Source organism: Phaseolus vulgaris, chromosome 11, assembly GCF_000499845.2.
Source record: "Phaseolus vulgaris cultivar G19833 chromosome 11, P. vulgaris v2.0, whole genome shotgun sequence".
Classification (NCBI taxonomy): Eukaryota; Viridiplantae; Streptophyta; class Magnoliopsida; order Fabales; family Fabaceae; genus Phaseolus; species Phaseolus vulgaris.
The window spans coordinates 33,147,697-33,219,785 of NC_023749.2; the positions used below are offsets into that span (position 1 = coordinate 33,147,697).

At 49.0% G+C, this 72,089-nt stretch overlaps 1 protein-coding gene across 1 annotated transcript; it reads left to right on the top strand.

The window, feature by feature from the left end:
- Positions 1-28,094: 28,094 nt before the first annotated feature.
- LOC137805609 (uncharacterized) lies at positions 28,095-49,607 on the top strand. Its single transcript, XM_068605552.1, has 2 exons — positions 28,095-28,504; positions 49,577-49,607. The coding sequence occupies exons 1-2, from the start codon at positions 28,095-28,097 to the stop codon at positions 49,605-49,607; spliced, it is 441 nt and encodes a 146-aa protein (XP_068461653.1).
- Positions 49,608-72,089: the final 22,482 nt, after the last annotated feature.

Genomic DNA, 72,089 nt, shown 5'->3' on the forward strand with positions numbered 1-72,089 from the left:
ATCCAGTACCCAGAGTGGCTAGCTAACGTGGTACTGGTTCAGAAGCCAAACGACAAATGGAGGATGTGTGTGGACTTCACTGACCTCAACAAGGCATGCCCCAAAGATTCCTACCCTCTACCCAGCATAGACGCTCTGGTGGATAGCGCGTCAGGGGGGGAAGCTGCTCAGTTTTTTGGATGCATTCTCAGGATACAACCAGATCAGAATGCACCTCAGGGATGAATGCAAGACAACATTCATGACTGAACGGTCTTGCTACTGCTACAAGGTAATGTCGTTCGGGCTGAAGAATGCGGGGGCTACCTATCAGCGACTTATGGATAGGGTGCTCTCGCCCATGCTTGGAAGAAACGTGCATGCTTATGTAGATGACATGGTGGTCACATCCCGAGAGAAGGAGCAGCATGTGGCCGATTTGGAGGAATTATTCACCACCATCGCCAGGTACAGGTTGAAGCTCAACCCTGAGAAATGTATTTTCGGCGTGGAGGCAGGGAAGTTCTTGGGATTCCTCCTGACAGAGCGTGGAATCGAAGCTAATCCGGAGAAGTGCGCAGCAATCGTGGCAATGAAGAGCCTAACGACGGTGAAGGAGGTACAACAACTCACCGGTCGGCTGGCAGCGTTATCCCGGTTTATGTCCGCTGGAGAGGAGAAAGGTCATTCGTATTTCCAGTGTCTTAAGCGCAACAACAAATTCCTTTGGACACGGGAGTGCGAGGAGGCCTTCATCAAGTTGAAGGAGTACCTGGCAAGCCCACCGGTCTTGCGTAAACCACAGGTGGGCACCCCTCTTCGTCTATACTTTGCTGTGACGGAGAGAGCGGTCAGTTCAGTCCTGGTGCATGAGCAAGATCAGGTCCAGAGGCCTGTGTACTTTGTGAGTAAGGTACTGCAAGGTCCTGAAACAAGGTACCAAGCCCTCGAGAAGGCTGCCCTGACGGTGGTATTTTCAGCAAGAAGACTCAGACATTATTTCCACAGCTTCACAGTAGTAGTAATGACAGATCTACCCATCCAAAAGGTGCTAAAGAAACCAGACGTAGCGGGAAGGATGGTCAAGTGGGCGGTGGAATTGTCTGAGTTCGACATCCAGTACGAGCCCCGAGGACCGATAAAGGGGCAGGTGTTCGCCGACTTTATGGTCGAGCTGTCGTCGGTCGCGACACCTTCGGAAGGGTTAGACTTCCGATGGGTATTATCAGTGGATGGCTCTTCCAATCAGCAGGGAAGTGGCATTGGGGTCATTTTGGAAGGCCCGAACGGAGTGCTGATCGAGCAGTCCCTCCGCTTTGCCTTCAAGGCTAGCAACAATCAGGTGGAGTATGAAGCCCTAATCGCAGGAATGTTGCTAGCAAGAGAAATGGGAGCAAGAAGTCTGGTTGCTAAGAGTGACTCTTTGCTAGTCACCGGGCAAGTTACAGGGGAGTTCCAGGCGAAAGATCCCCAGATGGCAGCTTACCTAGAGTACGTACAGCTCCTGAAGACGTCCTTCACTGAGTTTGAACTGGTTCATGTGCCGAGAGAGCAAAATGCCAGAGCAGACCTGCTTGCCAAGCTGGCCAGCTTAGGCAAGGGGGGAAAGCAGAGGACCGTCATTTAGGAGACCTTGAAGGTACTGCGAGCGTTCGTGTCAGACAACCAGGTACTTCAAGTGTACAAATCGATAGAGCGTCTGGCGATCGGTCACCGTTCGCTGACTCAAGAGACGTTGAAAGCGCCAAGGGTTAGAGCGCGACCGGCAACGACCGATGAGGTGATGGAAGTTTCCGCTGTTAGGGAGCCCGACACGTGGATAACACCGTACCAATTGTATTTAGAAGATGGTGTACTCCCACTGGACCCGGCAGAGGCAAAAAGAATAAAGCGGAGCTCGAGTAAGTTTACTTTGATTGATGGAAACCTGTTTAGATTTGGGTTTTCTCATCCTGTGCAGATTTGCGTGTATGGCGAGCAATGCACTAGGCTTATGTCAGAGCTACACGAGGGGGTGTGCGGAAGTCATGTGGGCGGTCGCGCTTTGGCAAGTAGGATCCTCCGCGCAGGGTACTACTGGCCAACGCTGAAGGAAGACTGCATGAGGTATGCTCAACGTTGCAAGCAGTGTCAACTTCACGCAGATTGGCATAAGGCACCCCCCGAGGAGTTGAAGTCCATCCATAGCCCATGGCCATTTCACACATGGGGAATCGACATCCTGGGACCTTTTCCCCTGGCGATAAGGCAGATGAAGTTCCTCATCGTGGCCATCGAGTATTTCACCAAGTGGGTGGAGGCAGAACCAGTCGCGCACATCACCGCACAGAAAGTCGAACACTTTTTCTGGAAGAACATCGTCTGTCGTTTTGGAGTACCCAAGAGGCTGGTCTCCGACAATGGCACCCAGTTCACAAGTCATCAGCTAAGAAAGATGTGCGAGGAGTTAAAGATACAACAGGTTTTCGCCTCGGTGGAACACCCACAAACCAATGGGTAGGTGGAGTCAGCCAACCGAGTACTGCTCAGGGGGCTGAAACGAAGACTAGAGAAAGCTAAAGCAAAATGGGCAGAGGAGGTCCCCAGAATCGTATGGTCCTACCATACCACTCCACAGTCCAGCACCCATGAGACACCCTTTAGCCTTGTCTACGGGATGGATGCCATGATTCCCGTGGAGATACAGGAGAGCTCCCCCAGATTTTTGAATTTCATTGCCGAAGAATCCAATGAAGAGCGAAAGGTGAATCTTGACCTACTGGACGAAGTGCGAGAAAAAGCTAGAGTTAGTGCTGAAGCCGTCAAAAGAAGAGTAGAACGGAGGCACAACTCCAAGGTGAGGCTCAGACGCTTCCAGGAAGGTGATCTGGTGATGAGAAAGGCGCATCAGAATCAGATGGAAAACAAGCTGTCTCCAAAGTGGACAGGCCCGTACAGGGTGGTTGAGGCATTGGAGAATGGAGCTTATCGGCTGGAGACTCTGAAAGGAGGAGCAATCCCCAGAACGTGGAACGCCACCCACTTGAAATTTTATTTCAAGTTAAGTTGTAAAGTAGTTGCGTTCTCGCGCTAAAGACACACTCAGTGTATATACTGAAAACAGTTGAACAGATAAGGGGGCACTCTTTTCCCTAAGGAGGGTTTTTAACAAGGCCACCCAATGAAAAGATTATCAGCATATCAAGTGTGCGAAAGTTTTCAAGTTAAAATCCTCCTCGCCCCAGGCGCGAGTGCAGGTGATCGGTTAGGCCTTATTCGCCCTAGGTGTGAATATGGGCGCTAATCTAAGTCCTCCTCACCCCAGGTGTGAGTGCAGGCGACTAGGGTTTGAAAGGCCAGGGGTGCTAGTAAGACCAAGAGAGGGAAAGGAAGGATTTTGACAAACGTCCTTACCCACTTGGCATATACCAATATTGGCCCAGTAAAGCCCTTAGTTTAAACCCTTCTCACCCCAGGAGTGAGGAAGGGAAAGAATGACCGATCCGCTCAAGGTTGATGACCTTGGGGAAGATAAGAGGGGTTATCGAGAAACACTCTTCTTCCCCCAAACAAGGCATCATTTCTGACAATCGATGTCAAAGTCCTCTATGCACTTAGCGCTGGAGCGACAAAGAAGCAGGGTGAAGACCGAAGAACAATGACTGATGAGTTGTTGGTGGATGCTAGTGCGTAGCGCCTCGTCGGAGGAAGCTTTTCCAAACAAGTTCTTACACGACAAGTCGAAGCAGCCAGACTATGCCTAGTCAGTCGTCTAATACGAAGCTATGCATAAGAACTGTTAAAGACAAAGCTAAGGGAGTGGTCAGCCGTGATCAAGGTAGAGGCCAAGATCAAAGAGTACAGATCGCGCTAAACCTAAGCTAGTTAACAGTTAGTCGTGTGCATAATGAAAGATGAAGCTTAAGAAGTGTATCGTCCCGTATCCGGGCGTTGACTAAGTCAAGGTCAAAGTCAACGCCTGGAGAGTCAAAGTCAACGCAGGGCGTCGCCTAGGTGGAGGGACGCCAAGTGCCAGCGTCGCCAAGAGGAAGCGTCGCCAAGACAAGGCGTCGCCTAAGTGAAGGCGTCGCCCAACCAGGGCGTCGCCAGATCAAACAGTGCTAAAGCAAGGCAATCACAGTGTGGTTCCTCGATACCCATGGGTAGGAAAGACCATGGAGGGAGCGACGCCGTGGGAAGGCCTCAGGTCCCGATAGCCCGGGGCAGCGATAAAGAGAAGGAAAAGGTGGCTTCAAGGCCATAGTGATAGCATCAGTGGAGGGCAGCCTGACTCGTGAAGTACCCCTGCCGCCCCAGATACGCCTTGAGGACAGATACGACTCAAGAGGAAGGTCACGCCCAGGGCAGCCGGGTGCAGGGTACGAGAGGAAGGCAGATACGCTCTCAAAATAAGTGACTAGATGATTGGGGGCATGAGTTGGCACCCAAAAAGTCACCCCTAGCGCAGTAGCACTCCCAAGCAGGAGGACTCACACGTAGAAACATCCCCAGATGGGCAGAAACGCCCCCAGATGGGGTCACGGCGTCGTGAGGCCCTCCACGTGTACGACAACCATGTCAGAATAGAAACACCCTTTAGTCAGGTGCCAGGTAATTAAAGTCATTCAATACAGTTTCCGTTTCAAGCATTCAGGTACTATAATGGCTCCCAAGCGTTTCAACGTCTTAAATGCGCTACGTTTTCGAATTAGATACGCTGATTGAGTGCGTTACATTTGTAATTAAAGGCGCTTTAAGGCGCTTTAAATGCTTGGGTAGTTTAAATAGCGCTGGGAATGTTGGAAAAGGGGGTTGGAACTTTTGGCAAATTTACCAGAACTCTCTAGTTGCTTGCTCGTGCTTCAAGGTAACGGACAAGGGACTGGGGAATATCTTTGCCTGAGAGGGATAACACAGACACACAATACACAGTTCTTTTTACCACCTTCAGAGTGCCATACGCGGTGCTCAAAGACGTAGGTGAACAGTTTTGGTGTTTCTTGCTGGCTGACTTGAGCGTCGGAGTGCAAACGGCCGCTAGGGCGCCTCTTTGTCCTCTTTTTTGCAGGAATCCACAGGTAACCAGTGGGAAGGAGCCCCTAGCTGACGGTTGAGGTCGCGCACGAAGACGTCCCGGTCAACCGGACGGAACATTTGGCGCCCACCGTGGGGCAGATATAAAACATCAGTTCCATCACAAGTTCAAGAAAATCTACTAATTCGCAGTAACGTTGGAGGAGGTTGGAGTGACGATGGCCCCCACCAGACGAAGTACAGCACGCGCAGCCCCAGCAGAACTATCCATGCAGCAGGTTCTGGAGATAATGAGGGGGCTGCAGCAGGACATGGCGGAGTCGAAACTGGAACAGGAACGCATACAGGCAGATCTCGATGCCTCGCATGAGCGAAATGAAGAGCTCCACCGTGTAAATGAGAAGTTGCGCCAGGGCCTGAGAAATGATCGGAGGCGGCATGGGCATGACGAAATGGAGAACCATTCCCCACCAAGGGAGTTTTCCACTCCCTTCTCGCAGGAGATCCTAGATGCAGTAATCCCGAACACGTTCGCGGGGCCCAAGGTGATCTTCACCGGGATGGAGGACCCAGAGACGCACCTTGCTGCATTTCACACACAGATGGTCCTGGTAGGCGGTTCTGACGCTGCCAAGTGCAAGCTCTTTATGAGCACCCTGACCGGGAAGGCCATGGATTGGTTCATCAGCCTTCCAGATGGTCATATCACGTCTTTCCGCCAATTGTCACGATTGTTCAGGGAACAAAACTTAGCAAACAAGGCCCCGCCGCCGGTCTCTTACGATCTGTTCGATGTGAAGCAGTATCAAGGGGAGACCCTGAAGGAGTATATCAATCGCTTCGGGGCCCAGGTCGTGAAGGTTGGTACGACAGAGGAGCCTATGATTGTGTACGCGTTCGTGAAAGGCGTATGCCCCGGTCCTTTTGGAGAATCCATCATCCGCAACCGCCCTAGGACTTTCGCTGAACTACGGCGTAGGGCGGTAGAACATATTGCTTCTGAAGGGGAGGTGTGTGTTAAGCGCACCAGCGTCGTGCCCTCACGCCCGAGGGGACCGGCGCGAGCTCAACCCGTCAGGGTCAATGAGACCACGACGGGAAGAAAGAAACCAGAGGCGAGACGCCCCTACGAGGCCAGAAAGCCCCAGCCCCGGGGTCCAGCGGGAGGCGATCGCCCGGCCAGAGAAAGAGCGAGACCGGCGAGGTACAACTTTGTGGTTGAGTTGAAGGATTTGATCGCCGTGCTTAACATAGCTGAGAGGCTGAGGCGACCGGCGAAGACCGACAAGGTGTTAGGGCCTCGTAAAGACTCTTGGTGCGAATTCCACGAGGCTTTCGGGCACCACATTGATAATTGCCTGTCGTTGGGCTACCAGCTAGACGAGCTGGTGAGGACTGGGTTTTTGAAGGACTATGTCGCAGAGCCCACAACGACAGCCACCCTGCCGCCGCCGGCGGAAGCACCAGCCCACGAGATGCCTGTGCTTGGCGAGGTCCACACCATTGCCGGAGGTTTTTCCGGTGGGGGACCCACCGCCTCCCAGCGAAAGAAATACGCGAGGGGGGTAAATTCAATCGAAGAGAGGCTCTCGGGGGAGCCATGGGAGTCGGATCTCGTGTTCACGAGAAGAGACCTCCGAGATGTGGTACCCCACGACAACGACCCCGTTGTCATCTCAGTTGTCACAGCCGGAAGAAAGGTGCACAGAGTGCTTGTCGACCAAGGAAGTTCGGCAGACGTCATGTTTCTGTCGACCTTTAACAAGTTACGGTTGTCCCCCGATCTGTTGAGTCCCTATACGGGGTGCCTGTATGGGTTCGGGGATAACCAGGTGGAAGTCCGGGGTTACCTGGAGTTGAGGACTACGTTCACAGACGGAGAGGCCTCCCGTACCGAAAGCATCCGGTACCTGGTCGTGAACGCCAACTCCGCCTACAATATTCTGCTGGGCAGGCCGGCGTTAAACCGTTTGAACGCGGTGTCCTCCACACGCCACATGAAGATGAAGCTGCCGGACCTCAATGGCCAGTTGATAGTCATCAGGTCAGACCAGGAGGAGGCAAGAAAATGCTATGAGAACAACCTGAAAACGAAGAGAGGCGTGTTCATGGTGTATGAACGTCCGCCGAGCGCGGACACGACGATGATTGAGGCGATGCCTAATGAGGCCATACCGGAGAGGGCGAGGCCCGAAGCAGATGCGCCTATGGAGGAAGGCCCTGACGACGCGGCGCCCGTGGAAGAGGCGGCGCCCGTCGAAGATGATAGCAGGGAACCGCCCGCGGCTAATGCCGTAGAAAGGGAGATTGGCGGCAAGACATTCAAGTTAGGAAGTTCGCTGAGCCCAGAAGAACAGGAGGGGGTGGCGGAAGTGATTTCACGCCACCTGGATGCCTTCGCATGGTCCGCCTCGGATATGCCAGGCATCGATCCCGATTTCCTGTGTCACCACCTCAGCATGGACGCCACGGTCCGCCCCGTGCGTCAGAGAAGGAGAAAGTTCAATGAGGAACGACAGCAGGTGGTGAAAGACGAAACGCAGAAGCTGTTGAGTGCTGGCCACATCAGGGAGATTCAATACCCTGAGTGGCTTGCCAACGTCGTCTTGGTGAAAAAGGCGAACGGAAAGTGGAGGATGTGTGTTGACTTCACGGACCTGAATAAGGCATGCCCAAATGACTCGTATCCGCTGCCCAGCATCGATGCCTTGGTGGACAGTGCGTCCGACAGCAAGGTGCTTTGTTTCCTGGACGCCTTCTCAGGGTACAACCAAATCAAGATGCACCCAAGAGACGAGAGCAAGACTGCATTCATGACTGAGACCTGCAGTTACTGCTATATGGTGATGCCTTTTGGGCTGAAAAACGCGGGCGCCACGTACCAAAGGTTAATGGACAAGGTCCTGGCGCCAATGCTCGGGAGGAATGTGTACGCCTATGTAGACGACATGGTGGTGGCGTCGTAGAATAGGGCACAGCACATGGCGGACCTGGAGGAGTTGTTCGTCACAATATCCAAGTAACGCCTCAAGTTAAACCCTGAGAAGTGTGTTTTCCGGGTAGAGGCCGGTAAGTTCTTGGGTTTTATGCTCACAGAGAGGGGGATAGAGGCGAACCCCGACAAATGCGCGGCGATTATCGCCATGCGAAGCCCGACGTCAGAAAAAGAGGTGCAACAGCTGACAGGGCGGATGGCGGCGCTCTCGAGGTTTGTTTCTGCCGGGGGAGAGAAGGGGCATCCATATTTCCAGTGCCTCAAGAGAAATAGTCGCTTTGCATGGACTGATGAATGCGAAGCGGCTTTCATTAAGCTAAAGGAGTACCTAGCAACGCCACCGGTCCTCTGCAAACCGATAGTGGGCGCGCCCCTCCGTTTGTATTTTACCGTAACGGAGCGGGCTATCAGTTCTGTGTTGGTCCAGGAGCAGGACCAGAGTCAGAAGCCCATCTATTTTGTAAGCAAGGCATTGCAAGGAGCTGAGACGAGATACCAAGCGGTGGAGAAGGCGGCGCTAGCGGTAGTGTTCTCCGCCAGGAGGCTCCGTCATTACTTCCACAGCTTTACGGTGGTGGTGATGACAAACCTCCCTATACAGAAGGTGCTGCAGAAGCCTGATGTGGCGGGAAGAATGGTGCGCTGGGCGGTGGAACTGTCAGAATTCGACATCCAGTATGAGCCCAGAGGATGCATCAAAGGGCAGGTGTACGCAGATTTTATAGCGGAACTTTCGCCCGGAGGTGAACAAGAGGTGGAAGTGGGCTCGCAGTGGCTGCTCTCAGTTGATGGCTCTTCCAACCAACAAGGGAGCGGTGCGGGAATAATCTTGGAGGGACCCGACGACATACTGATCGAGCAGGCCCTGCGCTTCGCCTTCAAGGCAAGTAACAATCAGGCAGAATATGAAGCCCTGATAGCAGGAATGCTCCTGGCCAAGGAGATGGGCACGCAGAACCTCCTGGTGAAAAGCGACTCCCAGCTAATTACGGGGCAGGTGTTGGGTGAGTTCCAGGCGAAGGACCCACATATGGCGGCGTACCTGAAATACGTCCAGTTGTTGATAGGAGCATTTAACGCTCTTAAGCTGATACATGTCCCGAGGGAGCAGAATGCCAGAGCTGACCTGCTTGCAAAGCTGGCCAGTTCAGGCAAGGGGGGTAGACAGAGGACAGTGATCCAAGAGACTCTCAAAGCTACGCGTAGATTCGTGGAAGACAACAGAGTGGATGTCCTCCAGATTTATGCAACAAGGGGAAGGCCGAGGAGTTATTGCTCTGTGACCCAAGATACGCAGAGGGCGCCCCGCATCAGCATGTATGCAGAGGTGCCCGAAGGAGAGCAGATGCAGGTATGCGTTTTGACCCGGGGAGACACCTGGATGACGCCCTACAAGCGGTACCTGGCGGATGGGACTCTCCCATTAGAGCCTGAAGAGGGTAAAAAGGTCAAAAGAAACGCCGCAAGGTACACCCTGGTGGATGGGGTGTTGTTCAGGCACGGTTTCACTCACCCTATCCTAACATGTGTAAGTGGCGACGAGTGCACCAGGATAATGGCAAAACTACATGAAGGTATCTGCGGGAGCCACGTAGGGGGAAGATCCCTAGCCTCCAAGGTAATACGCGCAGGTTTCTTCTGGCCAACAGTGAAAGAGGACTGCGCACGACACGCCCAGCGGTGCAGGCAATGCCAAAAGCACGCCATACATGGGGAATCGACATCCTGGGCCCATTCCCACTGGCAATCAGGCAGATGAAGTATTTGATCGTCGCCATCGAATACTTCACCAAATGGATAGAGGCAGAGCCCGTTGCACAGATCACTGCGCACAAGTTACAACATTTTGTGTGGAAAAACATTGTGTGCCATTTGGCGTACCTAGGCGCCTGATATCTGATAACGGGACCCAGTTTGCCAGTCAGCAGCTGAGAAACCTGTGTGCTGAGGTAGGAATCAAACAAGTGTTCGCATCGGTTGAACACCCCCAGACCAATGGACAAGTGGAGTCGGCAAACAGAGTTCTACTGAGGGGGTTAAAAAGAAGGTTAGAGAAAGCCAAAGGGGCGTGGGCGGAAGAGGTACCAAGGATCGTATGGGCATATCACACCACGCCCCAATCCTTTACTATGGAGACGCCTTTCAGTTTGGTGTACGGGTCGGACGCGATGATTCCGGTAGAAATACATGAGAGCTCGCCACGTTTTCAAAACTTTGTGGTGGAGGAATCCAATGAAGAGAGGCGGGTAAACCTGGATCTGCTAGACGAGGCCAGGGAAGAAGCTAGAATAAAAGCTGAAGCGATGAAGAGAAGAGTAGAGCGGCAATATAGCTCTAAGGTAAAGCCACGACAGTTTCAGGTTGGCGACCTAGTGATGAGGAAAGCTCACCCATACGAGTTGGAGAATAAACTGTCTCCTAAGTGGACCGGACCCTTCAGAATTACTGAGGCTAAGGGCAACGGTTCGTACAACCTGGAGACTTTGGATGGAGGTCATATCCCGCGCAGTTGGAATGCAGCCAACTTAAAATTTTATTTCAGTTGACTTATGTAAGCAGTTATGTAACAATTTAGTTGAAGGGGACGCTCTTTTTCCCTCTCGGAGGTTTTTTAATGAGGTCACCCTAATAAAAGGTAAAACCAGTTTGAGAAAAAGAAGTGCCTTGGTTTTTAGCCTTTATCTTTCTCCGTTTGAAGTAAGGTAAGGCGTCGCCAAGAGAAGGCGTCGCCAAGAAAGAAGGCGTCGCCTAGGTCAAGGCGTCGTCAAGAAAGAAGGCGTCGCCTGGATGGAGGCCGGCGCCGTTGATGAACATGGCGAAGGAAAGCGCACAATATGCGAAACGTATGCAGAGTAAAGTGACGTTGCAAAAATCAATTATGATATCGAAAAAGTTGGTGTTACAAGCAACGTTCAATACAATGGAAGTAGCCAAAATAGGGCAAATATTACAACTCATGCAAGTCACAAAAGAGCCACTTTTCAGTGGCCATCAGAGTCAGCACTGGAGGAAGACGAAGCCCTGATCCCAGCCCGCAGAGCTCGAGTAAGTCGTGTCCTCCTTTCTTGGTTTATTTTCGAACCTGCACCAAGGGAGATAAATGTGTCAGAGATACCATGAAGCAAGACATGCACGGTTGGAAAGCGATAAAGGCCAAAGTTTCTAGGGCAGTGACTCTTACATATGTACTTTTCGAGAGTCCCAGCGTTGAACTCCAGGCTGATCAAAGTGGCAGAGTCAAAACCTCCCGCCTCAGCAAGAATCCGGCAAGCTATTTGATCACTTGGAGCCAGCTTCTTGAAGGGTTTGGTTTTGAGGGCCCTCGCCTCTCTCACCCAGTACAGCGGAAACCCATCCAGAGCGTCGGGAACAAGGTCAGTGTAGCAGATCTTGAAGAACCGGCCTTTCCACCCGGTGAACGAGTTTTGGAAGGGTGTGAAGAGAACTCTCCCGGGTACATTACTGAGAGTTACCCAGAGGTTGTGTCTCTGCCTCTTCACCTCAAATAAGTGAAGAAAAAGGTCAACCGAGGGTGCACAACCCAGAAACCCGAAGAGAATGTCGAAGGCTTTGACAAAGGCCCAGCTGTTGGGGTATAACTGGGCCGGAGCAAGTGGGGACCACCTGGTAAAAGTAAAAGAAAGGGACCCCTTCGTTGGCCCGTTCGTCTCCACATACTGGCTCCCCTAGAGTGCAAGGGAGCACAGCGATGTCGTCGTCATGCCTCCTCGCGAAGGCCCGGTGGTCATAGGAACACGAATCCCCTTTGTGCTCCCTTATGGCCCTGGTAGCGAGTAAGCATGAACACTCGTCAAGAAGTTCACTCGAAGCCCAAGGGTACAAGTCCTTGGGATTTACCCTAGAGGAAGCAGCATGAAAAGACATTCTTTAACAAGAGCAGGGATTGTCAAGGGTGTAGGGACTGCCGGAAATGCAAGAGTTGAGCAAGGGGAGCGAATGCTGGAACAACCCTTCGTGAGAAAAGAAAGGGTGCAAGAAGGAAGGGTGCAAGAAGGAAGGGCACAAGAAGAAAGAACGTAAGTAGGTTGTGAAGAGTGAGAAAATGATGAGGATAGTTTCAGAGTTTGAAGAGTTAAATAAAGCGGTTAGAGCGCCAAACGACGCGAATGGATGCACCGCACGATCGAGCCACGTGGCAGAAGATGAAAGGATGACCCTGGCACCGCTGGTTAAACTCAGAGAACGTCGTATCAACAGAATATCCAGTGGTACGATGCGCTGTCGAAAGTGGGTCAGGGGCACAGCAGGAGTCAGGACTCAGTGGAATGACTGAATGTCCCATCAACCATACAAGAAGCACCACGTGGATCCAGTGGAATGACAGAACGTCCCATTAGCCACACAAGAAGCGCCACGTGGATGGCACGGACAAAATAAGAACTTGGGCGGCCTCAAGCTGGAGCTCTTCGACCTTTGCTTTGAGCTCGTTGTTCTCTTCGCGAGCGCGGGCCAACTCAGCAGCAGTCTCACCTAGTTCTTTGATCGCCTTATCCCGATCTTGCTCGACTTTGCCCAGAAGAACTTCCCTTTCGGTTGACTTCTTCTCGAGCTTGGACACTTGAGCCTCGTTGGCCTTCCTCGCCTCCACCAGCTCCGCAACCTGCTTCCTCAAGGGCACGAGCTTGCTCTCCAACCCGATGGTCTTCTGGACCTTATCATGCAGTTTTCTGTGCAGCTCATTCTTGTCGTCGCACACGCTTCTAAGTTCGTCTTTGGCGCGTAGCTCAGCAATCCAATCTTTTCCCAACATCATATCTGCGTTAGTGACACACAGTTATCACAAAGTTTCGACAGTCAACAAGGCAAAGAAAGATAAGTAATGTAAGACAGTGCGTAGGGGAAGCTAAAACTATACACAAAGTAAAGGTCGGACGACACGAACGTAAGCTAAGGAAGCCCAGGGACAAACCTATATGGACGTCAAGCTGGCTCTCGAGAAATTCGTAAGAGATGATGGAGGAAGTGGGGAGAACCACGTTGGAGGAGGCGGCTCTTTTCCAGAAGCCGCACAAGTCCCTGTCGAGGTCTCCCATTTTCTCTAGCTCCCTGAAGCTTGAGTCCTTCTTTCCCTTGTTCACCCAGTACAAGGGAAATCCGTCAAGAAGGGCAGGGTCTTGATCGCTGCAACACACACGCACGAACTTCCCCTTCCAATCCTTATAGGATTGCTGGAAAATGGAGGATAGACCTCCCAACGACCCTGTTGAGGCTGACCCATTGGCGATCACCCGGGTTCTTCGCCTCGAACAAGTACAAGAATACGTCGACAGAGACCGGGAATCCCAAGTGGGCGCAGAGAATCTGGTAAGCTCGCACGAACGCCCAGCTGTTGGGATGGAGCTGGGCGGGGGCAATGTCGAGCTCGGTCAGAAGCTCCCTCTCGAAGTGTGTGAAGGGAAACCGGAGTTTGACCTTCTTAAACATAGTTGTGTATATGAAGCAGAAGGGGGTCTCGTCGCTCCCCTGATCATCGGTACAGATTGGCTCACCGAGAGGACAAGGCCGCATGACCATTCTGTCGTCATGCTCTTTACTGAAAGAGAGGTTTACCCTGTCACCCTTCTTGAGGCAGAGGATGTCAAGGTCGGAGTTAACGATTGAAGTTTCACCCAGAAAAATTGCAGAGGCCCACGGGTATAGACGCCTATAATCTGGGAGAGGTTTCTCCATCGCGTTAGTTTGTGGTGGGTTTTGTTGTGGTTGGCTGGGATGAGAGGACGCGGGTCTCGCGACTCGGTCGGAAGGGACATTGGAACCCCTTGGGGGGTCGCGGGAGGATGAGGGGTTTGCCCTACGGGTTTTCGCCGGAGGGATGCGAGGAGATGGAGGAGGGTTTGGTGTGGTTTTTGGACAAGTCATTGACGAAGCTGCAAGAAGACGAAAAGGCATAAGAGTTCGCAAACAGAAAGACTTGACGGAAGGGGAGAAGAGGGGAGAACAATAGGGGTTCGCAGAGAAAGGTTCAGAAACCCTAAGCGAAGAAAGAGGAAAACAAAACAGAAAAACATCCCACAACGTATGCTCCAGACAAGTGTTGGATGATGCAAACCGATTAAAATGCAGCAAATATCAGTAGGAGTGACAAAAGAGTTACCTTTGCACGATCAGAAGAGTGGTCAGAAAGATGGAGGTTGGGAGAATCGGAGCGTTTGCTGAAGCGTTTTGAGAGTTCGAAGAGAGGTGGAAGATAATGAAACAGTGAAATGGCGCGAAGGGTTTAAGAGTTTCGGAGAATGTTGAACGTTGCGAGAAGCGCAAACGACAGTGAACAATGGCCGTTGATGGGTCCACGTGTCGAATGATCAAAGGAGTTGGTGAAATGTCCAGTCAGGGAACAGTTTTAGCGCCAACGCGCAAGGCCACGTAAGCCGTCGGATTTAAACCTCTTTAGTCTCCTCGCTGAACAAGTCGCAGCTCGAGACTGGGGGGCTTGTGTACTGACCAGGTCATCGGGTGTGATGACGTGTCTTGCACGTGCTTAGGTGGGGCGTGCCCAGTGGAACACGTGGGCAAGAAAAGATGGATGGTTCAGAGGTGAGCATGGTCGCCGGTTCGTGGAACTGGCGTTCTGCGACGAACATGCCCGGTTGTCGACGGGTTGGCTCATTATCGACGTATTTGGCGATAGGCAATCATGTAGCTTGACATCGCCGCAGGAAGCACGTCGCCAGATCTTCTGACAAGCTCAGATTGAAGCTGATGAAGGCCCAGAGGTGTAAGTTCAAGAGTACAACTCCAGTGAGGCAATTGTTGCGCCAGCATGGGGCGTGAAGGGTGTTTGGGTTGAGGGGACAGCTCGCCTATCAGCGACGGGATTCCTAGAGTGGACATTCGTTGATGGCGATGTTTCCTCAGCCAGAACATGCATGGCGCAGCGGTAGGGAGGGTGCCCTTAGGATAAGCGATATCACAGAGATGGTGCACTTTGCTGCACCCGATACTCGCCTTGTCAGGTGGTGTTCTAGAGCATGTCGCGCGCTAGCTCGCCCCTCGGATAGAAGACTTAGCCGCGCGACTGGTTACTACACATGAATAACACTCGAGTTACCTTGGCTCAGATGATGACACGTGTAGGGCTGGGTGTTACCTGCTATCCCAGTCCAGATGGCGACACGTGCAGGGCTGGATGCGAGCCACGCGTCCAAAAGCATAACGGCCTGGAGAGAGAAGAAACCTAGCTATAAAGGTAACCTTAACAGAATTTGCAGAGGTACGTTTTTATTAAGGCTCATTCTGCTAGGGTTGTGTGTTTTTCAGTACGGTCCTACAGAGCATATTTTCTCTCAGTTTTTTGGGTGTTCTTGTCACTGACTTGAGCGTCAGAGTGCCACCGGCCGCAGAGGCGCCACCGTGTGTTTTTCAGGTTCTTAGAGAGGCTATCTGTGGGGTGGACTTGGAGAGCACGAGGGTGAAGCTGGTGAAGAGGTTCGTGACGAGGCAACGCTCTGGTGCGAAGTCAACCGGCAGGATCACCTCTTGAGGCATTGGAAATAAGGGTGGCCTTTCTCCCCTCCAGCAGACACAAATCTAGACAAAGATGCCATCCTCCCAGTCAATTGCTGAACTTCTTTAACTGAGGTTGGGATCCTCGTGGCTATAATAGCTGCACACTTATCGAGGTTCGCCTCTATTCCCCTTTCAGTGAGCATAAATCCCAAGAACTTCCCTGCTTCCACGCCAAAAACGCACTTTTCTGGGTTTAATTTGAGGCGATATTTTGATATGGTGGCAAATAGCTCCTCCAGATCAGCTACGTGTTGCCCTCTCTCGTGTGAAGTCACGACCATGTCATCTACGTAGGCCTGCACGTTCCTTCCCAGCATGGGTGCAAGGACCTTGTCCATCAGCCTCTGGTAGGTGGCCCCTGCATTCTTCAGCCCAAACGGCATCACCTTGTAACAATAACTGCACGTCTCCATCATGAACGCCGTTTTGCTCTCGTCCCTGGGATGCATCTTGATCTGATTGTAACCTGAGAATGCATCCAAGAAACTCAGCATCTTGCAACCCGAGGCGCTATCTACTAATGCGTCGATGTTGGGCAGTGGGTACGAATCTTTGGGGCATGCCTTGTTCAGATTTGTGAAGTCAACGCACATCCTCCACTTCCCATTCGCCTTCTTCACTAGAACTACGTTGGCTAACCACGCAGGGTATTGTATCTCCCTGATGTGCCCAGCGCTTAGCAGCTTCTGCGTTTCTTCCTTCATGACGAGACATCGTTCCTCGTTGAACTTCCTCCTTCTCTGTTGCACAGGGCGAACCTTGGCGTCCATGGTAAGACGGTGGCACAAAAAATCTGGGTCGATGCCTGGCATGTCTGCCGCAGTCCACGCGAATGCATCTAGGTGTCGCGAGATCACCGCAACCACCTCCTCTCGTTCTTCCTGGCTCAAGAAGCGTCCTAATTTGAACACCTTACCCCCTATCTGCCTTTCTACTATGTTGTCTTCTGGTCGGGGTCGCTCATTCTGCACGTTCTCTGCAAGAGACTCATTCATGGAGTCCTCTTCCATGGGCGTCGCCCCAACGGATGCATCGGGCATCGCCTCCTCTGGCTCTTCCTCCGCGGGCGAGGCCTCTCCGTATACTTCTTCCATCGGCGAGGCATCGCCGTATCTTCCTTTTGTGTGCATGTCTTCTATAGGCGTCGCCCCTATAGGTAAGGCATCGACAGGCGTGGACTCTGCGGGCGTCACCTCTTCCAATGATTCTAATTCTCCTGGCGAATCCGAGACAGGTGGTCGCTTAATCACCATGACCACGCTTCTCTTTGTTTTAAGACTATTCTTATAGCACTTTCGGGCTTCTTCTTGGTCTGACTTGATGACTATCACCTTGCCGCTAAGATCTGACAACTTCATCTTCATGTGACGAGTAGAGGGTACTGCCCTCAATATATAAGCTGAGTTGGCGTTAACCACCAAGTACCGGATGCTTTCGGTACGCGACGTCGTTCCATCAGTGAACGTCGTCCTCAGTTCCAGGTAGCCACGTACCTCTACTGGGTTATCTGCAAATCCATACAAGCATCCAGTATAGGGTCTCAAGAGGTCAGGGGATAACTGTAGCTTGTGGAAGGTCGACCAGAACATGACATCTGCGGAACTGCCCTGGTCGACGAGAACCCTATGTACCTTCCTTCCTGCTGTGACCGCTGAGATGACCACGGGGTCATTGTCGTATGGGACGACATCCCGTAGGTCAGCCTTTGTGAACACGAGGTTTGATTCCCAAGGGTCGTCTGGAAATTCCCCTGCAACTGAACTTACTGACCTCACATACCTCTCACGTTGAGAGGCAGTGGGTCCTCCTCCAGAAAATCCATCAGAAATGGTGTGGACCTCCCCATAGACTGGCGCCTCGTGTTCCTGGCTTCCTCTGGCGTCGCCGGGACTGTGGTTGTGGTGGACCTGCGAGATAATATTTCAAGAAACCATTCTTCACAAGCTCATCCAACTGATAGCCCAGGGCCAAGCAGTTGTTAATATGGTGCCCAAATGCCTCGTGAAATTCGCACCATAATTCCTTGTGAGGTCCCAGTACCTTGTCAGACTTCATTGGCGGCCTCAACCTGTCAACTATGTTGGGCACAACGATGAGGTCTTTGAGTTCTACCACAAAGTTGTTCCTTAGTGGTCTATTTCCCTCTCTCCTTCCTTCTGCTTGACCCCTAGGTTGGGTCCTCCTCGTTTCATAGGTGCGCTTGCTGTCTGGGCTTCTTCTCTCTGTGGCAGCTTCGTGAACCCTAGCGGGTTGTGTGCGTATCTGCGCTCTTGGTCGTGCAGGTGCAGCAGTCGTGCACTTCTCGTACGCCTCGCCCTCTGAGGCAATATGTTCTCCGCTCGACGCCTTACTTCAGCAAAGGTTTTGGGGCGGCTGCGGTTAAGCGATTTACTAAAAGATCCAGGACACACCCCCTTCCTAAACACGTACACGATCATGGGCTCGTCTGTGGTACCCACCTTCACCACCTGCGCCCCAAAGCGGCTTATGTACTCTTTCAGGGTTTCCCCTTGGTATTGCTTCACGTCGAAAAGGTCGTACCAAACTGGGGCTGGGGCCCTATTGGCTAAATACTGCTCTCTAAATAGTCGTGAGAGTTGTGCGAAAGATGTGATGTGACCCTCTGGGAGGCTGATGAACCAATCCATAGCCATCCATGTCAAAGTGCTCATAAAGAGCTTGCACCTTACAGCATCAGAACCGCCAACCAACATCATCTGTGTGTGGAACGCAGTGAGGTGCGCCTCAGGATCCTCCATCCCTGTGAAGGTTACCTTGGGCCCCGTGAACGTGTTGGGGATCGCTGTCTCCAGGATCGCCTGTGAGAATGGTATTGTGAATTCTCTAAGTGGGGAGGCAGTCTCAGGCTCGTCTACATCGCGCCATCCATGGTGTAACTCCTCGTTGGCACGGTGGAGCTCATCGTTTCTCGCCTGAGAAGCTACGAGATCCGCCTGCATGCGCTTTTGCTCTGCTTTCGATGTTGCCATTGCTTCCTGCAGCCCTTGCATCATGCCCGCTAGTTGTTGCATGGTCATCTCTTCACTCCTAGAGCGCGCAGGTGTCATCTTCATGACTTGCTGGAAACCTTCTTAACTTATCTTGGTTTTGAGAACTGGAACTGAAAAACTTGTGTAGTGGGACTGATGTTTTATATCGACCCCACGGTGGGTGCCAAATGTTCCCGCCGGTTGACCGGGATCGTCTTTGCGCGTGGCTCGTCCTCGCGAGCTAGGGCACCTTCGTTATGCTCCGTCCGTGATACCTGAAAAGAAGTGAACAAAGGGGCACCCTCGCGGCCGTTTGCACTCCGACGATCAAGTCAGCTAGCGAGAAACATCAAAGGTGACACACCCTCTGGAGGTGGCCGAAAATAACTGTGCTGGAATACTAAAATTGGGTTGCCCTAATTGTCTTGTGCTCACAGTGGGTGTGCAGCAAAAGCAACTAGGGTTTGTGTTCTGTGTAAACTGCGAGAATTAGGTCAAAACTCGGATCCCCTCCTCAAATGACCCAAGGCCACTTTTTATATACCTTCTGCATTTAAAGCGCGTTGAAGCGTATTGAAAGCGTATAAAAATGTTCCTTGGAACGTTCGAATCTTAACTGAATTAGCGCGTACCTTGACAAGCTATCACTGAAACATTTAATGAGCACGTGCTAATTGCCACGTGTCCTTCTGACTTGATCGTTATTCTGTGCGGAGGGCCTCACAGCGCCGTAACCCAACTTAGGGTTAATCCATTGTGTGAGTCTTCCTTCCTTGAAGTGCATCTGGTGCGTGGGGTGACTTTCTGGGCGCCAACTCTTGCGCCCCAGACTCGAGTCTCTCGCCCTGGGTGTATCTACCTTTCTCTCGTACAATGCACGTGGTTCTCCCCTGGTCGTGGCCCTCTCATGGGTCGTATCTATCCTAGGGTCTCCCAGCAGTGGTGTGGATACTTCACGAGTCAGGTTACCCCCTACTGGTACTAGAACTTATGGCCCTGAGGCCACCTTTCTCTTCTCTTTGTTATTGTCCTGAACTATCGAGGCCCGAAGCCTCCTTGCGATGTCTTAGCTTCGTGTTTTGTCTTGGCGACGCCTTAACCCGGCGACGCCGTTACTTGGCGATGCTTTAACCTGGCGACGCCTTTCTTAGGCGACGCCTTAGAAAGGCGACGCTCCCTATTGGCAACGCATTAGCCCGGTGATGGCTCAGGCGGTCAATCTGTTGACTTTCTTCCTTGGGTCCCACGAGGGGTCCTACCACACATTGACTTTGACTTTTGGTCAACGCCCGGGGACGGGACGGTACAGAGTTGCTAAATGGAAGAAAGCCTCACATAGGCCACGTAAAGGTCTTTGGATGTAGATGAAACATCCTAAATAATGGTAAAGAAAATCTGGGTAAGTTTGATGGTAAAGCTGACAAAGGTATTTTTCCTGGATACTCTCTATCTAGCCATACATATAGGGTTTACAATAAGAAGCTTATGATTGTTGAAGAATCTATGAATGTTGTTTTTGATAAAACTAACAAATTTGAGCAAGGTTTAGCAAAGATCAGTACAAAAGAAGATGAGCATAATATTTTCCTGAAGAATTTGGAAAACAATACAGAAATTCAACTGCTTGATTCTGCGAAACAACCAATTGAAAATCTGCAGCATAGTGATCTTCCAAAAGAATGGAGGATTCCCAGAGATCTCTCTTTTGACAACATCATTGGACAAATCAACAAGGGTGTGTCTACTAGAAGGAATGTGTAAAACTTCTACAACCATACAACTTTTGTCTCCAAGATTGAACCAAAGTCAATCAATGATGCACTCAAGGATAACCACTAGACAACAACTATGCATGAAGAGCTCAATCAGTTTATAAGGAATGATGTGTGGTTCCTAGTTCCTAAAACAGCTTAAATGAATGTCATAGGAAAAAAATGGGATTTCAGAAACAATTCAGATGATTCAGGTGTCATCACAAGAAACAAGGCAAGGCTTGTTGCTAAGGGTTACAACCAAGAAGAAGGGATTGGCTTTGAGGAGACCTTCACACCAGTAGCAAGGTTAGAAGCTGTAAGACTCTTATTAGCCTATGCATGTATGAATGGATTCAAGTTATTTCAGATGGACGTGAAAAGTGCTTTTCTAAATGGGTTTGTGAATGAAGAGATCTTTGTATCACAACCACCTGGATTTGAAGATCACTAATATCCTAATCATGTACACAAGTTGAACAAAGTCTTGTATGACCTTAAGCAAGCACCAAGGCAATGGTATGAAAGGTTAAGTTGTTTTCTTCTATCTAATCAATATGAAAGAGGGAAGATTGATAAAACCCTTTTCATTAAGAAATTTGATTCTGCTGTAATCTTAGTTTAAATATATGTAGATGACATTATCTTTGGATCTTCTAATGAAAAATTGTGTGAAGATTTTGTATAAGCTATGCAGGGAGAATTTGAGATGTCAATGATGGGGGAGCTCTCTTTCTTTCTTGCGCTGCAAATCAAGCAATCTAGAGAAGGCATCTTCTTGTGTCAATCCAAGTATTGCAATGACATACTAAAAAAGTTTGAGATGGAGAGCTGTAAAGCTGCAACAACACCTATATATACAAATTGTTACTTAAGTGCTGATGAAACTGGAACAACAGTTGACCAAATGAAATACAAGGGGTTGATAGGTTTTCTACTATATCTTCCAATCCAGTCCTAAGGAATCTCATCTTAAAGTTGCCAAAAGGATCCTAAAGTATCTCAAATACAGTGAGATTGAGATTGGTTTTGAAAGAAGTTTTTCAAAAGTTTGCAACATTGCTGAATAACTATGCAAGTGGTTCAAGGTCTGATCATAAGAGCTTTCTGATTCCTGTAAACTCAGGTGTAATCTGTTCCTTTCATGATTCTTGTGTTTGTTCTTTCTTAAACGTGTAAGTGTGTGGAAATCTTGTAAAGTCAGAGGTTGTTCTGGCAGAAGGTGTGTGTTCGCAAAAAGGGTGAGTGGTTCTTGTAATCTGTGAGTGATTACTAGTGGAACCCAGTGGTTGTTCTGGGAACTAGATGTAGCTCAAGGTTAAGCGAACCAGTATAAAATTGGTTCAGTAAAACTGTTTGTTTTAATTGGTCACACCTTTCTCTGGCGTATAGGACCCTAAGGGCTTAGATGATTATCTCAGGAGGGTCAGATGCTATCTGGTGTAAAATGCAAATGGGTACATTTATAGGAACAACTTTGTAGTGGTTTAGTGGAATACCAGGTGGTCGAATCACCTCTTTCCCCTAATTTTTCCAAATGTTCAAAGAGCAGTTCTCGACCAATAGGTTCAATCCCCCACGACCGTACGATCTTTTCAATCTCAAGCAGAAGGAAGATGAGTCGCTTAAGGAATCTTTAAACATGTTTTGTGAATTATCAATAAGACTCCAAACTCAGGATGAAGAGATGGAAGTCGTCGCCTTTGTACAAGGGATGGAAACAAGCCCGTTTAGTGATTCATTGATCAGAAGCCCATAAAATTCGTTGGCCAAAATACATGAGCGAGCTACCGCCCACATTGAAGTCGAGGAAACCGTGGTCAGAAAAAACGACACCTCACATTCAAAGCAAACCAAGTACAAGGAGAACAACTGAGATCGTTATGCTAGGAGGAGAGAAGCACCCACCGAGAAAAGGGCAGACCAGAGATACGTTCCCTATGTTGCCAAGAAGAATGAATCTAAGGCGAAGGGCCGAGAGGAAACATCAGCCAGACCTAGGTTCCGGGTGTCCTATAAAGAACTCATTGGAATGCCTACAGTGTTGAAAAGGTTGAAATTTTTGTTAAAGACAAACCGATTTGTAGGATCGCGAAAGAACATGTGGTATGATTTTCACCAAGCTTTTGGGCATGGAACCAAGTGATGCATCGCACTTACTTATCAGCTAGAATACGTGGTTAAAGAAAGCCTCCTGACATAATATCTTGAGGTCGGTCAAGAGGGTTTGTATGTAGAATACGCATCTTCGGATCAAAGGCATGAAGCCCCAGTCCTTGGAGAGTTGAACACCATCGCAGGAGGATTTTCTGGAGGAGGAAGCTTAGTCTCCAAGCGCAAGAGTTATGCTCAATCTATAATGGACTTAGACAAAAAAAAAACTCAGAAACCCCTTCGACCTCTCCTTTTGTTTCACAAAGACCGACTTGGAGGACGTGTTTCCCCATGAAGATGATCTTGTGGTGATATTAGTTTTCACTATGCACAAAGTCCTAATTGATCAAGGAAGCTCAATGGATGTGATGTTTTAAGGAACCTTTGTCAATTTGTAGATATCTCCAGATCAGCTAAGACCATACGATGGCTGTTAGGTTGATTTCCTGGGTGACCAGGTGAAGGTGCACGACTATGTTAAGTTAAGAAAAACTTTTTCTGATAAAAGAACGGCCAGAACAGTCGCCATCAAGTATATTGTTGTCAATGCACCTTCAGCACACAACTTGCTCCTTGCCCGACCTGCTTTGAATAGGATAGCTGTGGTGACCTCAAAAACCCACATGAAGATGGAGCCGTCAATTGAAGGAAAGGTGATTACAATAAAGGCTGACCAAAAAATGGCCCGAAAATGTTATGAGAGTAGCTTAAAGAACCGTAAGACCTACACACTGGCTATCCAACATAGAGAACTGGGATGGATGGCCGAGGTTGATATCAGTAGTGAGAGGCGACCTGAGCCTACCGAGGAAGCTCGAGAGAAGTAATAAAGGGAAAACAAATTCAAGCTCGGTACCGCACTTTGCAAGGAGGTAAAGGACAAAATAATCGATGTTATCTCAGAGAACATGAGCGCTTTTGTGTGGTCATCCACTGACATGTCGAGGATATGTTGATTAAGAGTGATCAAGACCTTTGAAGAATCCAAATCCAAGGTGTTTGATGAAAGGCTAGAGTTGTTGCTGTGTGTGGGTGGGATCTGGGTAGATTAAAGTGTAATCACTCCCTTGTTGAATCTAAAACTGATGTGATTTAAAACCTTTTTGAAAATGGATGCTTTTCTAACCAAGTGAAAAAAAACCTGTTGTTTTGTCGAATCAATCGGTTGTTTTACTCTTAAAGGTTTTTGAAAATGGTTGAAAGCTGTTTGACTTGGTTGACTTTGCTGTCAAACCAAATCAATCGGTTGTTTCGTGATTTCAACCGAATGTGTCTTTTAAAATCCTAATTGAATTCAGTTTTGATTGGTGAATTTGTCTTAAATGATTTCTAATTGAATAGGCTCCTGCTTTAAATGTTTTTAACCAACCTTTGGAAGTATATATCATTTGTTATACGCTCCTGGAAGAAAAGAAATAGTTTTGAGAATTCAGTTTGGAAAATTTGATCTCAAGATTACAAGATTCACATCAAGATTAGGATTTTCAAGTGAGAGTAGAATAGGATTGCAATTGTATACTTTTCAGTTATGCTTTGATCAGGTGTAATCCTTCCTCAATATTTTGTATTTTTATAGTTGTGTTGCCAAGGAGTGTTGTGTGTTCCTGAGGTGTTCAAGATTAATACTCTTGGTGTGGTTTGCCAAAGGTAGTGTGTTTCTTGAGGGGGTCAAGGTCACTACTTTGGTGTGTGGTGTTTGTAATCTGGTTTTGATTGCATAGTGGATTACCCAGTGGTGTCTGGGGACTGGATGTAGCTTTTGGTGTAAGAGTGAACCAGTATAAATCTGTTTGTGTGATTCTCTCTTTCCCTGATCTCACATATATTTGTTTTAAGTTGTTTTTATTAACTGTTGATAAAAACAACCGGTTGAATCGCAAAAACAACCGGTTGAATCGCAAAAACAACCGGTTGATTTTCTGGAAATCAACTAAAACAGTTTTGTTCATTACTTTCCTTAGTTTCTTTCTTTGTGATTCTTCATTGGCTTTCATTATACATTCAAAGTTTTTGAAAATCTTTTATAAACAATTCACCCCCGCTCTTGTTTAAGGTCATATATTTTAACAATTGGCATCAAGAATTTGGTACTTGAAAAATAGTCAAGTTTGATCCTGATCCTGCCGACAACTTGAACGTGGGTGAATCGCTTCGTAACACTCTCTGCCCTGTCTTCGCGACTGCGTCTCCTGAAGAATCACCTTCTGAACTTTCTGTCTTCAAAATGTGACCTACAAAACACACAGACGGCGCCTCTAGCGACCGTTTGCACTCCGACGATCAAGTTAGTCCAACAGAACCACCAGAAACTGGAAACTAGTAATGTGTGTGTGAGAAAAAACTTGCACTATGTTTTTCGTCTCTCTTTCTTTTTTCCCCCCACTCTCACTCTGATTCTGCCTTTTATCTCTCTTTCCCTGCTTCTGGGCATAACAGAATTCTGTTATGCTTTTCTGGCATGTGTCAGAACCCTGTCATGCTTTTCAGAGAAAGCGTACCTTCAGAATCAGCAATGGGGAGCGTGAGAGTCTGCGCATGTCTGCGCTTGTCTGTACCTTTAGCGGTACGGAGTGCTCTTTTGTCTGGACCGCACCCCTCTCAGATGATGACACGTGGAGGCCTGCAACTCACATCTAACCACACACGTGTCACTTACTGGAAGGGCTCTAGCGCCTCTCTTTGTCTGCCTAAGTTACGCCCTTGCGGAGTAACCTAGAATGCTTCTCTTATCTGGGTAAATTGCATACTCTTAGGAGAACGTCGGGTGTGGCTGGTCTAGGCGCACTCACCAAACGTTACTCTCTGTGTAGGCGACTTACCCTTCAGGATGACATGCACGTAATGGGTTGAGGGAATCACCAATCACCGACTGGCTTACTAGTTCCCTCAGGCCACTCTCGTGCATGATTCCTTGAGGTGTGCTCATGCGAGGCCTATGCGTAACGCTCTCGCTGGGAACCTTAGTCCCAGTTTAACTGCGTGTAACACGAGACCCCGATGACAATACACCCGATGACTGATCAGTGTTTATTCGCTACTCGCACTCTGCCTCCAGGCGCGAGTCTGGGAACTGGTCTGCTGGTGGTCACTCGGCTACTGACCACCGATCACCATTCTGGGTGATCTATCCCCCGACCTCTCTGCCGCCTGATCTGTCGGTGGTAACTTGGTTACTGACCACCGATCGCCTCTCTTGGCGATCGTCCCTCTACCTCTCTGCCACCTGGTCCACGTGTCACCCCGCGAGTGGTCCACGTGGTTCTCTGATGCTGACGTCATCGACTACCGATGACCGATCGGATCACAAGCCCCCCAGTCTCGAGTCGAGAACTCGTTCTCAGCGAAGAGACTAAGTGGTCGTGCCTTCAGTCCACGTGGCAAGTGGGGCCGCCTCACGTGCCACCTCACGTGCTGCTTCTTTAACGTTTGGACTCCCTCTCTTCATCTCGCGACACGTGGCGCCATCGACGGCCAGCGTTGTGCGTCGCTAGCGCTTCTTTCATTCAAATTGGCGCGCCTTTCCACTGTTCCTTCATCTTCTTCATTTGACTCCCAGACTCTCTGCGAACTTCTCTTCTGCGCACCCATTTTTCTTCAAATTCTCTGTGATCCTAATCTCTTACGATCATTCAAAGGTATGGTTTTTCTTTTCCCTGGCCCCTTTTTGGTCATCTTTACTGATTGCATTTATCATTCTAGTTATCATGCATCCATCTTCCCTGTTTTTCTTCTTCTCAACCCGCGCTAGGGTTTTTCTCGTGTTTCCGCCTTGACTTCTGCCTCCCCTTCTTTCTCCTTTACCTGGGCATTTCTTTCTCGTTCCCTCTCTCTGTTTTTCACCGAACCATCCATCACTCTCTCCCTTTCTATTTCTGACCCTTCGTTTTCCTCCATTGCAGCTATCTCTCGATGGCTCGCTTGAAGCAGACCGCTCGTGTCATTGCCTCTTCCTCTGGTGCACAGCCCTCCGCGAGTGCACCAGCTTCGCCACCGCCTGTTGTCACCTCATTCCATGACAACGCCAAGGTCTATGACTGGGCCCCTCTGGCGTTGCTATCTGAAACGTCCATCTTGCTACCTGAGGACCATCTTAACTCACTTCTGAGCCACGACCCGGACGAACCCTCGTGTTCCATAGACAGGGAAAACGACTTCCACATCCGAGTCCGCATCCCTCCCCGAGGGATGCCCATTTGCGCTGACGACAGGGCCACCAATGGGGTGCCCTTCGTTTTTGTTTACTCCGCGATCTTCAAAAGGTTGAAGCTGCGACTCCCCTTCACCTTCTTCGAGAAAGAGCTGATGATGGAGTTGAACGTCGCGCCCTGCCAACTCCACCCCAACGCCTGGGCCTTCATCAGGGCGTTTCAAATCCTGTGCAACCACTTTGGGCACAACGCCTCGGTGGAGGTGTTCCTTTACTTCTTTGAGGCGAAGAAACCAGGAGATAGGTTTTGGGTCAGCCTGAACGGGGTTGCTGGACGGGTGCTTCTGGGCATGTACCAGCAGTCCTTCAAAGACTGGAAGGGCAGGTTTTACATGATATCCGCCACCCCACAAAGCCCTCATCTGCTCGAGGGGTACCCCCTCTACTGGGTCCCCCAGGTTCAATTCAAAAAACCCAAGGATCTCGAGACCATGGACCCCTACGAGCGCGAGCTGTGTGGGCTGCTCCTGGGGGCTAAGTATGACTCCGCTCGCCTCATCAAGGATGAGTTTGATGTGGTTTCCCTGAAGAAATATATAGGTAGTTCTTTCTCTGCCGCCCCTTAGGACACTTATACCTCCTCATGCATGCTCTTATACGCTTCACCTTGCTTGCGTCTCTTAGCTGTCTAATTTTCCCCTTTCTTGCCTATGCAGATTCAATGTCAGGGAAAGATAGGAGGTTGGCGGTGTTAGAGCTTGCTAAACGCCGAGCGGCCAAAGGGACTGGCTCCTCCTCTTCCACCACTGAGCCAATTGAAGCCCCTCCACTCTCGGTCGCGCCAGCTGAAGGCCCCGAGCCAGGGAAGAAAAGGAAAAGACTGGTGAAGGCTTCTTCACTTGTACCTGCTGCTGCTGCTGCCTCAGTGGAAGAGGAAAGCTCTGGCTCCCCCCTCATTCACCGCCAGAGGAAGAAACCAGTGGTTGAGGGGGGTCTCGTCTCTCCAGCCTGGAGAGATCGAGGTGGTGGAGGTAGAGGAAGGTTCACCACCTCCCCCTCCCTCTACTCGACCTGCCCCAGAGCCCGCATGCCCATCTTCTCCTTGCCAACAATCGCCCCCAGTCTCTCTACCGCCAACTTCCCCCCCAGCAGGCCAGTCGCCTGGTCCATCCGCTCACCCTGCTGGGGGTGCCTCTGCTCAGAACGAGTGTGCCCCGACTCCACTACCAATCTCCACTGCACATGCTGAACATGGTGGGTCCGGCTTGCGCCCAAGCAACACTGGGGCCAACCATGAGAACTTCAGCAGAGTTATCTCCATGGTGCGACAGCACATCAGCAACGGGGAGCTCGTCGACTGGAGCGGGGAGGAGATAGATGCACACCTTGCCAAGCAGGTGGTGCTCTCGCTGGAGTTCTCCACCCAGCATCGCAAACAGAAAGCCCTGGAGAAAAGGGTGAAGGAACTTGAGCACGACAAGGAGTCGCTGCAATGTGACCTTGAAGCCGCCCAGGGTTCTGTTGAGCTGATGCGAGGCATGGTGGAGAAGGCCAGGAGAGAGTATTTGATGCAGGTCCAGGAGACCATCAAGATGGAGATCTTGATGGGGCAGACTGTTGGTCCTCTGGACTGCAAGGTGGCAGAGCTAGAGGCTGAGAATTCTTCCTTGCGCGAACGGAGTCAGATGGTGGAGGAGTTACAGGCTGAGAACGCCTCCCTACGCCAACAGGATTCTCAGCGGGTGGAGATGCTCAAGTCTGCCAAAGAGGCAACTGCTGCTGCTGAAAGGAAGCTTGAGGAGGCAGTGGGCAAGCTGACTGAAGCTGCCTCCTCCCTTGCTGCCCTCACCACTGAGAGGGATGCTGCAGAGGCATCGAGGCGAAGTCTGGAGGCGGAGAAAGAGGACTTGATGAACGTGGGCGCTGATTCCCTCATTGATGGATTCGAGTTGGCGCTCGAGCAAGTCCGCTGCGTCCTCCCAGAACTGGACCTTTCTCAATTCAGCATTCATCACTCGGTGGTAGATGGAAAACTTAGGCCTCCTACTCCCTGAATCTCTTCCTTTTTGTAAATTCGACTTCTTCTGTACAAAGCTTCATTTTGTAACCTTACGTTTCTGCACCATTCAACTCATTGTAACTGACAATTGTATGAACATCTCTGGTGATATACCTTGATTTTAACTGCTCAACTTCTCTTTGTATTTTCTTTGGACTTCCCTTATCTTTACGTGCGCGACTAACTGTTAGCTAGTTTAGGTTCAGCGCGATCCTGGGCTTTACGTTTCCTTTCGCACACGACTAAGTGTTAACCAGCTTAGGCTTAGCACGATCTGCTTCTCTTACTCTTTGCGCGCGACTAAGTGTTAACCAGCTTAGGCTTAGCGCGATCTGCTTCTCTTATTCTTTGCGCGCGACTAAGTGTTAACCAGCTTAGGCTTAGCGCGATCTGCTTCTCTTACTCTTTGCGCGCGACTAAGTGTTAACCAGCTTAGGCTTAGCGCGATCTGCTTGATCACGACTGGCTATTCCCTCAGCTTGGTGTTTAACAGTCCTCGTGCGCTGCTTTGCACTACTAGCCAATTACCGACAACTCATCAGTGATCGCTCTTTAGTCCTTACTTAGCTTTCTCTGTCGCTCTAGCGCTAAGTGCATAAAGGACCTTGACATCGATCGCTCAAAGTGATGCCTCGTCTTGGGGAAAGAAAGTGTTTCTCGCTAACCCCTTTCCCTTTCCCCAAGGTCATCACCCTTTGGCGGGTTGAGTCGCCCATTTCCTGTCTCACTCCTGGGGTGAGAAAGGTTTCTGACTGAGAGTCTTACTGGGCCAATATTGGTGTATGCCAGGTGGGTAAGGACGTTTTGTCAAAACCTTTCCTTTCCCTCTCTCGGTCTTACTAGCACCCCTGGCTTTTCAAACCTTTCTGCTTGCGCTCACACCTGGGGTGAGGAAGACTTAGATCGGTGCCAGTACTTGCGCCTAGGGCAAGTAGGGCCTAACCAATCACCTGCACTTGCACCTGGGGCAAGGAGGATTTTAACTTTAATACCTGAGCACACTTGATATGCTGGAAATTTTTCTTTAATTGGGTGGCCTCGTTAAAAACCCTCTTTAGGGAAAAGAGTGCCCCCTTGTCTGTTCGACTGTTTCCACCATATACAGAGCATGTGTCTTTTAGCGCGAGAACGCCATTACTGTACAACTTTAACTGAAATAAAATTTTAAATGGGTGGCGTTCCACGTTCTGGGGATTGCTCCTCCATCCAAAGTCTCTAGGCGATAGGCTCCGTTCTCTAATGTCTCCACCACTCTGTACGGGCCTGTCCACTTTGGGGATAATCTGCATGTCATTCTGATGCGCCTTTCTCATCACCAGGTCACCTTCCTGGAAGCGCCTGGGCCTCACTTTAGAGTTGTGCCTCCGCTCTACTCTCCTCTTCACAGCTTCAGCACTGACTTTGGCCTCTTCTCGCACTTCGTCTAGCAGATCCAGATTCACCTTACGCTCTTCATTGGACTCTTCAGCAACGAAGTTCAAGAATCTGGGGGAGCTCTCCTGTATCTCTACGGGAATCATGGCGTCTGTCCCATAGACAAGGCTGAAGGGTGTCTCATGGGTGCTGGACTGTGGGGTGGTGTGATAAGACCACACAATTCTGGGGACCTCCTCTGCCCAGCCTCCTTTGGCCTTGTCTAGTCTTCGCTTCAGCCCTCTGAGCAGCACTCGATTTGCTGACTCCACCTGCCCATTTGTTTGTGGGTGCTCCACTGAAGCGAAAACCTGTTGTATCTTTAGCTCTTCACACATCTTCCTCAACTGATGACTGGTGAACTGGGTGCCATTGTCGGAGACCAGCCTCTTGGGTATTCCGAAGCGGCAGACAATATTCTTCCAGACGAAGTGTTCGACTTTCTGTGCGGTGATGTGTGCAACTGGCTCTGCCTCCACCCACTTAGTGAAATATTCGATGGCCACAATGAGGAACTTCATCTGCCTTGTCGCCAGGGGAAAAGGTCCTAGGATGTCAATCCCCCATGTATGGAATGGCCACGGGCTATGGATGGACCTCAACTCCTCAGGGGTGCCTTGTGCCAATCTGCATGCAGCTGACATTGTTTGCATCGCTGAGCAAACCTTATGCAATCTTCCTTCAGCTTTGGCCAGTAGTACCCCGCGCGGAGTACTCTACTTGCCAAAGCGCGACCACCACATGGCTTCCGCACACCCCCTCGTGCAGCTCAGACATGAGTCTGGTGCATTGCTCGCCGTGTACACAGATCTGCACAGGGTGAGAAAATCCAAATCTAAATAGGCTTCCATCTATGAGAGTAAACTTACTTGAACCCCTCTTTATTCTTTTTGCCTCTGCCAGATCGAGCGGGAGTACACCGTCTTCTAAGTATAGCCGGTATGGCGTCATCCAGGTGTTGGGTTCCTTCTCCGCATGACCTCCATCGACTCATCGTCTTTGAGGGTCGCGATCTCACCCTCGGTGCTCTAGCGTCTCTTGAGTCAACGACCGATGACCGATCGTTAGACGCTCCATTGACTTGTATACATGAAGCACCTGGTTGTCTGATATAAACGCGCGCGGCACCTTCAGGGTCTCCTGAATGACAGTCCTCTGCTTCCCCCCTTGCCTGAGCTGGCCAGCTTGGCAAGCAGGTCTGCTCGGGCGTTTTGCTCTCTTGGCACATGCACTAACTCAAACTCGGCGAAAGACGTCTTCAGGAGCTGCACATACTCCAGGTAGGCTGCCATCTGGGGGTCCTTTGCTTGGAACTCCCCGGTAACCTGCCCGGTGACCAGTAACGAATCGCTCTTGGCCAGCAGATTTCTTGCTCCCATTTCCCTTGCTAGCAACATTCCCTGCGATCAGGGCCTCATACTCCGCCGATTGTTGCTAGCTTTGAAGGCGAAACGGAGGGACTGCTGGATCAGTACCCGTTTGGTCCTTCCAGATGACTCCAGCGCCGCTTCCCTGCTGATTAGAGGAGCCATCCACCGATAACACCCATCGGAAATCTAGCCCTTCTACAGGTGTCGCGATGGATGACAGCTCGACTACAAAGTCCGCGAACACCTGCCCCTTGATCGGTCCTCGGGGCTCGTACTGGATGTCAAATTCTGACAATTCACGCCCATTGACCATCCTTCCTGCCACATCAGGTTTCTTCAATACATTCTGGATAGGCAGATCAGTCATCACCACCACTGTGAAGCTGTGGAAGTAATGCCTGAGTCTTCTGGCTGAGAATACCACCGCAGAGCAGCCTTCTCGAGGGCCTGGTACCTGGTTTCAGGGCCTTGCAGCACCTTACTTACGAAGTAAACAGACCTCTGGGCCTGGTCCTGCTCTTGCACCAGGACTGAACTGACTGCCCTCTCCGTAACAGCAAAGTATAGACGAAGAGGGATGCCTACCTGGGGCTTTCGCAAGACTGGTGGGCTCGCCAGATACCCTTCAACTTGATGAAGGCCTCCTCGCACTCCTGCGTCCAGAGAAATCTGCTGTTGCGCTTGAGACACTGGAAGTATGGGTGACCTTCTCCCCACCAGCGGACATAAATCGGCACAGTGCTGCCAAGCGACCGGTGAGCTGCTGCACCTCCTTCACCGTCGTTGGGCTCCTCATTGCCACGATCGCCGCACACTTCTCCGGGTTGCTTCATTCCTCGCTCTGTCAAGAGGAAACCCAAGAACTTCCCAGCCTCCACACCGAATATGCATTTCTCAGGGTTGAGCTTCAGCCTATACTTGCAATGGTGGTGAATAGCTCTTCCAGATCAGCTGCATGATGCTTCTTCTCTTGGGACGTAACCACCATGTCATCTACATAGGCGTGTACGTTCCTTCCCAGCATGGGCGAGAGCACCCTTCATGAGCCGCTGGTAGGTAGCCCCCGCATTCTTCAACCCAAAGGATGACCTTGTAGCATAGCAAGACCGTTCCGTCATAAACGCGGTCTTGCATTCGTCCATTGGGTGCATCCTGATCTGGTTATATCCCGAGAAAGCGTCCAAGAAGCTGAGTAGCTTTCCCCCCGAGGCGCTATCGACTAGAGCATCTATGCTGGGTAAGGGGTAAGAATCCTTGGGGCACGCCTTGTTGAGGTCAGTGAAGTCCACGCACATTCTCCACTTGCCGCTTGCCTTCCGCACCAGTACCACATTCGCTACCACTCGGGGTACTGGATTTCTCTGATATGCCCTGCGACAAGGAGCTTCTGCGCTTCCTCGTGGATCACCTTCCTCTTCTCCTCGTTGAATTTCCTTCTTCTCTGTCGCACCGGTCGAACCATGGGGTCCATTGATAGACGATGGCAGAGGAAATCGGGGTCGATTCCTGGCATGTCGGATGATGACCATGCAAAGGCATTCATGTGCTTCTCAATCACACCCTGATCAGCCTTCGCTCTTCTTCAACGAGGGATCCCCCAACTTGAATTTTCTTCCCCTGATGTCCACCTCGACCCATCCTTCAGCTGGGTGGGGCCTCCTCTCACTGGCAATGACCGCTCTCGCGATCCCTGACTCGCGAGGAGTGATCGTGCCTTCCTCCTCTTCCTCGACTTGGGCCACCTGGGAGCCCCCCACCGCAGCGTTCTCCATCCTCTGAGCGCCTTGTGTCTCCCCGACCGCCATCGCTCTTCGCGCACGCCTGGTGGTGGTTTTGTGGTGACATGGCACACACTTCTTTTTTGCTTCAAACTGTTCTCATAACAGCGTCTTGCCTCAGCCTGATCCGACTTGATGGTTATCACGGCCCCTTCCATCGACGGCAGCTTCAACTTCATATGCCTTGTCGATGGTATTGCGCCCAGTCTATTGAGCGTTGGCCTCCCCAACAGGACATTGTACGCAGAAGGGGCGTTCACCACCAGGTACTTTATCTTTTCCGTGCGGGCTGCCGTTCCGTCAGTGAACGTTGTCCTCAGCTCGATGTATCCCCGCACTTCTACCTGATCCCCTGCAAAACCGTAGAGGCAACCAGTATACGGTCTCAACTGATCAGGGGACAACTGTAGCTTGTTGAACGTTGGCCAGAACATGACATCCGCCGAGCTTCCTTGATCTACGAGTACTCTATGCACTCGTCTTCCTGCTGTGATGAGAGAAATGACCACAGGGTCGTTGTCGTGTGGGACAACGTCTCGTAGGTCAGCTTTCCTGAAGACAATGTCCACCTCAGGGTAATGACTCTCATTCACTGCATCTACCGCCATCACAGATCGAGTGTATCTCCTTCTTTGTGAAGCTGTGCATCCCCCACCAGAGAAGCCTCCAGCGATCGTCTGCACTTCCCCATGCACAGGGACTTCATGTTGTTGCTCTCCAGTTTGGGATCCTGACGCGCGATCACCCTGTGGCTCACGCAGGTAATCTGCTAGAAAACAAGACTTCACCAACTCTGCCAGTTGGTGTCCCAGCGCCAAACAGGAATGAAGTGTATGTCCAAAGGCCTGATGAAACTCACACCATTCATTCTTCTTCCTTCCGAGTACCTTGTCTGTCTTCTCTGGTACTCGTAGTCTTGCTGCTACGGCAGGAAGGGCGATGAGATCCGCCAACCCCACCATGAAGTTGTATCTCGGTTTTGTGGTGACATGGCACACACTTCTTTTTTGCTTCAAACTGTTCTCATAACAGCGTCTTGCCTCAGCCTGATCCGACTTGATGGTTATCACGGCCCCTTCCATCGACGGCAGCTTCAACTTCATATGCCTTGTCGATGGTATTGCGCCCAGTCTATTGAGCGTTGGCCTCCCCAACAGGACATTGTACGCAGAAGGGGCGTTCACCACCAGGTACTTTATCTTTTCCGTGCGGGCTGCCGTTCCGTCAGTGAACGTTGTCCTCAGCTCGATGTATCCCCGCACTTCTACCTGATCCCCTGCAAAACCGTAGAGGCAACCAGTATACGGTCTCAACTGATCAGGGGACAACTGTAGCTTGTTGAACGTTGGCCAGAACATGACATCCGCCGAGCTTCCTTGATCTACGAGTACTCTATGCACTCGTCTTCCTGCTGTGATGAGAGAAATGACCACAGGGTCGTTGTCGTGTGGGACAACGTCTCGTAGGTCAGCTTTCCTGAAGACAATGTCCACCTCAGGGTAATGACTCTCATTCACTGCATCTACCGCCATCACAGATCGAGTGTATCTCCTTCTTTGTGAAGCTGTGCATCCCCCACCAGAGAAGCCTCCAGCGATCGTCTGCACTTCCCCATGCACAGGGACTTCATGTTGTTGCTCTCCAGTTTGGGATCCTGACGCGCGATCACCCTGTGGCTCACGCAGGTAATCTGCTAGAAAACAAGACTTCACCAACTCTGCCAGTTGGTGTCCCAGCGCCAAACAGGAATGAAGTGTATGTCCAAAGGCCTGATGAAACTCACACCATTCATTCTTCTTCCTTCCGAGTACCTTGTCTGTCTTCTCTGGTACTCGTAGTCTTGCTGCTACGGCAGGAAGGGCGATGAGATCCGCCAACCCCACCATGAAGTTGTATCTCGGGGGTGCGTTATTCTCCCTTGCACGCCCCTTACTCTGGTCTTTGCCTGGTGCATAGGGACGAGGTTTTTCCCGCACCTTCTTCCCCTCTTTGGCCTCATGCACCCTTGCTTGCTGTGGTTTTCCTTGCCCTCCACGCGGTCTGGGTGGTGCAGCAATTCCCCTCTTCTCAGAAACCTCTGTTTCTGCCACTATGTGCGCCACCGCACGCCGTCGGATCTCTGCAAAGGTGCTGGGATGGCTCCTGATGAGAGACTCACTGAAAGGGCCAGGCAGCACTCCCTTCTTGAACGCGTGCACAAGCATATCTTCATCTTTGCTGGGTAGTCTAACCACTTGTGCTCCAAAACGGTTGAGGTAGTCTTTCAGCGACTCCCCCTGGTATTGGCGCACGTCGAACAGGTCGTAGGACACCACTGCAGGTGCCTTGTTGACGATGTATTGTTCAATGAAGAGCTTCGAGAACTGAGAGAACGACGTGATATGCCCTTCTGGTAAACTCACGAACCACTCCATGGCGATTCCGCTCAGTGTGCTCATGAACATTTTGCAGTATACAGCGTCTGAGCCCCCAGACAACATCATCTGGGTGTGGAATGCCGTCAGATGCGCCTCCGGGTCTTCTACCCCCTTGAACGACGCTTTTACCCCCACCAGGTTGGGAGGCACCATGGTTCCCATAATCTAAGGGGAGAATGGCATGGGAAATGCCCTTGGAGGTGAGGGCTGCCTAGACACCCTTTCGTCAACAACGTGCTCCCTCTGTGCCTGCAGCGTTCTTCTCAACTCTTCGTTGACACGATTCAGTTCGTCGTTCCTGCTTTGCGACGCAGCCAACTCCGTCTGCATCCTTTCTTGTTCGACTTTCGACGCTGCAGCGTTATCCTGCAGCGTGCGCACCATTTCCAGGACCTGCGCCATTGTCACAGCTCCTTCATCAGCGGATGGCGCAGGTGATGGTTGTCTGTTTCTAGGCATCTTCTCTATCAGAGAAACTGATAAAACTCTGGTGAGCTTTAAAACTGTGGTATATATGGGACAACGATTCACTCGGGCCCCACGGTGGGCGCCAAATGATCCTGCCGGCAACTTGAACGTGGGTGAATCGCTTCGTAACACTTCCTGCCCTGTCTTCGCGACTGCGTCTCCTGAAGAATCACCTTCTGAACTCTCTCTCTCAGATGTCTTCAAAATGTGACCTGCAAAATACACAGACGGCGCCTCTAGCGGCCGTTTGCACTCCGACGATCAAGTTAGTTCAACAGAACCACCAGAAACTGGAAACTTAGTAAAAATGTGTGTGTGAGAAAAACTTGCACTCTGTTTTTTGTCTATCTTCTTTTTCTCTCACTCTGATTCTGCCTTTTATCTCTCTTTCCCTGCTTCTGGGCATAACAGAATTCTGTTATGCTTTTCTGGCATGTGTCAGAACCCTGTCATGCTTTTCAGAGAAAGCGTACCTTCAGAATCAGCAATGGGGAGCGTGAGAGTCTGCGCATGTCTGCGCTTGGCTGCGCCTGTCTGTACCTTTAGCGGTACGGAGTGCTCTTTTGTCTGGACCGCACCCCTCTCAGATGGTGAAACGTGGAGGCCTGCAACTCACATCTAACCACACACGTGTCACTTACTGGAAGGGCTCTAGCGCCTCTCTTTGTCTGCCTAAGCTACACCCTTGCGGAGTAACTTAGGATGCTTCCCTTATCTGGGTAAATTGCACACTCTTAGGAGTGGACGTCGGGTGTGGCTGGTCTAGGCGCACTCACCGAACGTTACTCTCTGTGTAGGCGACTTACCCTTCTGGATGACACGCACGTAATGGGTTGAGGGAATCACCAATCACCGACTGGCTTACTAGTTCCCTCAGGCCACTCTCGTGCATGATTCCTTGAGGTGTGCTCATGCGAGGTCCATGCATAACGCTCTCGCTGGGAACCTTAGTCCCAGTTTAACTGCGTGTAACACGAGACCCCGATGACAATACACCCGATGACTGATCGGTGTTTATTCGCTACTCGCGCTCTGCCTCCAGGCGTGAGTCTGGGAACTGGTCTGCTGGTGGTCACTTGGCTACTGACCACCGATCACCATTCTGGGTGATCTATCCCCCGACCTCTCTGCCGCCTGATCTGTCGGTGGTAACTTGGTTACTGACCACCGATCACCTCTCTTGGCGATCGTCCCCCTACCTCTCTGCCACCTGGTCCACGTGTCACCTTGCGAGTGGTCCACGTGGTTCTCTGATGCTGACGCTATCGACTACCGATGACCGATCGGATCACCTTGAATTACACAAGGGCGACAAAGTCTCTTTCCGAAAACTTGAAAACTTGAAAACGATAAGCATGCAATCTTAAATAACTTGAAAACTTTGATAAACTTCGAAACCTTCTTTATCGGGTGGCCTCGTTAAAAACCCTCTTTAGGGAAAAAGGAGTGCCCCCTTGAAAAATTGCTTGAACTAAAACTACTTTAAACTATTCAAGTTAATCGCTACTTACTATGCTTTAATTGTAATAAAACTTGAGGAGGGGGCGTCCCGAAGGAATCCCTTAACCCCTGATCAAGGACTAGGCTCCCGGATTTTAACTTGTACTAGACATACCTGTTATATTGCTCTAGACTTCACTTCTGCTTGATTATCTGGTGGCAACGCCTACTCCTGGCGACGCTTTGTTCTAGTGACACCTTATCTTGGCATTGCTATCTCGGCGACGCCTTGTCTTGGCGACGCCTTCTCTTGGTGGTGCCTGGTTATGGCGACGTTGTACCCTGGAGACGCTTTACCTTGACGACGCCATCTTTGTCCTCTTCTTTGATCTCTGATTTTACAAGAAAGGGGAAAAACTAAGGCAAATGTATCTTAATCTCGTCTCGCCTACACTCGCTCGAAGCGAGGAAGGTCTTTTTGAACTCTTCTCGCCTACACTCGCTCGAGGCGAGGAAGGTCTTTTTGAACTCTTCTCGCCTACACTCCCTCGAGGCGAGGAAGGTCTTTTTGAAACTCTTCTCGCCTACATTCGCTCGAGGCGAGGAAGGTCTTTTGAAACTCTTCTCGCCTACACTCGCTCGAGGCAAGGAAGGTCTTTTGAAACTCTTCTCGCCTACATTCGCTCGAGGCGAGGAAGGTCTTTTGAAACTCTTCTCGCCTACACTCGCTCGAGGCGAGGAAGGTCTTTTCGAACTCTTCTCGCCTACACTCGCTCGAGGCGAGGAAGGTCTTTTTGAACTCTTCTCGCCTACACTCGCTCGAGACGAGGAAAGTCTTTTGAAACTCTTCTCGCCTACACTCGCTCGAGGCGAGGAAGGTCTTTTGAAACTCTTCTCGCCTACACTCGCTCGAGGCGAGGAAGGTCTTTTCGAACTCTTCTCGCCTACACTCGCTCGAGGCGAGGAAGGTCTTTTCGAACTTTTCTCGCCTACACTCGCTCGAGGCGAGGAAGGTCTTTTTGAACTCTTCTCACCTACACTCACTCGAGACGAGGAAGGTCTTGTGAAACTCTTCTCGCCTACACTCACTCGAGGCGAGGAAGGTCTTTTTGAACTCTTCTCGCCTACACTCGCTCGAGGCGAGGAAGGTCTTTTGAAACTCTTCTCGCCTACACTCGCTCGAGGCGAGGAAGGTCTTTTTGAACTATTCTTCCTTCTGCTCAACCCTTAGGCTGGGTCCTCCTTGTCACGTAGGTGCGCTTCCTGTCTTGGCCCTTCCTCCTTGTTGCGGCCTCGTGGACTCTGGCGGGTTGCGCGCATATATGCACTCTCAGGCATACGGGCGCGACAGTTGTGCGTTTCTCATATACTTCACCTTCAGAGGCAACGTGTTCCACCGCATGACGCCTTATTTCAGCAAAAAACGGTGGAGCTCGTCGTTTCTCGCCTGAGATGCTGCGAGATCCGCTTGCATGCGCTTTTGCTCCGCTTTCGATGCTGCCATTGCTTCTTGCAATCCCTGCGTCATACCCATGAGTTGTTGCATGGTCATCTCTTCACTCTCAGCGCGCGTCGAACCTTGTCTCGTGGATCTCATCATCTGAAACTTCTCCTAGCCATCGTGGAACTCCAAAGGGCAAAGGAACTCGAACTCAAACGAACGCGATCGTACAGAGATTCAACCAAAATATATTGGCGAAAACTGCACCAAATCCTCAATGAACAATGGCTTTTGGTAAAATCTCGAAGGAACTGGGTTGAAAACTGCAACTAGAACTGAGAAAATTGTGTGGTGGGACTGATTTTATATCGGCCCCACGGTGGGCTTCCTTTCTGTTCCCGCCGGTTGATCGGGATCGTCTTTGCGCGTGGCTTGTCCTCGCGAGCTAGGGCACCTTTGTTCTGCTTCGTCTATGAGTACCAGAAAAGAAGTGAACAAAGGGGCGCCCTCGCGGCCGTTTGCACTCCGACGATCATGTCAGCTAGCGAGAAACATCAAAGGGTGACACACCCCCCTATCGGAACACTTGAACGAATGCTCTGAGGGTGGTCGAAAACTGTACTGAATAACTAGTACTGAAGGGCTAAAACTGTGTTGCCCTAATTGCCTTGTGCTCACAGCTGGGTGCGCCGTCAAGAACAATTAGGGTTTGTGCTCTGTGTGACTATGAGAATTAGGTTAAAACTCTCTCCTTTCAAATGACCTAAAGCGCGTTGAAGCGCATTGAAGGCGTATAAAAATGTGCCTTGGAATATACAAATCTCAACTTACTTAACACGTACCTTGGCAAACTTTCCCTGAAACCTTTAATGAGCACGTGGGCATTGCCACGTGTCCCTCTGACTTGATGGTTATTCTGTGGAGAGGGTCCCACAGCCACCCAACTTAGGGTTTTTCCATCGTGTGAGCCCTCTTTTCTGCGAAGTGCTTCTGTCACGTGGGTTGACTTTTTGGGTGCCAACTCATGCGCCCCAATCACTAGTCACTCGCCATGGGGGTGTATCTACCTTTCTCTCATATCATGCACGTGGTTCTCCCCTGGTCATTGCCCTCTCATGGGTCGTATCTGTCCAAGGGTCTCCCAACAGTGGCGTGGATACTTCACGAGTCAGGTTTACCCCCTACTGGTACTAGAACTTATGGCCTTGAAGCCACATTTCTCTTCTCCTTGCTATTGTTCTGAACTGTCGAGGCCCGATGTCTCTCTTGGGCGATGTCTTACTTGGACGATGTCTTTCCTTAGGCGATGTCTTACTTTAGGCGATGTCTTCTCTTGGGGCGACGTCTTACTTTAGGGCGACGTCTTACTTTGGCGACGTCACGAGTGATCGACTTGTTGACTTTTCTTCCTTGGGTCCCTTGAAGGGTCCCACCATGTGTTAACTTTGACTTCTGGTCAACGCCCGAGTACGGGACGGTACACAAGCCCCCCAGTCTTGAGCTGACACTTGTTTCAGCGAAAAGACTAAGGCCTCGCCCATTATCCAAGTGGCATTCTTGTCTTTACTGAACTCACACACTTGAACTTCCTTGCCTGAACCTCCAACAGCTTCAACTGAGTTTACTGGGAAATCCGGCGATGTGCTTCTTGCGGCGATGCCAGACCACCTGATCTTCCTTTATCTAACACGGCGATGACACCAACCCGACGACAACCAATTATGTATACTACAGAATGTCGCTTCCACAAACGGCGACTCTTTGACTTCTTGACCACCCGCCTTTCTCTTTTCCATGTCATCACACCCGATGACCTGATCGGTACACTTTCGAATCAAGAAGGGGACCTCCACTGTAAGCATCGTAGGAAAAGTAAAAAATGCAGCATTTGATGTAAACAACCAGTTAACACTCAATACCAATCATGAAAAAATCATTTTGACCAAGTGAACTGCACCAAGCTGAAGGAAGGGGATTATTCTAGCTCATATACGGAAAGGATCCTAGTGTAACCTGTTCCCAGGATTTATTGCTGCATCAGTTTGAGCACCCCCACCAATTGTTACCCTATTTTGACTAAAGATGTCTCGGTTAAGTCAACTTATAATCCCAGCTGTGAGGGTGTGATCAAAACCAAATGGATTTTCAATTGCCAAACATTGCTGCCCAACTTTTAGAGACGATGATTGCTGTGTCATGTGTATGATACATGCATGCACAATTTTATTAACTATCTAAATAAGAGATTAATAAAAATATGTGATTTAGACAGTCATCAGTCTTGCGGCACAATAGATTGCATATACATACAAACACGTCATGAGTACTATTTTAATTAACAAAGAAAGCAACTTTAAGCCACCATTATTTTAATGAACAAGTAACATGAATGAACCAAAGAAGAAGACAAACCTTTAGACTTTGAATGATTAATTAATCCTTTTATGGAATAGATTATTATAAAAGTAAAACAGAAACTAACATACAAATGACCTGACCTATTACTAGGAACCACAACAACAACAAAAGGATATCGAAATTGGAAGAAAAATGTTATAAAGTGAAACAGAGATGTTAAGTATATTGCTTATGGAAATCAGGCAATTGATTTACATAAGAAATAAATTCAGAAAGTAAAAAGGAGATCATGCCTTCAAGACAGCAAGATCCTTTAAACGGTCAGCTCCAATGAGTATTCCTTCAATGTTATACTCAGAAACACGAACCTGAAATGAAAACACAAAGTTTCATAGGCCAAATAAAATAAAATCTGCAAGATGCAAAATAAATAGGAATTTTGTTCTTTAATATACTATTATTCAGATAAGAACAAAATTAACAACTAGGGGAAACATAAACAACTATAGTGGGGTCTCTTGTAATTAATAGCCAAGGTGGGTTGTGGATCACAATAAACTCACCACAGTTGACAGTTTGATAGCAGCACCATAGAAAAGGTTGCCTAATCAGATGTCAAGTTTTAACTTTTAATTCAAGTCTAGGAAAGTAAAGCACACAATATATTGAGTTAAACAAAAAAACACAGTTGATTAAATTGCATGTTACTCATGGATTCAACCATCTAAAATGAGGAGTTTAAGTTGGGAAGTAAAGTGAGGAATCTAAATATTGATATATAAATGGTTGAGATCCGCCATTTTTCCTTTTTAAGTGAACACTGTTAAACTATAAGGGACATGGAACAGAGTTGTTCAATCCCTCAACAAGAAAAATAATCATTCCAAGGAACAGAGCTGTTCAATCCCTTAACAATTGTTATGAACTTTTGTGTAGGAGCCTCATGGACCTAGAAATAGAGTAATCCTTCTTGTGACTAATGGTGAAAGCATTATGCAGACTCATCCATGACAGAACCTCCTAAACTATCACAATTTTTCTGAAAATTATTTCTCATTGATAATATTCTAATCAATTCTGCTGTTTGAAAATGCTACATAGTTATCACTAACAATTATCCCAATTGATAAAATATAAATAAAGAGATCCCTTAGGAATATAAGATCACATCTAACAATCATCCTAGTTAATAAAATAGGGAACTAAAAACTGGATTTTGGTATCCAGATCTTATTAGGAAGGAAAAGATAGAGTGAAATAAATAAAGATTTAAAAAAAGATATATGATAATCTCAAGTAGTGGACAAGTAGTGGAACATGGTGAGCACTAAATGCATCATATCTAGTTACGATTTAGATACTAAACATGGCATGTCACAACAAAGAGCTTTTGTTTGATGTGATATAGAAGCAAATGCAAGAGACATAAGGATTCTTGCACGTGAAACACTAATCTCCAACCCCACATTCCAACCTGAAATTAGATGTTTGGGACAAAATAATGTTGAATAAATTAAGTGTAGTAAAACTCAAAGAAGTTCCTCAACATTTTAATAGCTTTGGATTAATTAATCTTCATTTTTTAAGTACTAAATCATCTTTATTCAGTATTTTTCGCTGGAATTTTCAACAGACACCAGCAAGCAAAATACATGTAGCAGGGAGCAATACAGTGTTGTATGCTTGGAGAATCCACCACCTTATTCCAGTCACCAAAACAATTTCTAGAGAAGAATACCACTTTTATGTAAGAGACTTTGTTAGAATTCTTGAATTGATGCCTATATTGTTTCGAACACCCCATGTACTTATCACCTGAGTTAGTGCGTATGAAAAGGGAACATTTAGATTAACAAAGTTACAAGATAATAGGAAAAAAGGTATTTGCTTCATGACCGTAAAAGGGGAAATCAAAAACTCTTTGTTGTTAGTACATATACAAGAATTTACCACATCTATTGTGCAGTGAACACCGTACACATACTTTTCATCTTTTGGATTGTCAAATAAATTTTCTATTTTCCAGATTGACAGGCTAAAAGAAACATAAGCCATTGTACAACAACATTAAGTAGTTTTCGCCATTGATCAACTAAAGCTCTAACAACTATCGGTAGAAAAAAAAAAATCAAAACAACTATCGTTAATCCATTAGAATCCCTAAATAAAGAGAATCTAGCACATCCGCAAACACAATCCAAAAGAATTTCAAAAAACAAAGAAAGGAATAAAGGAACCTAGGGTTTCACGGTCGAATCTCACACGGTTGGTGCATCAATCGCTCAAGCTCAGTCGAAAATGCTCTCAGTCGAAATGAGTTCATGCACCAAAAATGAGTTCACGCACCAAAAAGGAACAGAAATGAGTTTTCAAATAAATGAATTATTTTCAAATAAATGAGTTTTATTTAATTTTAAAATGCATTAGCGTGGGCTTAACCTTCAAAACTTTAAATAGTCATAGCGGGGGCTTAACCTTCAAAACTTTAAGTAAAAAGGCGTGGGCTTAACCTTCAAAAATTTAAAATTTTATTATTATTATTTTTTATTTATTTTTTAAAAGTTTGTGTGGGTATAACCCACGCTTTTTCCCCATTTTATTTTATTTCTTTAATTGTGAAGGCGTAGCTGACACTATTTAGTGTCACAAGTGTCACCCTCGCTTTTCTTTGCAGCTAAATGTACTTTTTGTGTAGTGTTTGAACTCTTTCTAGTTGTCACATTTAATTCCATTTGTGTGGTACTGTTTTTCAAATTAATTTGTTTCTTGCTTTATTTCTTTGACCTCTAAGCTTGGTGGTGGATTAATTATCAATTGGTACTTGTTTGAGTGGAAATTGACTTGAGAGGAGTCTAGTGTGCTTAATAGGTGCGGGATTGAAGAATTAATTACCTAATTCTAAGAGGAACAAAGGCAAGGGGCAGAAACAAACACATACTAAATACACCACATACATTGGAAGGCCCAACAAAGAAGAGACAACAAAGGAAGTGCAAATAGAAAATCAACAAAGGGAGTTCCATCTAATTTCTTTGCAACTTAACTCTTGTTAATTACTTGTTTAATTACGCAATTAGACGGTGAGTGTGTCTTCAAGGGCTCCAAGTGTCCAAGAAGCCTCACCTACGGCCGACTAGCTTAAAACTATCTAGCTTAGTTTTTTTTGTTAATTGCTCTAATTGCATCTTTTTGCCTTTAATTAGCTACGCTTATTAATTGTTTTTGTCTTGTTTAAGCTTTGTTAATTTTGCTTGGTTGATTAGATAGTTTGCATTGTTTCTTGCATTAAAAATTTGATTTCTCCAACTTCATTGTGTTTTAAGTGGTTTACCAAGAGAAAGATTTGTGTGAAGATCTTGAGGGATAGTTTTTGGCTAAGGCAAGACTTGGTATTTAAGTAGTCCATTGTGACTCACCTCTCTTACCTGGAAAACTACCTTCTTTAGCTTCCCTAATTTTTCTCAAAGTAAAACACTTCTATACACAAAGCTCTAGTCATGTCTTCTCCTTCTCATTCTACAAAGTCTATTGAAAGTGATGTAAAGTCCATGAAATCTCTTTTAAAACAACTTGCAAAGGATGTACAACTCATTTCATATAGACAATTGGAAAATGAGTCTAAAATCAATGAGTTAGCTAGAGCAAAGGAAGAGAAATCCCAAAGTTCGAAAAAAATACAATAACCATGCATCTCTTTCACAAATCCAAGAATCTCTAGGGGAGGGAAGCCTTAGAATCCATGATTACTACCAACCACCCCTAGGAGAAATAGAAGAAGAGAGGAAGAGAGCCCAAGGGAAGTAAGGATAGATATACCCCATTTCTATGGTAAGGAAGATGTAGAGGTATACCTAGATTGGAAGATGAAAGTAGAGCAACTCTTTGCTTGCCATAGGGTGAGTGAAGAAAGGAAGGTACCCTTAACAACCCTTACTTTCCAAAGTAATGCCATGTATTGGTGGACCTCTCTAGAGAGAGATAGACGTCTTCATAGGGAGCCTCGCATAGAATATTGGAATGACCTTAGGGGAGCCCTAAGACGTCGCCACATACCTTCCTACTACCATAGGGAGTTAATGGACAAGCTCCAAAGACTCCAACAAAAGAACATGAGTGTGGAAGAGTATAGGCAGAAAATAGAGCTCTACATGATGAGAGCATCCATTACAGAGGAAGAGATCACCACCATATCTAGGTTTCTAAGTGGGCTCAACCTTGAGATAAGGGATAGAGTTGAACTTCTGCCCTACCAAGACTTTAATGACTTGGTTCAACTTTGCATTAAAGTTGAACAACAAAATTTGCGCAAAACTTCAAGTCAAAGGGTGGGTTCTTACTCCAACTTTTATCCCAAGAAAGAATTTAAAAGGGAAGGTAGCACATCTAGAGAAGAACCCAAAGAAACTACCAAGCCCTTAGCAAAATATGCCTCCACCCCACCCATCTGTGCTAGGGACACCAAGTGTTTTAAGTGTTTCGGAAGAGAGCATGTGCAAGCACAATGTCCAAACCAAAGGACTTCGTTCTTAAAAGGTGTAGACGAATACACTAGTGATGAGGATGAACCTAGTACAAAAGAAAAGGAAAAGGGGGAAGGAGAGAGGATAAATCCTTTGGAGGGGGACTTATTGATGATTCAAAGAATCCTCCCCAATCAACCTAGTGCATCCATCGAGACAGAACGAGAGAACATCTTTCATACTAGATGCAATGTTTTAGAAAATATATGCTCTCTCATTCTGGATGGTGGATCATGCTGCAATTACTGTAGCACTAGATTGGTTGAGTCTCTAAATCTACAAGTAGTTCCTCATCCAAAACCTTACAATTTACAATGGATCAATGAGAATGGGGAACTACGTGTAGACAAACAAGTGGAAATCAAGTTTTCTATAGGTAACTACAAAGACAAAGTTTTATGTGATGTAGTACCTATGGAAGCTTGCCACATCTTATTAGGTAGACCATGGCAATTTGATAAGAAAACCTTGCATGATGGTCTAACTAACGAGATTTCCTTCATCCACAAGCACAGAAAGTTTGTACTCAGTCCTTTACCACATTCCCAAGTGGTAAAAGACCAAATACAAATGAAACATAAGAGGGATGAAGAGAAAATAGAAAAAGAGAAAAACCTTGGGAAACAAAAGGTGTGGGAGAAGAGTGTTCCTTCCCACAAGGTCATTCAACAAGGCAAGCAAATTAAAAATACCCGTGAAAACATGCTTCTTGTTGAACAACCTAGCCTTACCTCTTGTAAAGGAGCACTTGCAAGTATAAACAAAAAAGAAGAGTCTTTAAAAGAAGCTTGCATAGAGAAAAATGAAGTGGAATATTTCTCATATGTGCTAGGATATCACCAATTGAATGTCAAGTTATCTATAAGCATCTACAAAAACAATTTTTTATGTGATGTAGTGCCTAAAGAAACTTGTCATGTCTTATTGAGACAACCATTGCCAAGTGTAAAAATTGTCATAAACAAAGGTTGTAACAACGAGACTATCTTTACACATAAGAGAAAAATTCTTCATGAAGGAGAACTCATGGGCCAAATTAGAGTTGATAAAACTCTAGAGCTTTTAAACGGATAACTTTTGTCCCCCATGAGAAAAGAGGTTCAAAGACATTACCTTAGGCATAATTCTTGTTTTCAAACTACACCTGATCCTGCCTGCTGACCAAAACGCTGGAGCTTTGCCTCGTCAAACTTGGATCGACGTATGCGCCGTGTTTGCCTCCGTCCTTCACCGCAATCCACCTCAAGAACCTGCAAAAGACGAAACGGCTCCGCTGCGGCCGATCACGCTTTGACGCCCAAGTCAGCGACTGAACCACCAATTACTTAAGAGTAAAACTCAAGAACTCTAAGGAACCGTGACCAGTTCTCTCTCAGTATACTCAAGACTCGCAAGCGTAAAGAAGCAATCTGAACGTGTGTACCTCAAAAGTTTGTTGGAAACTCTTATATACCTGGGCACTTTCTCTCTCCTGGCAGTTACACATCTGGACACGTGGCTCGCATCCAGCTGTACACGTGCCATCATCTGGAGCATCCTTGACTTGGGCGCTACTTCTGACTCTTCTTTGGCTAAGTTACTTATGCATGATATACTCAGTGCATAGTTGCCTTGGAGCGTGATCTCTTCTGGATGGCGAGTTCGGGTGCCTTCGTACACACCTTCCCTGTGGTCTCGCCGGCCGCCTTCATGATCTGCCCTACCTGCTTCACCGTGTATGTTCAAGTGTGCTATCTCCCAAGCTCATCCTCTGGCTAACTGGGAAATGACCATCTGCCTTCATCTTCGGCGATGTCCTTGTTTCGGCGATCTCCAATCACTTGGTCGCCTGGGTTCACATCTGACGACTTCATCCTCAACCCGGTGACCGCCGGTTCAGGTACGATGGAGATCGGAGCACGCCAACTTAATAACTGGCGACCACGCAAACCCCCCGACTTCCTCCCCTTCTGCCAGCCAGGTGTCCCATCCAACACGCCTATATAATGGCTCGACGCCACGTCATTACTCCCGACTACCAGGGCGGTACACAAGCCCCCTAGTCTTAAGCGAAGACTTGTCCAGCGAAAAGACTAAAGGAGTCACGTCACTACCGATCTACGTGGCGCTGGCGCAGAATTCCAAACGTTTGTACTTTCTGCTTCCCTGACGCTCCACCAAACACTCTTCCAATCGCTTGACACGTGGCTTCATCAACGGTTGCCTTTAGTTGCCGTTTGCGCTTCCAAAAACCATTTGAAACACCCTTAAACCCATTTCACTTCTACTGTTCCATCACCTCTTTGCTTTCTCAAACGCTATGAGTTTCTTCTGCGAAAACCCACGACGCTCTTCAACCTTCTGGATTCTCAACTTCCTTCATCGTTCTTCTGATCATTGAAAGGTACTCCCTTTACTTCTTCTGCTGAGTTTTCCTGCATTTTAACCGATTCGCATCATCCATTAACTGTCTGGTGCATACGCTGTGGGTTGTTTCTTCTGTTTCCCCCTTCTCGTAACTTAGGACTTCGTCTCCATTACAACGAACCTTCGTTCGTTCGTTTTTTCATCCTTCTTTCTCAATCGAGTCAGCCTCTGCGAACTCTGCTCACCTTTCCCTTTCTTCTTCCTTTGTAGTTTCCGCGATGGCTCGCTCAAAGATCACCCCAAATCCTCCTCCCTGGTCACGAAACCCTCCGTCTCAAGCTCATAACCCACCACGAGCACCTGGTGCTTCTTCTTCCCAGGTTGAGAGGCCTGCAACCTCTCACCCTGATCTGGCTCAGGCTACTCCACCGGTCGCCGGAGGAGCCTCCGTCCCCACTCCAGACTACAAGATGCTATACCCCTGGGCCAACTCGACTCTGCTGAAGGAGACTTCTTCAGTAAATTCTGCTGGGGCAGTTCTTCGATTGAAGAAAGGGGATGAGCCCCACCTGTCGTTTCATAAGGAGCACGATGACAAGCTGATGGTGCTACCTTGCCCCCCCGACGTGCCAGTTTGTGCAGACGACAAAGGGAACAACGACGAGTTGTTCTGCTTTGTATACACCACTTTATTCAAGAAGGTGAAACTTAGGTTTCCCTTCACTCGTTTTGAAAGGGAGCTACTTACCGAGCTCGACATCGCCGCCGCCCAGCTCCATCCCAACAGCTGGGCATTCGTGCGGGCGTTTCAAATCATGTGCTCACATCTGGGACTGCCAGCGTCAGTGGACGTTTTTCTTTTCCTTTTTGAAGCTAAACACCCAGGAGATCGCCTGTGGGTGAGTCTGAATGGGATTGCTGGGAGGTCGATCCTCTCTATCTTCCAGCAATCCTACAAGGATTGGAAGGGCAAATTTGTCCAAGTGCGCCCAAACGACCAAGACGCCTCGCTGCTCGACGGCTTTCCCTTGTACTGGGTAAATAAGGGAAATAAAGAATCCAAAGGAAGCTTCAGGAGGCCAAGAAGCCCTGACAACATGGGTGCTTTGGACAAAGATCTGTGCCTCTTCTGGAAGAGCGTGGCAGACGCCAACATTACCTTTCTCACCACCGCGCTCATCTCCTTCGAGTTCTTCGAAGATCAACTCGAGGCTCGCATAGGTTAGTGCTTATCTCAACGCTTAAGTTTTTGCCCTGTGCTGTACCTCTGTTTGTTGTTGCTCTTAACCTTGTTTGTTGCGCACAAGACTTGAGTTTTATTTTCTGCATCACTTGTTTGTCTCATCAGCATACTTGCTCATGCATTTATCTTTCTCTTTGTGCTGACCTGTATACCTTTGTATTATGCAGATCTCATGTTGGGCAAGGGAAAACTGGCTGAATTGAGGGCGCTCGCCCGAGCCCATGGGTTGGCGTCGGGCTCCCAGACCGTTCCAAATTCAGTGATGGACATCGCCGCTGCCCAGGGCAGATCGCCCCCTAAAGGCCCAGCCCCTTCAGAGGCCCAGCCCGCCCAACAACGCAAGAAGCTCATCCTCAGGAAGCCAAAGAGGAAAACCCCTCAGGTGGTCCAAGAGGATGAAGAAGAAGGCGATGAGGCAACTGAAGATGGCCTCATCACCAAGAGGAAGAGGGTGGCGCCTTCTTCACCACCTGCTCTACCTCCTCCTCCAACATCAACACCACCTTCCACGCCAGCCCCACCTCCAACACTGCTTCCTCCCCCAGTTCCCGCATCACCAGTCCAAGCAGTTCCCTCGGCAGCTGCATTTCCTGTGGTTGAGGCTGCCGAGCCCAACTTTATGGAGAACCCCCCGAGCGCCTCTACGCCATATGTATCAGTTGGCGGGGGTCCTCCTTCAACTGCCTCAACCGCGGAAGCCGTACCAGGCGGGGATGAAGGTGCTCACAACTCGCCTATCATCATCACCGAATCCCCGTCGTCGCCACCACGCCAAGAAGCTCCCACTCAACAGCCAACTCTAGAAGGTGGTGGCGAGAACCAGCAACAGGCTCCACTGGTGCCCCCACGATCAAACCTCTCCCTTGAGGTCAAAAGGGTGTGGGAACCCTTCTCAGCAAAACTTAAGATGATGACAGAGGATTTTCCCTCCATCATATCAAAAGTTGTGGAGAGGATGAGATCTTCATGCTCCAAGAGGAGAACCGCACAATAAGGATTGAGGCGGAGAAGTTATCCTGCAATCTCATGCTTGCGGAGATCGATCACTCCTGAGTGGAGGATGCTCTGAGCACCGAGCTTCGGGCGGCACGCAAGGAGGCCACCGATCTACGCCATAAGCTGCAACTCTTAGCTCAGGAGAAGATCGAGCTGGAGAGCAAGCTGGTCCCTTATCGCGTCAAAGTGGCTGACCTGGAGGCGTCGATCAAAGCAGATGCCGCCAAGGTAAAAACCCTTGAGAAGAGGTCAGCTGATCGGGAGGTCTTCTTGGGGAAAGTTGAGAAGGAGAGAGACGACACCATGGCCAAACTCGCCGAGGCCAAAGAGGAAAATGGGAAGATCGCCACAAAGCTGGCTCAGGCGCAGGCGGAATCCAAGAAGGTTGCTGAGGACCTCCTTCAAGCTCGGTAAACAATTGAAGAACTCAAGAAACAAACTGAAGAGCTAAAACAGCAGAACGAGGGGCTCAAGAAGCAGATTGAAGAACTCGAGCTGAGCTCTGCCCGGATCCTCGCTGCTGGGTTCGATGCTGCCTTGGAACAATTCGCCTGCCAGTACCCTGACTTGGATCTCTCCATGGTGTCGCTGAACAACGAGGTGGTGGACGGGAAGATTGTTCCTTCTGAAGATTAGTTGCTTCCCTCCATCCATTATTCCTATGCTTTCTCCTTTACACAAACTCACTTGTAATAGGTTTTTCCCTTTTTCTGTACATGTATTTTGAACTGATGCCACTTATGTTATGACATTTCCCGCTCCTTTACATAATCTCTCTTGCCAATTTTATCTTCCTCGCATAAATCTCTTAGACGAAATTAACTTAGTGACTCTGCGAGCGCGATTGTATACTAACTGCTTCGAACCATCAGCTTTCGAATGATAACATTCTAACAACTTGTAACCTCAAGGTAATGAACCTTAGCGCGAAACCATTTTTTTAAATAACGAGCTTCAACCCAACTAATGGCTTAAGACACAGCTCACCTGATCTGCCTTATCAAAACGGGCCTTAGCTTTCTCGCCATCGCTCGAATTTCTCCTGGTCGCCAAAGAGTCTTGGCGATACCAGCTTCCTCTTGCGTTCACAACTTGGCCATTGTTCCTTCATCTGGGGGTAGAGGCGCCTTTCGGATCCTTCTCTACCTCCCTGAGCTTCAGAACAAAAAATCGGGTGGCTGGGCGTTCTCTTCGAACCTACCTTAGCCACCCTCCGAACTTCTTCCACCCTTTACACCATACCTGAACTCGTTCGAGACGAGAAGGATTTTATCTTGCCTGAACTCGCTCATCGGCGAGAAGGTCTTTAACTCGCCTGAACTCGCTCATCAGCGAGAAGGTCTTTAACTCGCCTGAACTCGCTCATCGGCGAGAAGGTCTTTATCTCGTACCTCCACATTGCCCCAGGGGCTACATCTTCTCTTCCCCAGAAACACTGAGGACTTTTTGCTGGTGCCTCTACATTGCCCCAGAGGCTACATCTTCTCTCCTCTGGAAGCACTGAGGACTTTTACTGGTGCCTCTACATTGCCCCAGAGGCTACATCTTCTCTCCTCTGGAAGCACTGAGGGCTTTTTACTCTTCCTCGCCTTCACTCGCTCGACGGCGAGGAGGTCTTTATCTCGCCTCAGGACGCGCGAGGGCGTTGAGGTCTTTTAACTGGTGCCTCCGATCGCCAAAAGACGATGAGGACTTTAAACTTTAACTAATGCCGCCAATCGCCGAAAAACGATGGGGACTTAGAAAACTTTTTAGAAAGCATGCAACATAACTCCAACTCGCCTTAAATCACATATAAGTGACAAGGTCTTTCTTCAAAACTTTCGGAAAACAACAAGCATGCAATCTAAAACACTTTAAACTTTGAAAACTCTTCTTTATTGGGCGGCCTCATTAAAAACCCTCCTCAGGGAAAAAAGAGTGCCCCCTCCAAACTGTTTTAACAGAAACATTGTAAAGCTCTTCGTGTTTGTTTTTACTTACAAAGTTCTTAACCGTAATATAACTTGAGGTGCGTGGCGTTCCAAGTGCGAGGAATCGCCCCTCCTTCCAACGTTTCTAAGCAGTAGGCACCGTTCCCGAGCGCCTCGGTTATCCTGAACGGTCCCGTCCACTTAGGCGACAGCTTATTCTCCATCTCGTAGTGGTGGGCCTTCCTCATCACCTAGGTCGCCCTCTCTGAACTGTCTTGGCATCACCTTCGAGTTATATCTTCGTTCAATCCTTCTTTTCACCGCCTCAGCTTTCAATCTCGCCTCCTCCCTGACCTCATCCAGCAAATCCAGATTCAGCCTTCTTTCCTCATTCGAGTCTTCCGCTACAAAGTTTTGGAATCTCGGCGAGCTCTCTTGGATTTCCACTGGAATCATTGCGTCGCATCCATAGACCAGGCTGAATGGGGTCTCATGGGTTCCTGACTGCTCGGTGGTGTGGTACGCCCAGACTATACGGGGTACCTCCTCAGCCCAACTTCCTTTGGCTTTCTCTTCAAACCTCTTAGCAACACCCGATTGGCTAACTCTACTTGGCCATTCGTCTGAGGGTGCTCGACGGATGCAAATACTTGTTGAATTCCCACCCCTTCACACAGCTTCTTCAACAGGTGACTTGCAAACTGAGTCCCATTGTCCGACACCAGGCGCTTGGGCACACCAAACCGGCACACAATGTTCTTCCACACGAAACCCTCAATCTTGTGTGCGGTGATCTGGGCCACTGGTTCTGCTTCGATCCACTTGGTGAAATATTCAATCGCCACCACCAAGTACTTCATCTGCCTGATCGCCAGCGGGAATGGTCCCAGGATGTCGATTCCCCATGTATGAAACGGCCAAGGGCTGTAAATCGACTTCAACTCCTCTGGAGGCGCCTTGTGCCAATCGGCGTGCTGCTGGCATTACTTGCAGCACTGCGCATACTTCTTGCAGTCTTCACTCATTGTTGGCCAGTAGTAACCTGCACGGAGAGTCCTTGCGGCCAGAGCTCGACCCCCGACGTGGCTTCCGCATATCCCTTCATGGAGCTCTGCCATAATTCTTGTACATTTCTCGCCATGCACACATTCCAGGAGTGGGTGAGTGAACCCAAACCTATACAGCTCGCCATCAATCATTGTGAACTTGCTAGAATTCTTCTTTATCTTCCTAGCCTCTGTCGGATCCAGCGGGAGAAGGCCATCCGCCAGGCATCGCTTGTACTATGTTACCCAGGTGTCTGGCTCATGGGTCGTGCAGACCTGCGTCATGTTCACCTTCTCTCCCCGACATGCTCTTATTCTTGGCGACCTCAAGGTCTCTTGAGTCAAAGATCTGTGACTCCTCGCCGCTTTCTCCGTCGACTTGCTTATCTGAAGAACCAGGTGATTTGCCACAAATGCTCTGGGCGTCTTCAGAGTTTCCTGAATCACCGTCCTCTGCCTACCCCCCTTGCCTGAACTGGCGAGCTTAGCTAGCAAGTCAGCTCGGGCATTCTGCTCTCTGGGCACATGCACCACTTCAAAGGAGACAAATGAACTCTTCAATTCCTGTACATACTCCAGGTAAGCCGCCATTTGTGGATCTTTAGCCTGGAACTCGCCTGTTACTTGTCCCGTGACTAACAGCGAGTCACTCTTAGCCATCAGCACCCTAGCTCCCATCTCTTTAGCCAGCAAGATACCGGCGATCAGCGCCTCATATTCTGCTTGATTGTTGCTGGCCTTGAAGGCAAACCTCAGGGATTGTTCGATCAGCACGCCGTTGGGTCCCTCCAAGATGATCCCAGCACCGCTACCCTGCTGGTTCGACGATCCATCCACTGAAAGCACCCAACGAAAGTCATCCCCCTCAACTCGTGTCGCCTTAGACGAGAGCTCGACCACGAAGTCTGCGAAGATCTGCCCCTTGATCGGACCTCGGGGCTCATACTTAATATCAAACTCCGACAGCTCCACCGCCCACTTCACCATCCTCCCAGCAACGTCGGGCTTCTTCAAGACCTTCTGGATGGGCAAGTCGGTCATCACCAGTATCGTGAAGCTATGGAAATAGTGGCATAACCTCCTTGCCGAAAAGACTACTGCCAGTGCAGCCTTCTCCAGGGCCTGATACCTCGTTTCGGGGCCCTGCAGCACCTTACTAACAAAATAAATAGGCTTTTGAGCCTGATCTTGGTCCTGGGCGAGCACCGCACTCACCGCCCTCTCAGTCACAGCAAAATACAACCTGAGAGGGGTTCCCACCAGCGGTTTGCACAAAACCGGCGGGCTCGCTAGGTACTCTTTAAGTTTAACGAAGGCCTCTTCGTACTCCTTCGTCCAGGTAAACTTGTTGTTCCGCCTTAAGCACTGAAAATACGGATGGCCCTTCTCTCCGCTAGCTGACACGAAACGAGACAGGGCGGCCATCCGACCTGTAAGCTGCTGCACTTCCTTCACGGTAGCCGGGCTCCTCATCGCCAAGATGGTAGCACACTTATCAGGTTTGGCTTCTATTCCTCTCTCGGTTAAGAGGAAACCCAAGAACTTCCCAGCCTCCACGCCAAAGATGCACTTCTCGGGATTCAGCTTCAACCTAAACTTGGCGATCGTAGTGAACAACTTCTCCAAGTCCGCAACGTGCTTGCTCTTCTCCGGCGAGGTCACGACCATGTCATCCACGTACGCTTGCACATTCCTTCCCAGCATTGGTGCAAGTACTCGATCCATCAACCTCTGGTACGTGGCCCCCGCGTTCTTCAGCCCAAAAGGCATCACCTTGTAGCAGTAGCATGATCTCTCGGTCATGAAGGCAGTCTTCTCTTCATCCATGGGATGCATCTTGATCTGGTTATACCCCGAGAAGGCATCCAGGAAACTCAGCAACTTACACCCTGCAGCACTGTCCACCAGGGCGTCTATGCTTGGCAAAGGATACGAATCCTTCGGGCAAGCCTTGTTCAGATCGGTGAAGTCGACGCACATGCGCCATTTCCCGTTGCTCTTCTTCACCAGCACGACATTAGCTAGCCACTCAGGGTACTGGACTTCCCTGATATGGCCTGCAGCGAGGAGCTTCCGGGTTTCGTCTCTGATCGCCTGCCTCCTCTCCTCATTGAACTTCCTTCTCCTCTGTCGTACTGGTCTCACCTGGTTGTCCATCGCCAAATGATGGCACAAGAAGTCGGGATCGATCCCGGGCATGTCCGAAGCGGACCATGCAAACGCATCCAGATGCCGCTCTATCACCTTGGCGATCTGGTCCTGGAGCTTAACTTCCAGAGATCTTCCTAGCTTGAAGATCTTTCCCCCGATCTCTCTTTCGAGCCACTGCTCGACGGGTTTTGGTCTGGTTTCTCTGGCGATCACCGCCCTGGCGATTCCCAGCTCCCTCGCTTCCTCAGGGCGATTCCTCGCCTCTTCTTCCTGTAGACCGACGTTCCCCTCCCTCAGCTCAGCATCTACCATCACCACGTCGCTTCCGGCGGTCTCCTCCATCACCGTCGACCTGGGCTTCACACCGGGAGGCGGGGTGGTTGTCACGTAACTCACAGACCTCTTGTTCTTCAGGCTATTCTCATAGCACTTCTTTGCTTCTTTCTGGTCGGATTTGATGGTGATCACCACCCCCTCCATAGATGGCAGCTTCACCTTCATATGCCGGGTCGAAGGTATGGCGCCTATTCTGTTCAGCGTGGGTCTTCCCAACAGAATGTTGTATGCTGAAGGAGCGTTCACGACAAGGTACTTGATTTTCTCTGTTCTCGAGCCCGCCTCATCCGTAAACGTAGTCCTCAACTCAATGTACCCCCTGACCTCCACCTGGTCGCCAGCGAAACCATACAAACATCCTCCATAGGGCCTCAGCTGGTCAAGGGGTAGCTCCAACTGTGTGAAAGTCGGCCAGAACATCACGTCTGCCGAGCTTCCTTGGTCCACCAGAACCCTGTGGACCTTCCTTCCTGCTATGATCAGTGAGATGACTATGGGGTCGTTGTCATGAGGCACAACGTCCAGAAGATCTTGCTTTGTGAACGTAATGTCCACATCCGGCGAGTGGTCCTCAAACATATCCACCGTCATCACAGACCTCGCATACTTCTTCCTCTGTGACGCGGTGCATCCACCTCCTGAGAAACCCCCTGCAATGGTGTGGATTTCTCCGTGGGTAGGCATCTCGTGCTGCTGAGCCTCACCACCTGCTGGTTGGGAGCTCGACGCGCCCCCCGTCCTTCTATCCAGCAAATAATCATTCAGGAACCCGCTCTTGACCAGGTCGTCGAGCTGGTATCCCAAAGCTAAGCATGAGTCCACGGTGTGGCCAAAGCCTTGGTGGAATTCGCACCAAGCGTCTGGCTTTGGTCCCAACACCTTATCACCCACCTTCTCGGGCGCCTTCAACCTAGCTGATATATTGGGAATGGCGATCAGGTCCGCCAGTCCCATGACAAACTTGTGTTTTGGCGGGCGATTGTACTCCTGGCGTGCTGGTTGAGGGCGCCCTGGGCCCCTGCCCTTGTTCTTCCTTGGATCATAAGGATGGCGAGTCCTCTGATCCCTCCTGGCCGCCGCTGTCTCCAGCACCCTCTGTGGCTGGATCCTGGTCTAGGCGCGTGGCCTAGCGGGGGCCACGCTTCCCCTCTTCTCGGCGACCTCACTTTCATCGGCGATGTGGGCTACCGCAAGTCGCCTGACCTCAGCAAATGTGGCAGGGTGAGCCCTGATCAATGCCTCGCAGAATGGTCCCGGCAGCACGCCCTTCTTGAATGCGTAGACCAGCATCTCTTCGTCTTTGGCTGGCGAGCGGACCATCTGCGCCCCAAAACGATTCAGGTAGTCCCTGAGGGACTCTCCCTGATACTGCCTTATGTCGAACAGATCATAAGACACCCTGGGCGGCGCCTTGTTCACTATGTACTGCTCGACGAAGATCTTCGAAAACTGCTGGAAGTTGGTTATGTGACCTGTAGGCAGGCTCACAAACCATTCCAGCGCCGTTCCCTGGAGTGTGCTCACGAACATCTTACAATATACAGCATCTGATCCCCCTGACAACATCATCTGCGTATGGAACGTGGTGAGATGTGCCTCAGGATCCTCCACACCGGTAAAAACAGCCTTCACAGGTACCACACTTGCAGGGATAGGCATGTCGGTTATCGCCTGAGCGAAAGGCATAGGGAAAACGCGAGGCAGCGTTGACGGCGCGACCTCTTCAGCGACTGGACGCCCTCGCTGCTCCTGAAGAGCTTGACACAGTTCTTCGGTCACTCTGCTAAGCTCATCATTCCTGGCCCGAGAGGCGACCAGGTCCTCGTGCATTCTTGCCTGCTCTATGCGCGAGGCTTCAACATTCGCCTGCAGCGAACGCATGATTTCCACCATCTGTGCCATAGTCATGGCGCCTTCAGCAGCAACGGGCGCAACTGGACTTGAACGGTTGCTTCTCATTTTTCTCATGAAAACCTGACAAATCACAGAGAGCGATGAACAACACCTTCTTCAGCGACGATCGATTCAGCGATCAATCGGTCAGAACCTCGCGAAACTTTGAAGAACCTCAAGAACACAGCAAACCTTCACTGAAACTCGCAACTCCACCAAAGACCAACGCTTCTTCCACGAAAATCCAAACGAGCAACAGAACTCAGATCTCACCGATTAAAACTCGCGCAAGCAGCAAAAAACCTCACCTCACCAAACAAAAATCCAAACGAACGGTGGAAAACGCGAAATTACCGAACAAAACCTAGATGAACAGCGGACAATGGTTGCACCAGCACACAACCACACAGAAACTGCAGAAACCTCCAAGAACTCACGCTGTGGATTGGAACAGGTTTTACACGGCCCCACGGTGGGCGCCTGATGATCCTGCCTGCTGACCAAAACGATGGAGCTTTGCCTCGTCAAACTTGGATCGACGTATGCGCCGTGTTTGCCTCCGTCCTTCACCGCGATCCACCTCAAGAACCTGCAAAAGACGAAACGGCGCCGCTGCGGCCGATCACGCTCCGACGCAATATCTCACCAATTACTTAAGAGTAACTCTAAGGAACCGTGACCAGTTCTCTCTCAGTATACTCAAGACTCGCAAGCGTAAAGAAACAATCTGAACGTGTGTACCTCAAAAGTTCGTTGGAAACTCTTATATACCTGGGCACTTTCTCTCTCCTGGCAGTTACACATCTGGACACGTGGCTCGCATCCAGCTGTACACGTGCCATCATCTGGAGCATCCTTGACTTGGGCGCTACTTCTGACTCTTCTTTGGCTAAGTTACTTATGCATGATATACTCAGTGCATAGTTGCCTTGGAGCGTGATCTCTTCTGGATGGCGAGTTCGGGTGCCTTCGTACACACCTTCCCTGTGGTCTCGCCGGCCGCCTTCATGATCTGCCCTACCTGCTTCACCGTGTATGTTCAAGTGTGCTATCTCCCAAGCTCATCCTCTGGCCAACTGGGAAATGACCATCTGCCTTCATCTTCGGTGATGTCCTTGTTTCGGCGATCTCCAATCACTTGGTTGCCTGGGTTCACATCTGGCGACTTCATCCTCAACCCGGTGACCGCCGGTTCAGGTACGATGGAGATCGGAGCACGCCAACTTAATAACTGGCGACCACGCGAACCCCCCGACTTCCTCCCCTTCTGCCAACCAGGTGTCCCATCCAACACGCCTATATAATGGCTCGACGCCACGTCATTACTCCCGACTACCAGGGCGGTACAACACCTAAGGCAATATCTCAAGAACTCTATACTCCTTCACCTTTTGCAAATGATCCTTGGGAAGACACAAATTTCATATTAGAGCTTCCTAGGACAACAAATGGTTTTGATTCAATTTTCATGGATATAGATAAACTCTTCTCTAGAGAAGTGCTACATCTTCATGGTTTATCCTCAAGCATAGTGTTGGATAGAGCTCCAAATTTCGCAAACCATGATTTGAGGATTCTCTTTGGAAGACAAAATTTTCATATTAGAGCTTCCTAGGACACCAAAAGGTTTTGATTCAATTTTCATGGATATGGATAAACTCTTCTCTAGAGAAGTGCTACATCTTCATGGTTTATCCTCAAGCATAGTGTTGGATAGAGCTCCAAATTTCGCAAACCATGATTTGAGGATTCTCTTTGGAAAACTTGCAACTAAGTTGTACACTTTAAATTCTTATCATCCTCAAAGGCATGGTCAAAATACATTTGAAAATCTAGCTCTTTCTACTATGCCTAGAATAAGCATAAAGGACAAACACTACTCTAGAGATGAGCATACATACCATAAAGTAGTTCACAAAACTACTTATATTTCTACTTTTGAGGTTATATGTGGGCTAAATCATCTTTCTCCTTTTAAGTTGCTACCATCTCCTATAGGATTTATGCCTAAAGATAAAGTAACCACAAATGAAAATTTTAAGATGCATAAGATGATTAAAGAACACATACAACAATCAAAAGAGAAATATTGTACAAAGTTGCCAAAACCAAAAGCAAAACAAAAATGGCAACATAGTAAAATTGATTTTCAAACTAACACCTATGCTTTATTTGATGATTTCTATAGGTGGACGTTTGATCCAGGAGGACAAGCTTTGGCGAGGCAAGAGGCTGCTATTCGAGATCAAGTTTGTAGATCTGAGGATAGATCTTCTCAAGAAGGAGGAGATGATGGACGCCATCCAGCCACACTCATCCCCCTAGTTGAAGAAAAAGCATTGGATTTGAGGACAAATCCTTTTCAAGAGGGAGGGGATGATGGAAGAGGGCCAAGCACAACCTCATATAAAAAGACAAGAGCCAAGCCACGAGCATTCAAAGCCAAACAAAGAGCGTCTAGGCCAAAGGGAGGAGCGTCTAGGCCAAAGGGAGGAGCGTCTAGGCCAAAGGAAGGAGCGTCTAAGCCAAGCAAATCCATGAAGATTTGAATATGCTACATGAAGGCCCAGTAAGGGTAGCTTGGTATTAGTTGTGGTGTAAATAGCATAAACTTGATTCCATGAGACTTGACCTATATTTGCTAAAGATTTGGTCACATTCTAGAAGGATTCTCCACATGGCCGGTCATGTGCTCCATGTGATGTAATTTGCATTTCATTTTGATTAGCATTAGGGTTTCATTATGGTCCTCCTTAGCCTATAAAAGGAGGAGCCAACACCTTGTATTTTCAAGACTATTTTGAGTAATGAAATGCTGCCCAAGTGCCATTCAAATTACTCCCTTGCCAAATTCTCTCTAGAATTAGGTTTTTAGTCTTCAAACTTCACCCTCAAATGGAGATGGCCGAACCACTCCTACCTTCACTACTCCTCATGCACCTTCAAGGCACCCACACTTCCTAGGAAGGCCTTGTTCCACTCTCCTCCACTAAGCTTCCGCAACCATCATCATCAAAATCAAAGAAGAGCTCATAGGAATGCCATCAACAACCCCCCTAGCGCCACATCTCCATCACAACAACCGGGCCAAGAGGAGGGGGCAGAATCCGCACCACCATCAACCCAAACACCTGCTACACAAACACTTGCCCCAGAGATCTCGGAAATTCCCCCTCCAATTAGACAACTAATGAGGGACTTCACGGAGAGGTCGTCGGGAAGCTCTTCCGGTAGGCCAAGAAAGAAGGCATGCCCTACTACATGGGGGCCTTCCTTGCTATTGCTCTCGAGTGGCGTGCACAAGCAAAATCCAAAGTCGGCGAGATGCAAGCCCTTCAGGCTCTCAAACGAGAGGTGGCCACCCTGAAGGAGGAGAAACTGAAGCTCGAACATCTTTGGGAGCGCAAGGAAGATGCTTACAAAACCTCCTTCATAGAGATTCGGAAGGCGGAGGAGGCGGCCAACCTGAGGCTGCACGAGGCTGGCCAAAAATATGCCGACCTTCTGGGCTCCATGATTCCTCTGCAAGCGGAGGTTGCTGAACTGAAGGTGGCTGCTGAAAACTCCAAGACCCTTGGGGTTAAACTGGGTGAAACTGAGGGGAAGCTAGTTGCGAAGATCGAAGCTCTCAACATTCTCCAAGCTGAAAATGGCAAACTCCAAGCTGATGTTAACAAGCTTCAGGTGGAGAAGGAATTTCTGGACAAGCAGCTAGCCACCAAGAACTCCAAGATCGAAGAACTGGAGAAGTCCAACAAAGAATTTGTCGACGACATGGCTGGCGCATTTGGGGAGGGGTTTAAAGAGGCTCTGGCTCAAGCAACATGTGAAAACCCAGAGATTAACACCTCAAATTGTGACCCTGGCAACCAAATCGTCGATGGAAAAGTGGTGCCCCTCGACCTTGGGGAATGAGCAGCACTTACTTGATTTCCATCTTCTTTGTAATTTTGTATTTACAAACATTTGAACTATCTATGACTCTGACACTCAACTTTGTTTATTTAAATTCCATTCGAACCTTATCTTTACATTCATGTTCGCTTTTAGCTTCTCTTGCACTTTCATCTGCTTCTGCTTTCTTTACTATATCAAAGGCGTAACTGGTACTTACCTTCGATGCATCTCTTAATCGCTTTACCTTTAACTCTTTAGGTAGCACGTGTCTTTCTCTCTTACTCTTCCTTTCTAAGTCGTGATGCATACCCTTCTCTTGATCTTTTCGCTTCAAACTTCACTTGGCCTTCGTATCCGCGAGGAATCTACCTCATGAAGGCGTCGCCTGCCTCGTCATCGCCCAAAGACATAGGAGGACTTAACTTCGTGCCTCATCATCACTCAAAGGTGAAGGAGGACTTATCTTTTCCTGTACTGGGTGTCCACACTCGAGGAGAGACTCGCTGAACGTGAGGTATTATCGTCCTCAGCGCGTCTAAACACTTGGGACTAAATCATCCTTTGGTGCCCACGTCCGAGGATAGGCCTACTACAACAGCGTCGTATCGTCCACGGAGTGTCGAAACGCCAAAGGCAACTTAACCCATTATAACTACGCGCTTGGTGCCCACGCCCGAGGAGAGGCCTGCCCGAAGGCGACGCCGTTTCCTCCCTGGAGTGTCTGAAAACATTAAGGCGATCAGTGTTCTTGGCGCCCACGCCCAAGGAGAGGCATGTTGGAAACATCATCCTATTGTCCCTGGTGTGTCTAAACACCAAGATGACCAGGGATTTTGGTGATTACGCCTAAGGAGGAGGTTTCCCGAAGGATGGCGTTTCTCCTTAAGTGCGTGTATCTGCACCAAGTGACCTGGTTCTCCACTGCTCCAAACTTCTTATTGTCTGATGCCCACGCTCGAAGGAAATGCCCCCCGCCACTTCCTTACGAGGTGTCTAAACATCAGACACTAGGGCTAACTATTCCTACCTGAGGAGGGGGCGTCCCGAAGGAATCCCTAAACCCCTGCTCAGGGACTAGACACCCGGGTTTTAGCTTATACTGAGCGTACCTTGATCCCTGCACATGAGCATGTGCTCCTGTTACTCACTTTGATTTTCACGCCCGCTCCCTTATCTAGCGATGCCTTCACCTGGCGATGCCTACGCCTGGCGACGCCTACGTCTGGCGACGCCCGCCCCAGGCGACGCCTACGCTTGGCGACGCCTTGAGCCTTTGTTTTTGTTTCTTGGTCTTTGCTTTACGTTGTGAGAAAAGGGAAGACTGAGACAAAGTTTTCTTGAACTTCTTTTTTACTTGGGTGATCTCATTAAAAAACCCCCGAAAGGGGAAAAAGAGTGTCCCCTGGCTTCGGTTACTCTGAAGGGTCCGGTCCACTTGGGAGACAACTTGTTCTCCAATTCATAAGGATGGGTCTTCCGCATGACTAGATCAGCTACTTGGAACTGCCTCAGTTTCACCTTAGAGCTATACTGATGCTCCACTCTTCTCATCATAGCTTCAGCCTTTATCCTCGCCTTCTCTCTGACCTCGTCCAATAGGTCTAGATTTACCCTTCTTTCCTCGTTGGACTCCTCTACCACAAAGCTCAGAAAGCGGGGTGAGCTCTTGTGAATCTCCCCCGGGATCATGGCGTCTATCCTTGGTGTGGTAAGCCCACACGATCCTTGGTGCTTCTTCTGCCCACCCCCATTTAGCTTTTTCGGACCTTCGCTTCAATCCCCTCAACAAGATTCTATTCGCGGACTCTACCTGCCCATTCTTCTGGGGTGTTCAACTGATGCGAACACTTGCTTGATTCCTACCTCTGCACACAGCTTCTCGAACTGTTGGCTTGCAAACTGAGTGCCATTATCTGAGATGAGACGCCTTGGCACCCCGAAACGACACACAATGTTCTTCCAAACAAAGTGTTCTACCTTGTGCGCAGTGATCTGGGCCACTGGTTCTGCCTCTATCCACTTCGTGAAGTACTTGATGGCGACTATGAAGTACTTCATCTGCCTTATCGCTAGAGGGAAAGGCCCCAGAATATCGATTCCCCATGTGTGGAAGGGCCACGGGCTGTAAATCGATCTCAGTTCCTCTAAAGGTGCCTTATGCCAGTCAGCATGAATTTGCACTGCTTGCATCGCTGGGCGTATCTTACACAATCCACCCTTACCGAGGGATAATAAAACCCCGCGCGAATCACCTTGGAGGCTAATGATCTTCCCACCATGTGGCTTTCACAAATCCCCTCGTGGAGTTCCGACATGATCATCGTACACTCGTCGCCACTCACACATGTTAGAATTGGGTGCGTGAACCCATGCCTGAATAGCACTCCATCAACGAGAGTGTACCTTGCAGAGTTCTTCTTTATCCTTTTTCCTTCTCCAGGCTCTGCTGGGAGAATCCCCTCTGCAATGTATCGCATATAAGGTGTCATCCACGTGTCGCATTCCTCCAAGGCACATACTTGCCCACACTTCTCTCCCTCGGGCGAGGCCGCATAGGTGCTGATGCGGGGTGTCCTCGTCGTATCTTGAATCAAAGAGCGATGGCTCCTTGGCTTTCCTCTCGCCATACTGATGTGAAGAACATCCACCATGTTGTCTGCCACAAAGTTTCGCGGCATTTTGAGCGTCTCTTGGATGACTGTCCTTTGCCTTCCCCCCTTGCCTGAGCTGGCCAGCTTGGCGAGCAGGTCAGCTCTGGCATTTTGCTCCCTTGGGACATGCACCAGCTCAAAAGCGGCGAAGGCTCCCTTCAACACCTCGACGTACCTCAGGTACGCAGCCATCTGTGGATCCTTTGCTTGGTACTCCCCGGTTACTTGCCCTGTGACCAACTGGGAATCACTCTTCGCCAAGAGGCTTTGCGCGCCCATCTCCTTGGCCAAGAGCATTCCAGCAATCAGCGCCTCATACTCAGCCTGATTATTACTTGCCTTGAAGGCGAAACGTAGGGCTTGCTCGATCAACACCCCATTGGGCCCTTCCAAGACTATTCCCGCACCGCTCCCCTGTTGGTTGGAGGACCCATCCACCGAGAGCATCCACTGTGATCCTAACTCCGCCTCTTGGGGGGCACCTCCTGGTGAGAGTTCTGCAACGAAATCTGCGTAGACTTGCCCTTTGATGGATCCCCTGGGCTCGTACTGGATATCAAACTCTGAAAGCTCCACTGCCCAGCGAACCATCCTCCCAGCGACATCTGGCTTCTGAAGTACCTTCTGAATGGGGAGGTCCGTCATCACCACCACTGTGAAACTATGAAAATAGTGGCGGATCCTCTTAGCCGAGAACACCACTGCCAGCACCGCCTTCTCCAACGACTGGTACCTTGACTTTGGGCCTTGCAAAGCCTTGCTTACAAAATAGATGGGCCTCTGCACTTGATCCTGCTCCTGGACCAGCACAGAGCTGATAGCCCACTCAGTCACAGCGAAACACAAACGAAGGGGGACGCCGGCCCGAGGCTTGCACAACACCGGAGGCGTCGCCAAGTACTCCTTCAGCTTGAGGAACGTTGCTTCGCACTCATCTGTCCACGCAAAACGGCTATTCCTCTTGAGGCACTGAAAGTAGGGGTGGCCCTTCTCACCTCCAGCAGACATGAACTTTGACAAAGCTGCCATCCGCCCAGTCAGCTGCTGCACTTGTTTTACCGAGGTTGGACTTCTCATGGTGATGATAGCTGCGCACTTATCAGGGTTCGCCTCTATTCCCCTTTCTGTGAGCATAAAGCCTAAAAACTTACCCGCCTCAACCCCGAAAACGCACTTCTCTGGGTTCAGCTTGAGGCGATACTTTGATATGGTGGCAAACAGCTCTTGCAGATCCGTTGTGTGCCGCCCCCTTTCCTGTGAGGTCACCACCGTGTCATCTACGTAGGCTTGCACGTTCCTTTCCAACATGGGTGCAAGGACCTTATCCATTAGCCTTTGGTAGGTGGAGCCCGCGTTCTTCAACCCAAACGGCATCACTTTATAGCAATAACTGCACGTGTCTGTTATGAACGCCGTGTTGGACTCATCCCTTGGATGCATCTTTATCTGATTGTACCCCGAAAAATGCATCTAAGAAGCTCAGCATCTTGCACCCTAAAGCACTGTCCACCAATGCTTCGATGCTAGGTAAGGGGTACGAGTCTTTAGGGCACGCCTTATTCAAATTCGTGAAGTCGACGCACATTCTCCATTTTTCGTTCGCCTTCTTCACCAAGATGACATTGGTTAGCCACTCAGGGTATTGGATCTTCCTGATGTGCCCAACACTTAGCAATTTCTTCGTCTCCCCCTGCACGACGAGACACCTCTCCTCGTTGAACTTCCTCCTCCTCTGTCGTACAGGGTGAATCTTGGGATCCATGGTGAGGTGGTGGCACAAGAAGTCTGGGTCGATGCTTGGCATGTCCGAGGCGGACCACGCAAACGCATCTAGGTGGCGCGAGATCACCATCGCCACTTCGTCCTGCTCCTCCTAACTCAGCAAACGTCCCAACTTGAACACCTTGCCACCTATCAGCCTTTCCACCACATTGTCTACTGGTTGGGGTCGCCTGTCTCACGCACTCTCCACACGAGACTCGCTTCTGTTGCCTTCTCTTATAGGTGTCGCCCCATCGGGTGCTTCAGGCGTCGCCTCCTCTGACGCTTCTTCCATGGGCAAGGCCTCCCCATGTGCTTCTTCTAAGGGCGTATCTTCCTTGGGCGTCGCCTTTGCGGGTGAGGTCTCAACAGGCGTCGCCTCTTCCAAGGGTTCTGCCTCCATCGGCGTATCCGAAACGGGCGAGCGCTCCATCACCATGACCACGCCCCTCTTCGTTTTTAAGCTATTTTCATAGCATTTTCGGGCCTCTTCCTGATCAAATTTGATCACGATCACCTTGCCACTAAGATTTGGCAGCTTCATCTTCATGTGGCGCGTGGAGGCCACTGCTCTTAGCCTATTCAGCGCTGGTCTTCCCAACAAGATGTTGTAGGCTGAATTGGCGTTTACAACTAAATACCGAATACTCTCGGTACATGACGCCGTTCCATCAGTAAACTTCGTCCTCAGCTGCAGATAGCCACGTACCTCAACTTGGTTTTCTCCGAACCCATACAAGCATCCGGTGTAGGGTCTCAGCAAGTCAGGAGACATGACATCTGTAGAATTGCCCTGGTCGACGAGAACCCTATGCACCTTTCTTCCAGCGATAACGACCGAAATGACCACGAGGTCATTGTCATGTGGGATGACATCACGTAGGTCAGCTCTTGTAAACACGAGGTCTGACTCCCACAAGTCATTCGAAAATTCCTCAGCACCCGAACTTACTGACCTCACATACCTCTTGCGCTGAGAGGCAGTGGGTCCTCCTCCAGAAAAGCCACCAGAATGGTGTGCACTTCTCCATGGATCGGCATTTCATGCGCTTGATCCTCCTTTGGCACTTTCAGTGTTGCGGCCGTAGCAGACCCAGCAAGATAGTCCTTCAGAAAACCATTCTTCACGCGCTCATCCAACTGATGTCCCAGTGCCAAGCAGTTGTTGATACGGTGCCCAAACGCCTCGTGGAACTCGCACCACGAGTCTTTGTTGATACAGTGCACATCTCAGCAAAGGTCTTGGGACGACTTCGTATGATCGACTCACAGAAAGGTCCAGGGCACATTCCTTTCCTGAACGCGTAGACAATCATAGGCTCCTCTGTGGTGCCAACCTTCACCACCTGCGCCCCAAAGCGATTGATGTACTCTTTGAGGGTCTCACCCTGATACTGCTTTACATCGAACAAGTCGTACGAGACTGGTGGTGGAGCCCTGTTTGCTAGATACTGCTCCCTGAACAACTATGAAAGCTACGCGAAGGAGGTGATATGGCCATTTAGAAGGCTGATGAACTAGTCCATGGCTATCCCAGTCAAGGTGCTCATGAAAAGCTTGCATCTTATGGCGTCGGAGCCGCCTACCAGCATCATCTGCGTGTGGAACGCAGTGAGATGTGCTTCGGGGTCTTCCATTCCCGTAAAGGTCACCTTGGGTCCTGCGAACGTGTTGGGGATCACCGTCTCCAGAATCGGCTGCGAGAAATGCGTAGAGAACTCCCTTGGTGGAGTGAAACGCATGGGCTCCTCTATGTCGCGTAGCCCTAAGTTGTTGCGCAGCCCGCGGCGCAACTCCTCGTTCGTGCGACAGAGCTCCTCATTTCTCGCATGAGACGCCGCGAGATCCGCTTACATGCGCTCTTGCTCAACCTTCGACGCCGCCATTGCCTCCTGCAATCCCTGCATCATCTCTTCGCTCTCAGCACGCGTCCAACCTTGCCTCGTGGTCCTCATCTTCTGCGGTTTCTTGAAACTCCAAGGAACTCAAGAAAACGTTGGGAACTCGAAGATCTCAAAAACTGTGACTGCAAAACCTTTCACACTTGTGGTGGGAGCTGATGTTTTAAATCGGGCCCCATGGTGGACGCCAAATGTTCCCGCCGGTTGACCGGGAACGTCTTTGTGCGTGGCTTCTACTCGCGAGCTAGGGCACCTTCATCTTCAACTCGGATCTCCGTCATGAGCACCTGAAAAGAAATGAACAAAGGGGCTCCCTCGCGGCCGTTTGCACTCCGACGATCAAGTTAGCAAGCGAGAAACATCAAAAGAACACACCTCCGTATCGAAGCACCGTGAATGGATGCTCTGAAGGTGGTCGAATGACTGAGTAATTAATTTCTCTCTAATTGCCTGTGCGTACAGTGGGTCCACGAGCAAGCAACTAGAGTGTGTGTGCAAAAACTAGGTCTGGATTCCCGTTCCAAACGTCTAAAGCCCCTTTTAAACGTCTAAAGCATTTAAAGCGTCTTAAAGCGCATTTAAAGCGTTTAAAAACGTTCAACGCGTTTAAAACGTTCAAAGTATTTAAAGCATTTAAAGTGCTTTAAAGCGTTCAAAACGTAAACTGAATAAAAACGTACTTTAGCAAACTTTCAGGGAAACTTATACACCTTGATGTTTCAGTACTTACTGCCATGTGTTCTTCTGACTTGATCGCTATTCTACGTGGTTGGCCTTACAGCACCGTAACCCAACTTAGGGATATTCCATTGTGTAAGTCCTCCTTCCTCGACGTGCATCTGGCGCAAGGGGTGACTCTCTGGGTGCCAACTCATGCGCCCCAACCTCTAGTCACTCGCCCTGGGAGTGTACCTACCTTCCTCTCGTACTACGCACATGGTTCGCCCTGGGCGTGGCCCTCTCATGGGTCGTATCTATCCCGGGGTTCTCCCAGAGGTGGCGTGGGTACTTCACGAGTCAGGTTACCCCTTACCGATACTAAAACCATGGCCTTGGAGCCACCTTTCTCTTACTGTTCTGAGGTACCGGGGCCCGAGGCCTCCTCGTCAGTGTCGTGGCCCCTCGTGGTGTCGCCCCCTCCACGGTCTTTCCTACCCATGGGTATCGGGGGGTGACACCGTCAATGCCTTAATCTGGCGACGCCTCATCCTGGCGATGTCTTATCCTGGCGACGCCTTAACCTGGCGACGCCTCATCCTGACGATGCCTTAAGCGGTCAACTTGTTGACTTTCCTCCCTGGGCTCCCTGGATGGGTCCCACTATATGTTTGACTTTGGCTTTGACTTCGACTTTGGTCAACGCCCGAGGACGGGATGGTACATAGGGAATGGAAATTATTGGTCCTTTCAGCCCAAGCAAGGGACAAGAATGCGCAAAATTTTGTATGGATGAGCATTATGTGTGGATTTGGAGTTTCGCACATCATCATAATAGATAACAGTCAACAATTCATTGACTGGGGACTCTAATCCATTTACGAGGATCTCGACATAAAATCAATAACAAGTTCGGTCGAGCACACGTAAACCAACAGTCTGGCACATGGCACGAACAAGGTTATCCTTAACGAGTTGAAGAAGTGACTCGGTACGACGAAGGAGAGGTGGACCAAAGAGCTAATTGAAGTCTTATGGGTGTACCGCAGCATCCCCCAAGCCTTATCTCAGGAAATGCCCTACAACCTGCCCTACGACACCAAAGACATGATTCCGGTCGTGGTAGGCGAACCTTCCCTCAGAAGAAAACTCTTTGATTTATCCCTGAATCAAGAGAGTCTTTCGGTCGGACTCGACCTACTAAACGAGCCCCGAGAAAATAGAAAAATTCGTGAAACCACATGTAAGCTCCAAGCGGCCAGGCCGTATAACACCAAAGTATGACCAAGAAAATTTCAAAAGGGAGACCTCGTTTCAAGTGAAGCACAGAAGACGAACGATAAGTTCTTGTCCAACTAGGAAGGCCCATTTCGGATCCAAGACATTGTGGTTGGGAGGCATACGATCTATAGTGGTTATCGGGAAAAATTGTACCGAGAACGTGGAATGTCACGCATCTCAAGTTTTACTACAGCTAAATCTAATAAAATTATGCATTCTTTCCTCGCCCGACTAATTTCTCCCTAAGGAGGGCTTTCTGTCAGGAAGGTTTTAACGAGGCATTTCTCTTCAAACACGTGTATTAGCATATAAATTCATGTATTTTACAGCACTCGATTTGGTGGAGGAAGTAACCTCTTAACCGGTATATCCTACCGATATCTAAAGACTCAGTTCGGTCAAGGAAATAACCTTAATTGGTATACCCTGTTGACACTTAAAGACTCGGTTCGGTCAAGGAAGTAACCTTAACCAGTATACCCTACCGACACCTAAAGACTCGGTTCCGTCAAGGAAGTAACATTAACTAGTATACCCTATCAACACCTAAAGGCTAGGATCGGTCAAGGAAGTAACCTTAACCGGTATACCCTGTCGATACCTTAAAAACTTGGTTCAAACAAGCGCATCCAACCTCATTTGTCATATCGGTCGACACCAAACAATTAAGAACTTAGCAAGATAATTCTATCTAAGGTCACACCGACCGATTAGCTATTAAATTTTTATTTTATAACGTGCATTATGAAAAATAGAAATGGAAAGAGAAAACGATTGATATATTTATGAAGCAAAAGGAGGACGCCACACCCTAGCTGATGAGAATCAAATAAAGGAGGCTTTTATTAATGGAGGAAGAGGACATCCACCCTCACATTTGAAGTTCTTCCTTCTAGTCTTCTCAAAATTAAAAGAAGACATAAAATAAAGATGAGGCCCAAGCCCAAAGCCCAAGCCCAAGCCCAAGAAGGCCAAAGCCCAAAGAGCCCAAATCCATCCCATGAGGGGCAAGGGCAAGCTTTGAAATACTCTTGTATAGTTTTAGGAGGTGTGGTTATTAAATAAAGGTGTGTGAAAATGTAAAATAAAGTCACATTGTCCATGTGACTTAGGAGAGTGGTGTAGGTGTAGTTTTTGGGAGGTGTCATAGTAGAAAAAGGTCACACCTCCCATGTGACTTGTTTTTGGTGGGAATTTCAAATGAGTTTATTTGAAATTTCCCACCTATTTTTCAGCACCTTAGGCTATAAATAGAGGTGCTTCCTTTGTAAAATTCAGATTTGAATTTATCTAAAGAAACTATACTCAAAATTGGAGTGAGCATTTGGAGAGCTTTGAGCTTCTTCTCTAGTCTTATCTTGAAGGACCATGGTTTCCTCAAGTGGCGGCTTCCACACTCATCTAGGAGCATCCATACTTCTAGTGGCGTGATCATCCAACCTATCTTCCATCTTCATGAGCATTCTCTTCTCCTTCCTTTCTTCTTCTTCAATTGTTCATGTTACCTTGTGTTTTGAGTTGTCTAGCTTTCGGTTTTTCTATTTTCAGCACCTATATTCTGTTTTGTTTTTAAATTCTGTTCGGTTCTTTTGTTTAGTAGCTTAATTCTGTTCGGTTAATCTAGTTTCTATTCCTTTGTTGATTCAATTTGACAATATTTGGTTCATCCAAATGAGTTTGGGATTTGGTACTTGTTATTGGTGAGTTCTTGATCTTAGAACCATGATCCAACTTCTAAGAAAGTGCCTCTACATTTTCCAGCTCAAGGTGATTCCTCAAAGTGTAAAGAATCTTGTTCTATGTGGCTATTGGAATCACATCACTAGCCTCAGAGGAACAAAAAGAAAAGGCCACACCCCAGCCCGAGGAAACAAAAATTGCTAAAGACTAAGCCTAGTGGTCCTCATCTTCAATGTCCTTAGCAGAAGGCCCTGGTGCAGCATTCTTTAAGGCCTGCAACTCATCAAAGGGAACCAGTCGACCCTCATGGACGTCTATATTGACGTCAAAAGTACCAACCGGTTGTGGCCCATTGTAGAGCAGGCGGGTCTGTCGGACAACTTGGTCGAATGTTCCGCCCAACATCACCAAAGTGTCGTCTTGGATCTTGTCGATCTCAGCCTCAATCGACGCCTTCTCGGTCTCCAACACCGAGATCTTCACCTTGGATTCCTCCAAAGCCTTCCTCAGCTCGGCC

What these genes read in the sequence shown, in the direction of transcription:
- LOC137805609 (XM_068605552.1), top strand. Translation starts at nt 28,095, where the DNA reads ATGGTGGAGAAGGCCAGGAGAGAGTATTTGATGCAGGTCCAGGAGACC. An exon ending in TCCCTCATTGATGGATTCGA is followed by an intron (nt 28,505 to 49,576) that starts GTTGGCGCTCGA and finishes TGTATTATGCAG; the next exon opens with ATCTCATGTTGGGCAAGGGA.